The sequence below is a fragment of the Struthio camelus genome, chromosome 1 (genome assembly GCF_040807025.1).
Source record: "Struthio camelus isolate bStrCam1 chromosome 1, bStrCam1.hap1, whole genome shotgun sequence".
NCBI lineage: Eukaryota > Metazoa > Chordata > Aves > Struthioniformes > Struthionidae > Struthio > Struthio camelus.
Genome location: NC_090942.1, coordinates 82,934,980 through 82,996,272, shown reverse-complemented (window position 1 = coordinate 82,996,272; position 61,293 = coordinate 82,934,980). Strand labels below are relative to the sequence as shown.

The window sequence follows — 61,293 nt, the reverse complement described above, 5'->3', positions numbered from 1 at the left end:
AGAGAGAGATGGGGAGTATGTGATAAAAGAATACAAATATCCCAAGAGATAGGGGAAAAAACAAAACAGAACAAGTTTTACTATACTTGGGAAAAAGAAATACTTGAGCAACTTAAAGAATTTCTTTAAAAGTACACCACAAAAATAAACACAAATTTCATCCACAGTAAAACAAAAAGCATTGCTAGTAATACTTCAAACACAAGGCACTCAGCAACCTTTATTTGAAGATGTTCCTGCACATCTAATAGTGCAGAAGGCATTGCAAATAGTGCAGTTCAGCATCTCCAAGCTGTGCCTTCTGTATGGTGAAGGAAATGTTAGTGCCATTGCCACCACAAGTGTCACTGTCTGCCAGTCAGTTCCCCATTACCTACCTGCACTATAGAAGGTTCGTGACTTCTTCCTGACAGGGGGTGGAATTTCTGGGTTCTCAAGTAACTCTTTTTTCTCCTTGGCCCCATCACAGCTATTTCCAGCTTCCAGCACTGAAGATACCTTGTAGGACTGCTGAGCTGCAGCGGTGGCTGAAGCACACTTGGATGATCTACAAGCAGCCAGGCCACACACATGCTGCAACTGTGCTAGCTTGCAGAGGTCTCCAGGGATGACACTTGATGTCTTCTCAGGACACAATCCACTTTTGCCGGAATTTTTTTTCTTCTTTGCCTCCTTTTCAATCCCATCAGAGTAATAACTATCATATTGTTCACGTGACCCTGACTCATCTGTGTGTTCCTGAGCAAACTCAGCCACGGGAGGTGGAGGCACAGAGCTCACATCACTGAGGAAATCTGGTAGCTGCCCACAGGCTGAGGCAAGGCTGAGCTGGCAGTCAAGAGCTGCTGAGTCTTGGGAAGTTGACACAGTTGCCTGCACCATGCAATAACTTCCATTTTCTTCCTCCTCCTTCACAGGGCTTATCTCTTCGCCTGTTCCCAAGGTATCCCCAACCTCTTTTATAGCTGTGCTTTGGGATGTGGGTAGTATATTGCTCCCTGTACCGTGCCCATCAATAGGGTCAGAATCCACCACAAAGTGCCCAGTATTCTGCGATGAGTCCTCCTTCTCGTCCTTGCACACTACAAGGAGAAAATGAAAAACCAGCCACCCCAACTCACAAACACAGTGCCTCGATAGGAAGTTTCAGGTATGGGAGAAGAAAAACACTATGCAATGAAAGCCAACAGTGAAAAAAGCTAGAGAGTTCAAAAAGATGACTGTGACCAGGATAGAGTGCTGCTAGGAAAGTAAAAGCAGAGAATGTGATATGATACAGTCAACATGGAGATATTTCTAACAACTGAGATGAGAAAAGCCTCATTTTAAGAATAAAGATGCCTGCAAAAGCAACCAACTGTAAAGTACAGGAAGAATTAGGGCCAGACATACAGAATAAATGGAAGAATGTGTATTACAAGTATAGTAGTGGGAAAATAGCACTGGGGATAACAAAGGTCTTTAGAATAAGGAACAAAACAAAAATGTTTATGTCTATGATGTTTACATACCAAGACACAGTAATACTAAGTGTCCCCTTACAAAAAAAAAAAGACTAAAAGAAAAATTTGGGCAAAATTCTGGTTTACTCTATCAGTAGTTATTATCTGACAGATGACATCACTTTCTGGTTACAGAAATTTATTTCTATCATACTTGAGTTGACCAAGCAAAATGCAATTGAACTGTACAGACTTCTGAGAACTGTCTTACAGTAGTTTTCTGCAGCTTCAAACACAACAACACTTGTAACATAGGGTTACAAGATGGGAAATGAAATAGCTGGCTAAGGGGAAAAATAGTTTAAGAAGTCTGATCAAGTTTAACAAAAAGCAGAAACTGCATCACACTAACAGAGACTGAATAGTAGAAGACAGGTCAGAAAGAAGAGAAAATAATGAAATAAATATGCAACTATTATAGAGTAATAAATAAGCATTATTCTTTCCCAGCTAAGATACACATTTTAAAAATGTGCTGATTGTCTCAGAATATGTATGTAAGTCAGTGTGACTTTTGTTACTTTTTTTTTTAAGCAGGTGACTATTTCTTAAGAATTAAGAGTAGAATAATAAAAGCAGAATCATGTATCTGCCTCTGTATGGAAAGAAGAAACTTTGAGCGCACTATTGGCAGCATTTCAGTTTTAAGCGTCTACAGAGAAACACGGCTGTTAAATTTGAGGGAAAAAGATCTAAAATCATTTCATTTCACTCTATCCTGCTTTTGACATAAATTATTGAAACACTAAAATAAAGGGCTTGCTTTCTGCCTCGTGATGTTTCTCTCCTTAAACAATTATTAATCAAGTAGGAACCTCACAACACCAGTCAGCCAAGCAGAACCTTCATGGAAGTATGAAGAGACACCAGGCTGCTTCCGAGACCCCAATTCACCTTTTTACAGGATTAAGAGAGCTCAATTAGTTGCATGGGAAAGAGACAGAAGCAGGAAACTGTGTAACCATAATCATTTAATCTTGTTAAGCAGTAAGAGTTTCCACTGCTGTTAAATGAGATGAAATATCCTGACTGGGAGGGTCAAGAACTAAGCCAAGCAGAAGCTGGCTATGTTCTATCTAATTCCTTTTTCCACTGTCCTCCCCACTGTATCTGAGTCTGCTTCAGTCCCATTCTCACTACTTAGGTGAAAAAGCCAATCCTGTTCTCCCTAATCATGTGAAAAAGCCAGTATTTTCTTGTGTTGTTCATTCTGTCACTCACCCTCTGCCTCAAATAAGGAAGGGTATTTTCAGCCTAGTGTTTTGACAGGAGAAGCCTTTTTCCTTATTTTTAATTTTACACACATACTGGTCTGTGCTTACATCACAAAATTCATTTCAAAGTCTTGTGCATGTCCCTTGTATCTGCAGCAGAGAGACTAATCAACATCCGGGAGTTTTAAACCATCTACAGGAACCTTCTTTCATCAGAAAGGAAATTGCTAGCTCTATTCCTAAAACATATAGGAAGGGCCTGACAACACGTAAGTTGGGATTACAGGTGCCAAGAAAAGACCTGCAATGAAAATAAAGTTTGGAGAGAAACATAGTTTCATGGCAATCAGAGTTGCCAACCCATTCCTCTCCCCCATCATTACAATTACAGGTCAGCAAACTGAACATCACTCTGTGCTACTTCTAGATAATAACCTTAAATAGAAGGAATTTCAATTGACAGGGAACATCATACTAAAAGAGTATGAAATATCTTGAGTTGCTGAAGATGCACTAGTAGGAAGCAAGTCCCCTTCTCCTTAAATGATTCAAGCATCTCCTTAAGAGGAACAAGGTAACCACTTCCACAGCGATAGCAAGATTTTTAAGGCAGCTTTGAGCATATGGTATAAAGTAAGCTGAACACACACACCGAGTGAGAAATGTGAACTTTGCAGATCTGTCCACACTGGCTAAGACAAGGAGGAGGAAAACTAAGTGGTGGGCAAGGGTCAGAAGTGCCACCAGCCTAGAAACCCAGAGGCAGCAGGATCCCATTAGTGGGAAAGGAGAGAGCAACTGGCCCCAACCTTCACACCTGCTTGCCAGGCACTTTTACAAGCTCGGTGACACGAGGGTCACGCAGGTACTGGGCTTAGCAGCTGTACATTTCCCCAAACCCTCCAGGCTCCTCAGTGGCAGCTACCTCCCAGGCCCGGGGGCCGCGGGGCCTCCCACCCCAAGCAGAGCTGGTCACGGAGGTGGGGAAGCACAGGGTAACGGCTCGCCCACCGCCCTGGGACTGCGGCAGGGAGGAGGCGATAGGGTCATTAGCCGCCGCCGGGGCTGCTCATTAGGCTCATTGCCGGGAGCCTCCCCCAAGGCCATTAATGAGCCCCCGCAGCCCGGCCCTTACCCAGCCTGTTGGGTGCCCGCTCTTCCTCCTCCTCCGCGCCCGCCCCGTCCATGCCGGCTGGGCGGCGGCGCGCCCCACGCGGCCCGGTTAATGTCCCGCCCGGCGGCGAGCCCTGCGCGGACCGCGGCCGCCAGCCCCGCCGGGCTCATCAAGGCCACCTGGGGGAGAGCGGGGCCCAGCGGCGGGTCGAGGCTGCCTCACCAACCTACCTCAGCCGCGCGGGCAGCGCGAGAGGCGGGCTGCCCCCGCGGGGGAGCGGGAGAGCCCGGTGCCCGGGGCAGCCGCAGGTAACGGGGGCGCGCGCGGCTCCGCTCGGTTGTTGCGGCGGTTGGGGGGTTCGCGCCTTACCGCCGCCTCGCGCCCCCCCCCCCCCCCCGCTCTCCCCGTGGCGCCGTCTATTGGGCGCCATCTTCTGCGGGCCGGGGCAGTTTCCTTCTCTCCCGCCCACCCATGTTGGGGTGTGAGGCGGGCTTGGAGGGTGAGAGAGCTGAAATCCAACTGGCAAAAATCCTTGCTCTCCCGGTTTGAAATAGGGTCTAAAAGTATATCTGGGAGATGTGAGGTGGCCTGAAGGGCTGTGCTTGTTAAGTCCCCGTGGGTAGTGGTCTTAAACATTGGTAGTAAGAAGCATTTTAAATCCAGCTGTTACAAAACTAAATGGTGTAACAACAGATCGCACTGAATGAAGTGAACTTCATTATGTTTCCTCCTGGGCTAGTAGGAAGTTAGAAGGATAACTTTTTTTTCTCTGTTCTCTGGTTCTGGTTGCTTCCCTTCTAATTCTCTAAACTAGCAGTTGCAAGAAGTGAATGGCACTTCTTGACTTTGAGATGCTTTAATCCTGCTTCCTTTTAATACTGATAATTCTTAGAAGAAACAAGGCTCCTAATGCAGTGATACTGGGCAACTCGTGCTCTCAAACTACCACGGATGCTGTCATGTGCTCTAGTAACATTGAGAGCCAGCTTTGTGTGCATGTCGAGCAGGAGTGAACCAAGCTTTTCTCCCATGCAGTTGATAGAGAACTGCGCCATAACTTTCTTAAGTCACCGTGGTTCCAGAAATCGGGTCCTCTTCTTTTACATTTTCCATATGCAACTTTTCTAATCACTGAAAATGCAGCTGGCTCTAAACACAGCTGATATATATATTTTTTTCTTCTACAAATAAAAAAGATAATGCTTCCTTAATAAATATGGCTTATTTAATTGTGCTTTGTTCCACCAAGATGGAACATCCTTCATCATCTTACTAGTTATTAGCTCAATATCTTTTTGCTGGATTGCTATAGCACCATTCTCCTATGGTGCATTTTCCCATCTGCCCTATCTTGGCTTCAAGGTTTCCTATAGCATCAAAGGGCCTGTTGCTGCAAATGCTTTCACCTGGGAGATCTCATTTAGTTACGAGTATAAACTGGAGCACATGTGCCAGCACTTCTCAGACTGAGGAGAGTTAATATGAAGGTGTGAGTGCACCTGGTTCAGCCCCCAAATGGAAGACAAAGCTAGCTGGAATGTGATTGCAGCTTAAATGATATTTAGTTTGTTAGCAGCATTCAGATGACCAAAACACAAGTCTACTCTCAGAGTGGATGGGACTGCTTTAATAATAGATGAAAGTGCACTAACTGATTTAGAGGTTCCTGTCACTGAGCAGTGTTGTGGTTGTTTGTTGAGCTCTGGTCTTGTCTTTTTTTTCTAGCAGTCTAAAGAACAATAAGAACTGCAGAGAAGAACTTTATTTATTTTCTTTTAGGAGGGATCAATTCAGGATCTCTATGGGGTGTGGATTTTTATATTTTTTGCTTTTTAGACTTATACATATTTTCTTTACTGACTACAGAAGACTAATATCCAACTCGTGTGCTGAATTTAGGGCTTTTTAATAGTTAGGTGGTGGAAGTACATCTTGATGTACTCTGGTTCCCTCACACGCGCTCCTGAGTTTCCTCCCATTACTTCTAGTTTTAAATACTTTATTTGCTATAAAACTTCCCTCTTCTACTTTGCTGTTGTCAAATAACTCACATATATGGATTTTAGGCTCCCAGGCTTGCAATAATGTCCACATGAACACTGGATCCCCCCAAATGGGAGTGGATTGTAAGGTTCAGATCTCAATTTCTTACTCCCACATGGTTACTCTTTACAGATCTTGACTGCCCTGGTGAGCATCTTTGAATGTCACTTCTGTCTGTGCTTGAGTACCATATCATAAAAATCGAATACGGGTCACTAGGTGAAAGTCACTAGAGACTGTTATTAGCTTACGTGGCAGACACATGGGAAGGACTTGTGACAGTGGCAGGAATACTTTATTGGATGGATTATGGAGGGATTTTTCTGTATCATTTTGACTGAGGATGTAGCATGCCAAGGGTACTGGGGACAGCAAAAGTGGGGCTGTTTTGCAAGGATAGGATAAGCCAGGAGCTGGGATGACTCCAGCACAGCTGGGCTGACAGGGCACTCAGCAACCAGACCAAATCCTAGAGTATCTGAACAGGGTGGGCAGAGTAAGGTGCTGATAACAGGGTTCACTGACAGCCTCAAACAGGGCAAGGTGATGAGTCAGGTTCAGCTTCTGTCCAGGGGGCACAGTCAGGAGCAGTAGGAGGTGGGGGGCCACAGACAGGACTGGAGAAAAAAGTCCACAACACAGGTCCAAAGTCCATGCGTGAGATGATCAGAGACAGGTCTGAGCACAAGCACGCTCACAACATGGGTCTGGATCCCCAGGCCTGAGCTTAAATAGAGCTCCTGGGGCAATAAGCAGCAGCTGTGTGGGTAGAGGAATCCAGTCAGGACTGTTAAAGCTTATCAGGGCCGTGACAGGAAGGAGAGAGGTTGCTTCTTAGGACTCTTCTCTCCATTTGTAGAAATACAAACCTGTTTCTCTTGGATTTTGCCAGCTAACGTATTGGTTCATATGAATGTCATAAAATGTGAGGAGATGTTTCCTGAAATAAGGGCACCTACTGTGATATGTGCTGTCATCTGGCAGGGGGGGAATGTTTAAAAAGTACTACTGAGAGGTTTTTATGGCTCTTCAAAAGCATACTGCTGTGAAGTTCTTATTTATGCCTGCAGTTGCCTCCTTTCTGTAGCCACTGTGTTATCATTCACTTAGTTGTCTGAAGCTGATTACTCAGAGGAACAGGGAACCGGCAAGGCTGATGTTTGAGTTCTGTTCATTCCTGCTGATGAACATGAAAAGGCCCTCTCTCATACGGTGTTCTGTTCTGTGGACTTTCTTTGCGGATCTTATCAGAAGAGCATAGGGATCTGGCTGACAAAAATCTACTCTTCTGTTTGCAACAAATTTCATAGGAAATCAGGTTATCCCCATTACATAATGGAGGGAAAGAGCCTGCCTTATCATTATGACAAGGTATCCACTTTATCCTATTACACAGTCTATTTGGTTCCTTCTAGTTGAATGTGTAGTTGCAGGTGCTAAGAAATGGTTAGAGAAATTTTATTAGTTTCTGATTAACTTTGCCTTGGCTTGTATACAGTTAATCAAAAGTATGAAACTTTAGTCAAAAGTCAAAAAGCTTTAAACTCAGTACAGATTTGTTCATGAAATTTGGTGATGGGGCTAAAATTAGCAAAACTGGTCATGGGGAGAGATAATGGGAATCTGTGGGCTATCTCAAATGTAGGAAGTCAAAGAAAAACAGGGTGTAAGCACTTATTCTTTGAAGCATAAGCTCGTCTTTAACTGTCCCTAAAGTGCAGAAAGCCTGACAGCAGGAAACTAATGACATACCTATAACAGGGAGAAGTTGGTCTTTGAAACAACTAGTTAAACAGTATAAAAGTGCTGTTAATCACAACAGTGGCCTTAGAATTCTTATTGAGATAGGAAACTGACAAGCACATACAGAATTTAACATAAAATGAATAAATATCGATAGACTCCAATAAATGACTTAGCTGCTTATTTTTGAGGTTCAAAGCTGAGAGAGTAGGTTCTTCGCTTTTAAGATGTTTAACTTGGATGGCCTCTGATTTTGAGTGGCAATTTCTATAGCCTGCCTCCTCAGATACAGATAACAAAGATGAAGTTGAAATGGCCATAGTATCTCAGACTGCCTTCATGAGAAGATTTTACATGAGCACACACTGATTTGATCCCATTACCCTGTTCTGTATCCCAGTTGTGACATCAGTGATCCTGAACGCCTTTATGTATTGCATGAATTCAGGACAATTAGGGAGAAGCAGATATGTCAGATCTCATGAATGTTCATGGTGCATTCACAAATTTTGTTGAGGATTATAACTCTTCATATGTCACTTATTTTAGTTTGAGGACAGGCTTTGTTTTTGCTCTTAGTTAGACACAGGTTTCAGTTCTCTTGGAAAGAGAAGCATAGCCATACTGTAGCCTGGACCACTGACTAAAAGATTACCAGTAAAGGAGGATGCAATGGTCTGATATAGTGGGCTTGATTCCCATCTTCTGTATGTCATCTCTCTAGCTTACCTTGATATACTGATGATTACTACCAGTATAGAATCTGCAGGAACAGTCACTTCAAGGCATACAGAGACTAATAACGCTCTTAAAGAGTCTTATGGGATGGCTGGTAAAGCAAGCTTTCTTTACTGCTCCTGCTTAGTATGGCTATTTGCGCTTAGAAAGGGGAATTAAGGGTGGGGGGGGCAGGTAGGGAAGCCCTAATGCCTCCAGAAAATACTGAATTATTTGTATTTGACATGAAAAATCTAAGTTACAAGGAAAGCAAAAAGTTGTATATCTTAACTGGAGAAGTGCATAAGTTTATTAGGACTAAAAGCAACTTTTTTTAACCCAGCTAAAATTACTGATATAAATAGGCTGGAATAAGCTATGCCAGGTACAATGTAAATGGGAATTAAAGATGGAACGTTACAGAGACAGAAAGCTGGAGATACAAAGATAACTAATTCTTCAAATATATTAAAGGCAAGAAGGCTACACATTGCTTTCTTTGGTGTATTGGTCTCATATTTGATCTTGCATTGACATAACTGAATGCAAACACTTAACAGAAAAAATATTTTACAGTTGAAGTCATGTCCTCAAATAGACAGATTCTGCACAAAAGCAGGACTGCATGTAAACTGGAGTTAAAACCAAAGAGTTCTGCAAAAGAACAAAGTCCCTGGTACATATTTTTGACTTTATCTACAGTGGCTAACTATCTCAGTGTTTTCTATAAGTGTGCAAAATGGTGCATGCAATACCACATCAGCTATTAGATTAAGAGCAGCAGGAAAGTGCCACTTTATTGCATATGTCTAGTCATGGTTATTTTGTACAGGGCATGTACCAACATGTCAAAAACTTTTGTCAAAAGTGACCGTTCTACTTTGAGTAGGAGGCAGGGTAAAAAAAAAAAAAAAAAGTGAGTCCAGAGGCCTTACTGGGATGCTTGTTCAGAAGAGGGGTGACCTTTGTGAAAGTGGAGTTCATCAACTTGATACCTCTTAAGGTGGGGAAAATCATCATAGTGGCTTCTGAAAACTTTGCTTAACTCAGGAGGATTTTCTAATGCTGTCACGGACTCTAATGTTATGCCGAAAGTGAATTGAATTCAGGTGCAATGAAATACTGTTCCTATTTAAAAACCAGCAAAACTTCTACCATCAAGTAGTTAAACTGTCCTAAGTGGAAATTAGACTGTGGAGATCAAAACCATCAAGATATCAAGAGGACACTCAAATGGAAAACTCTCCTTGACTATATTGTGCTTTGCACTTAGCACCTTCCTTCTCAGGAACTTTAAGAACTTAGTATACTAATACTACTGAATTTAGCCTCACAACATCCAGTGAGGTAGGTAAGTTTACCCCCATTTCACAGATGGGAAAACTGAGGCAGAATTTTGAAACAACTTGCCCAAGGTCCTGAAACTTCTCAGTGGCAAAACCAGGAATGGATGTTCAGAAGTCCAGATCCTAGACCTCTGTATGATTCAAGTTCCTCCCTACTACCACCAAGCAAGCAATACATGCACCCTTTTTCCTCCTGCTGCTGTAGTCGTCATGAATGATTTTTCCTGATTGAATTCCCCCATTCTTTGGCAAAAGCACCTGGTTCTGTCGGAGTGCTGTATTATGCTCTTTGCAGAGGTGTTTTTTCTGAGGCACAGTAGAAAAAGGTGGTTTCTCCATGGCAGGGAGACTGTACAGGTCCAAACAATGTAGAGTCTTATTTATTGCAGAAGACCTGCTGCTTAGCATTCTTCACGCGCTCTTCCTCCTTCAGGTTCTTCTGCCGTGCATGTTTGCTGGAGATCAACTCCACGTGTTCTGAGGGGAACCAGCCTCTCTCCCTGTCAGAAAGTTTCACTCCTTCCATCCATCCTGTGGGTGTGGGGACAAGCGCAACATAATGAAAAATAGATCTAATTTTCCATTTTCCCTTTCTCTTCCCAACAAGCACCTTCCAAACAGTAAGTCTAGAGCAAGGCCCTAAAATCAGAGTCCCTTCCAGCTTCCAGATAAAATGGCTTTAAGATTAAAGAAAGTATTCTTCCTCCTAACCCAAGAATGAGGCACAAGAGACTCTTTCTGAAGCCTGATTGTGTTGTCAAAGCTTTGCACTACCAAAGTTAAGTCCCTGCTCCTAATTAAAGATGGCTATGTTCATTCTGCTCACCATCAGTGCTGCTCTGCATAACCATGATGATATCTGCTTTCTCCAAAGCCAGCTCATCGTTTTCTCGAGCCTTGTACGTCCTTATGCATTGAACCTGTGGTGCATCTAAAGGGGAAGAAAGAGATCATAATGGTGCACTAGGAAAGCAACAAAGGAGGAAGGGGATAAGGGACTACTCAGACACTGAAGAGCAAAGAAATGGAAGGGAGATGACTGGTCTTCTACCTACTATAAGAAGTAAAAATGTTTAAAACAAGCAGCAGAACCTGGCACTAAGAGAAAGCCCATGAATATCTTATTTCTTTATGAAAAGGCAAGTGTTCCACCTTGGAGTCACTCTGGGATGTTCCACCTTGCAGTGACTCCAGCTCTTCTCAGCCAGCCCACCCGCACTGGTACGATGGCCAAGCAGTCTCACCAGGGCATTCCAGGAGGTCTAGTTCCCCTCGTGGAGGAGCCAAAGCAGAGATCCACCGCAGCTTCTCACTTCTGGAAAACATCACCACATAGATGTCATAAGTCAACATGAGGGATAGCAGCCTGGTGAGTGAGTGTGTGTGTGTGCGCACGCACACAGAAGAGATCAGGGAGGGGGCCTCAGCTGAAGCAGGGGAGGTGGAAATGGAAAAAGGGGATGGGGAAAAAAGCAGAAAACTCCTCTCCTCTTTTCGGAGGCTAATGATATGACAGTGTAGTGTAGTGTGAGCAGCCACAATGAGAGAAGAACAAGGTGGTTTGTTAAGGGCTTGCTGTGGAAGGCTGGAGGATGAGCTTTGATTCCTCTGCTCAGCAGCTGCATTTGATATTCAGCAGTCAGGTAGCTGAGAGACAACCATGAGGCTGTGGGATTGGGATATACCAAGGGGAACCTTGAGCTCTTACTGTGTCTCTGTACGGAATAGAAACTCCGCTCTCTTGCCCTGGTAATTCTGAAGTAGAAAGAGACGGAACACGTTTTTGTTTGTTCCATGCAGTTTCACCTCACACTTCTCTCCACGCACATCCGAGAAAGCAGCATGGTCAAACACAACAAAACGTCCGCCCCTGCAGGTGAAGAGGAAGAACAAAACCAGTTATTAGTTTTAAGGTGCTAAAGGTTAAGAATTGAGTCCATGTAATTTCCTGATGTCAGGAAAGCAAGAAGCTTTTAAAGAATCTTCATCTGCTTCAGACACCTTAAGCTTTGTTCTTGCTGGAAATCTTATTAGAAGTCCAGAGAAGAAAAGGAGGGGATTTTTCTTTAGCCTTAATGAAAAGGGTAGAAATACTAAGCTCTGTCTTGTCAGAATTTTATTTGATATAGTTAAAAAAAAAAAATACTGTTTCAGTCTTGTGACATACTGGTGATTTGCACATTCACTGGTCTTCATACTGTCTTTAAGGAAGAAATTACCATTAAATTAATTTTACTTAGTGGTAAATAAGAATTTATTCTGTTTCAAATTATAGAGGTGGATAGGAAAGAAAGTGTTGCACTGTGGACCAGAAGGTATATTGTTATATAATCATATGTGGTAATTAAGAGCAGAGAGTAGCAGGTTCCACATACTTTCATGATATTCATGTAACGTAGGATTAGGAGAGTGACTTGACAAATGCTGCCACTTGCTGGCAGGCAGAGGGAACAAAACACAGGTCCAGATATTTAGAAGGGGCATAATAATTGTGTTGGAGCACTCACTCCTTTGGCCGGGACAGGAGCAGGCAGTCATTGAAGAGATGTAGGTAGATGGGGCGGGTAGTGACTTTCCATTTTGGACTCAGGGTGTTGAAGTCCAGTGCTGTCAACTCACCACACTTCACAAGTCGCCTTGACTGTGAGATGAGTGGGAATATCTGCAAGACAGAAATGAACATTTATGTTGAGAGTGCACAAGGAAACCAGCATCCATGCATTTTGGATTTGCACTTGCACCTATGTCTAGAGGAAGAGTGCTTTTATCTCTCCAGCTGGAGAGCAGCAAGTCATGGAAGGAGCCTTCAGCTTAAAGCTGGCACAAATGATTGGACAAGGAAAGTATTGATGAGGAGCTGACCTGTGTATGATACCCTGGCTTCTCAGTTCTGGGTATGCTTGAGAAGGAGAACAAAAGGGAGGACACTTGACTTTGCAAGGGAAGAGATAAAAGCATAGCATTAGGCTATGACAATCTGGAACAAGGCCCAGGGAATGGACAAGCTCACCTTGCACTCAAATTCGATCTTCTGGCTGAGGTAGATCAGCTCTTCAGTGCTCTTCATGCGCTGGACATTTTCATTACAATCCTTGATGAGCTGCAGAGGAAAGGGAATGATCAGTGAGGTGGGAGCAGAACTGCCTGGTGCAATCAGTGCTGCTACTGGGGGCCCCTGAAAAGTCAGTGCAACTGACAGTCCTTTGGGCATCCTCCTTCTGTTTAAAAAAAAGTATTTTTTTTCAAGAGAGCATACTAGGCTTCTCCATACCCAAAGATTATCCTTCTTTCTTAAGGAATATGTTCTTCAAATTAAGTCTCTGTAAAAAGTGTCATTTTAACTTTGGGAGGATAGTAGAGACTTGTCTCAGGTGAAGGAGGTTGAATTGCTGGTTGTTTGGAAGCAGCTCTTATTACAGGCTGCACTGTAAACACACAAAAGGCTGATTAGACATTAAACATTAGCCCCCAGTTTTCCACAGTCCAGATTCTATAGTACCCCTGCAATGAGGCAGAAGTACTTAAGTCTTTAAGCTGCCAAAGTAGCTGATTGAGATGATACAGGGCAGCTGCATGAAGTGTCTGAGTACATGATATACATGCTCAAAAGGGAGAAAATAAAGGAAAAACAAAACAAGTCTAAGATATGGCTGGCTCAAACACAACTGGAGCCTAAGGATTCAATGTATGACATCTTACCCACCTGTCTCAGACTGCAGCGTTACGGGAGCTGTGCAGCAGGCAGATGCAGTTGTAGGAGTTTTAGGAGGTATGCATCATATTAAACTGCTCTGTAGGTTTGTGGTGGAGAATAGGGGAGGGATTTCAAGAAAGGGAGTGAGACTCCAAGAAGGTCAAATGATAGCTAGATGGATCAGGAGCTAACTGGGAACAAGTCTCCTTTATGCTGCTGCACTAATTCCAGATAACAAGTTGTCTCTTGACAACTTTGAATAGATTAGAGGAAGGGATGCAATGGACAGAATGGTGTCTTGCCATGCTTTTTTTATTATTAGATTAAAAAAAAGTGTTTTGGGGGTAGAGAGTGATAACTAATTTAAAAAAAAAAGGTAAGGACCACCAAGGGGGAAACAGTGATTAGGAGACTGGAGAAAGTCAGTGAGTCCTGAAAAAAGCAGTTTGATATCAACGGTCCAACGTTCAGTTGCATCGCAGCTGGCTCCTTCAGAGTTCTCTGCTCACAGCTACCAGTGCGTATGCAGGAGTCACACGAACACGCTAATTTTTACTGGTGAGGATCAACAAAGGCCCTGACAAGGGTGAGGATCAATGACACAGCCAGGGACACTTAGCTGCCCTGCAGCTGGGTGTTGGACAGTGCATGGCTGTGGAGAATGGGTTGATGGCTTTACCTTTTCAAGTGCATCATAAGCCTGTGTTGCTTGCACTTCCTCCTCTGACCCAGGCCGAGTTCTCTTCAGAATATTCTGCAGGAGAATACATATGTTTTTCATACTGCAGACAGGGAAACTGGACACATGTCTCTGGGATGGGGAGGAGAGACCCAGAGACACCAAGATGCCAGCCTAAAGGAAGTGGCAAGTGATGAGGTATGGGGATAACAAGACCAAAATCTAAGAGATGCAGGATGTAGCTGAGAAGCTGCATTTGAATAGGGCATCCCTAAAAATTCTCATAGACTTAACTGTCAGGTACAACAAGTTACACAGCATGAGGAAACAACCACTAATCTAAGCATAAAACAGACTTAAGTGCAGAACTGTTCTTTGCTTCATGTGTCTTTTCCTCTATTCATGCCTTTTTTTTTTTGGAACAATCAAAAAGAAGAATTTAACAGAAAGAGCTCAAATTTGATTTTTTGGGGACTTGCTGGTTGCTTGTCTGGAAAGCTCCTGTTACTCAATATTGCAGGCAAAGAGTAGAGACAGGCTGCCTTCCAGAAGGGAACCCAAGGAATAGTCATTGTTTTCCTAGCAGGATGCCAAATTAGTTGAATAACACTGAAATCAACATGTTCTGAGAAGACCTTCTAAATTATTTATTGGAATACAACTGAAGTAGTGTTGCAATAGAGTTCTAGCCAGTATACAAACTCCACTGGCTCATAGAGGCTACCATATCCAATTCATGGTGCTGCTCTAACACACAGCAGACATGTATATGCTGCCAAATGGGTTTGTTTTTGAAAAGGCATATTTACAACCTACACAGTGGAGTGGCTTTAGAGCACCTAGCCAGATGCATCACAGATGCAACGCTAAGACCTGTATGCCGTATTTCTTCACAGTGCTTGGAGCTTGCTCCTGTTTATGTGGCTTTCAAACCTGCAGAAGGGTAGGTTGAGAGAAGTTGCAGGAAAGCAGAGAAGCAGCACAGTTACCTGTAGGAGGAGTTTGAGTCGAGTGATGCGCTGGAAAGGGAGGATGAGGAAGGATTTAAGTGAGAGGCGCTGGCATACTGGGTCACTTTCCAGTCTCTCCAGGACTTGTTGGAACCCTGCATTTCCATTTCTGTGGGGGTGGTAAAGAGAGAAGACATCTAGGCATCGCAACAAAAGAATACTCTTTCTAATGCGGAGCGGGATTGGGGGGGGGGGGGGGGGGGAGAAGAATACCAGACTTCAGTGAGTGTTGGAGTACCCAGCCACTGGAGTCAGGTTTTGTCCCTGTGGCAAGAGATGTCAGAAAACTGAGATGCTCTGTTAAGGATAAGGGAGTACGGGTTTCTAACAGCTAGAGAAGAAAGGCAGCATAACTGTAATTATATCCTTTTTCTTTGAGGCAGAGTCCTCTCGAATAAAGGCCAGGAGTAACATCTGTGTTGCACTTCCCCCTACCAAAAGGGCACCTTTCACAGAGACAGTGATGGATGGTGTTCTTTCCTTACACCGAGTGGTCCAGCTCTAGCAGCTGTATCTTAGGGTTTGAAAACAGCTGCCTACTCTCTCTTGACAAGGGCAGCAGCAGAACTGACCCTACGTGCTTGTGAATGAGCAGAAGGTTGCTACTTCTGGGAGGAGCGACCTTCCCCCCTAAGTTGTCTCTAACCCTCTTAGACATAGCTATTGCCATCTAGTTTTCTGTGTTGGGCAGTAGCATGGAAGATACAGAGTATGTGAGTAGCACCTACTACCACAATCCCATCTCCTTGAAGATATGGGGAAGAAGGCCCAGCAGAAGTGCCTCACAGGCAGCTTTCGGGCCCACATTGCCCTAGAAAATATCCTGGCGGTCCGTTCCATTTGGAACTGATACTGGCCTGAGGGGAATCAGTAGTAAGACAAGGTCTCTGCCAGTCAGCAGCACTCAGAGAGAGTGCCTGAACGGCCTGTTGGGAACAGATTTCCTGGAACAGATTTCCTGGAATCAATATAGCTTCATTGGAATGGCGCTGTTATGGAGGGAAGCAGTGCAGAAATACTCAGGAAACCTTGTTCAGCACCAGGCCCATGCCTGAACAATGCTTGGTTGTGCCACTAGGCACAGACGAAGAGGGCAAGAGATGCTTACTCCATCATCCAAAGCAGGAAAGACCAAATGTGTTCTCTGGCCCTGGATTTTCAATCCGTTTTAAAGGCCAGTTTAAGCCTACTGGCAAGAGATTACTTTTCTTAATTATCTTTTTCATGTTCTTAGTAGTCTGAAGATCACAAATTGAAAACCACAGTCCAGGACGGTCATCTTTGCCTTCTTCAGTAGAGAACAGAGAGACAGACAGATGGAGAAGCTCACAAATGATCAAGATATTCATTAATTGTTCCCTTTCTGATACTACGAAAAAGGAGCCTGTAGCAATTCTGACCTACTGTCCCAAATACCATCACCCTCAAAGAGGTTCCTGCTCGCTCTCCTGGGAGCGGAGTATGAATGGCAGCAAACACCCTAGACCTGCTGATATGCATTCTTTCAGGTGAGGGGAAACACAGAGGTGCAGCAAGGAAGATGGGGACAGGGGACAACGGGCAAAAAAACCAACAAAACTTACAGTAACCGTTGGAAGGTTTGCTCCTGGTACGTCTGGTTTGTTACGTATGGTAGATACACCCTCCGGAACTCAGGGGCGTGTTTCAGAGCCACATCGCATACGTGGAAGGTGAACATGTCCTCCTCAAATTTCTCCTCCAAGTCAAAGAGGAAACTGCAGCACAGTTGTGTTGCCATAAAAGGAAAGGGAAACGCAGAGCATGGTAGTCAGTGTTATTTAGCAAAGTCTACAATCCTGATGATCTGCATATAAGCCCAAGATACCTCTTTACTTCTAGAGAGAGTGCAATGCCTGTATGATGACAGTTTGGGGTTAGATATGGACTTATGCTCAGCAAGGAAGAAGCAGAGGCAAAATGGATTATTGTTCTTGTGAAGTCATATTTGCCCCTTTCCAGGCATGGTCAGGAAACAGTTGGAAGTTAGACACCACCATAACAACCCCAGTAGAAATGGAAAATGTAGCAGTAAACTACTACTACTCAGCTCTGCGGAGAAGGACCTGGGAGTGCTGGTGGACCATATCCATGAGCCAGCAACGTGCCCTTGTGGCCAAGAAGGCCAATGGGATCCTGGGCTGCATTAGGAAGTGTTGCCAGCAGGTCGAGGGAGGTGATCCTGCCCCTCTCCTCAGCCCTGGCGAGGCCTCTCCTGGAGCACTGTGTCCAGTTGTGGACTCCCCAGTACAAGAGAGACATGGCACGACTGGAGGGAGTCCAGCGGAGGGCTACGAACATGATTAGCCTAGAGAAGAGAAGATTGAGAGGTGATCTCATCAGTGTGTACAAGTATCCGAAGGGAGGGTGTCAAGAGGATGGGGCCAGTCTCTTCTCCATGGTGCCCAGCGACAGGACAAGAGGCAACGGGCACAAGCTGAACCACAGGAAGTTCCATCTGAACCTGAGGAAAAACTGTTTTCCTGTGAGGGTGACTGAGCACTGGAATGGGTTGCCCAGAGAGGTTGTGAAGTCTCCTTCGCTGGAGATATTCAAAACCTGCCTGGATACGATCCTGTGCAATGTGCTTGAGCAGGGGGGATTGGACTAGATGATCTCCAGAGATCCCTTCCAACCTCAACCATGCTGTGTCTCTGTGAAACTTTAGGATGGTTTGTAGCCAAGTCTCCCAGCAGGAAAGCAGAACAGAATCCTACATCATACAGGATTCCTTGCATATGGGCTCATGTCTAAATGTTATGATATATGTTCAGTTGATTCACATTAGGTTCTGTCAAGTGATGGCTGTAACTTTTTCCTTTTCTCTTTCTTCTTTTGGCGGGGGGGGGGGAGGGGGGGCGCACCGGGGCGGGGGTCAGCCGCTTCTATTTCTGTCTTGTATTTGGCAGAAGAGGCATTTGGTTTGTGCTGAGGACTAGTGAGTCAGGTTTAGTTGTAGTTAGGGCCAATAGGGCTTGGCAACAGTAGCGTTTTGAATATTTTGATCTCCTGCAAGGAACTCCTTGCACAATTGCATTATAATTTTGGGGACTTAAACACCAAGATTTGGATTTCCCTGTCACCTAAGAAGGTGAAACAGTTCCTTTCAGGGCAGTATTGGTATCCCATCACAAAGTGCTATATGTGTGCATCTATTCCAATGCTCAGTGAACATGCAGAACAAGAGTGAGAGATGTTATCGACGGAAATGATCACAGAATGGTTGAGGTTGGAAGGGACCTCTGGAGATCATCTCGTCCAACCTCCCTGCTCAAGCAGGGCCCTCTAGAGCATATTTCCCAGGATCACATCCAGACGGGTTTTGAATATCTCCAGGGAAGGAGACTCCCCTACCTCTCTGGGCAACCTGTTCCAGTGCTCTGTCAATGATAGATTAGTAGTTTCCAGACTGCATCTGTGCTTCATGGAAGGGTATTAGTCCTGGAAGTAAAAAATTGTATCTCACCTGGCACTGACATCGCGTACATCCTGAAGACGGGAGAAAAGCCATTGACGCTCCTGATTAGTGAGCACTGCCTGGAGCTCTGATGATCGCTGGAAGTGATCCACTGCCACATTTAAACTGCGCAGGTATGAAGCCTCAGACATTATCAACTCAAACTTGGCCTTGAGAGGAAAAGAAAGAAAACAGCACAGCATTAGCAGACTAGGCAAGTCTGTGAGAAATCTGAGTGAGAGGAGATCGAGGGGAAAAGCAAGAAGACTTGCTACATGCTATACTACATCACGTACCAGCAGGTTATATGCAACATAGAAAGCCAAGCTCCTCCTAACTGGACAACGTGAAGAAATAAGAGTTTTGATTACAGGAAAAAAAGGCTTTAGGAATGAAGGACAAGCATGCTGTTTCAAAAGAAAGAAAGTTTGTATGTAAGACAAAATTGTGATGTGATTTAAAAGAAAAATAACTACTTGCTCTCATTTTTACTCCTCCTTCAACTCTGCTTTCATTAGGTTCTCTGTTTTACCTGCTCCCATGAATTTTTCAGCATCCACATAAACCTCATCCTTTTTCCTTGTTCGTCATGTTTTCCATGCTGTCATGTTTCTCCTCTTTCCCTGGGTCCTCACCTGCTTTTCAATTCCTTTCATATTCCTTCCACTTCCCATAGTTTCTCTTTGCCATTTTGCTGAACACATGCCTTACTGTTCCCTCTCAGCCTTGCAGCTCTCGGAGGCCAGTTCTGTAAACTCACACTCAGTCACGATTCATTATGGTTTCATATATGCAGTTTTCATAAGCGAGAGAATACTGGGAGTCTTCTTTGTTATTCTCTCTTACAGTGACCATGCTCAGAATTCCGTGTTGTTATCTCATAAGAGTTCCAATTTCCTTATGTGGTTTTTTTTCATTAAGTTACTGATATGTCTCACAGTCCTTACTCCAGTACTCCTTTCTCTACCACGGTGAATTTCAGCACTATACTACTTTATAGTCATTGGTACCAAGTCCCCATATGTCTTACATGGCTAGCTATAGCGACCTCTGCGTTCAACCATCTGCATTCTCACATCACACGTTTTTTGCTCTCCACTTTAACCATACTGCTGAGTCCTTTTTCTTGAGTAGGAACCACTCAAAGCAGATACCTTATCACCTCTATGCATTACCTCTTGCAGCTTCTGCTCATCACGGGACATGTTGAGTAGCATTCTGCTGCCCCGTATCATGGGGATGTCCTGCCAGAGGGACGCATTAGACGAGACTGACAGACGTTGCAGATACGAGTCTTGAGGAGAGAGCACTTTCCTCCGTAGCCTTGGGGAGCTTGGGAAACTTGACTCTATGTCCTCTGAGAAAGAGTCCACTCTCTTCTGGTTCTGAATGGCCTTGTTCAGAACCACATCACTGTACTCCTGATACAGCAACCTTGCTGTGAAGAGAGGTGTATACATTTATTCTTTCTATAGCAGCTACTACTTCAGTCTTCCTATCTGGAGAAAGCTCTGTAACTGTCTCTGTTTAGGATAACAGAATGCATTAGACCATACGCACCTGCTATGAGCACAGCTCACCAGCACTGAGTGCGCTGCAGGACTCCAGTTTCACTGCCCCCACTAAACACCCTGTCTAATGCTCCCTGATTGCTACTGTGTGGCAAGAGCCTCTGGATCCTCTCTGCTTTGTGCTTACTGCAAGGGTGGAAGATGATGGAGGTTAGGGGTCTGTCACAGCACCTTGGGCAGGAGGTACTCACAGGAGTTGATCAGTTTGGAGTGCCGGCGTTTGAAGTTCTCCCTTGCATCTGCAGGTTTCTTCTCTCTGTCAGAGAGCAAGGATTTTGAAACAAAGAGCAAATGAAGAGCACAGCAGCAGAGTTGGCTTATCCAAATCTTAGTAACAGACCTCACACCACAAGGACTTCTCTTTCCAGCAAGCTCAACTTTCATATGCTTTACTTCCATTACAAAGGACAAAGTTTGGCTTGATGGAAGCACTGTACTGAAGGGATGCAAATACTTCTGTTGCAATGTCCATACCCTCCCAGAGGGTATGGACACAACCACAAGTCATGTTATTATAGCTTTCTACTGCTTATCATCATCTTCGGTCTCTAAGAAAAAATGGAGAGTTTCAGGTGTCTGTGCTACACACGGCAGGAGGTAAAAGCAAAGAGTACTATGAGAGACTCACCGCATTATAACTGTTTCTGAACTGACTGGTGGCTCCCTGTGTGCCTTTTGTGCTTCTTCCTCTGAAGGGACAGGAGAGATTTCTGCATATAAGACAAGCAGAAAGTAAACACAGAAGTCTGACTTTAGAGTCAAGCTACAAGCCAAATCATACACAGATACCACTTACCTAAACCCGACCTAAGTGGTGGTTTTGGGCTGACCTCCTGACCTTTATTTCTAGGTCAACCACATTCTACTTTTAATAATCCTTCACATGAAATAATGGACGTAAAGTATAAGTAATGATATTAGCTTTTCGTATCCAAAAAAGGCTGACACGTTCAGAAGTGACAGTAAATCTAAAAGCTTCCATTTCCAGTTGCCCAAATGAAGACACTGCCTACAGGTCCTATTTTATAAGCTGCATTTCCCTTTTTGGCAATGCAGGCTAGGCATCTGAGGACCAAGGGACCCCAAGTCACTAGTCACATCTGAAAGTCCTCAATTTCCTTTTGTAGACATTGAGCCCCAAAAGCTCTCTGTGACTTCTGGGGCATAAATACTGAGAATCTAACCAAGTGACACCTGCCAAGAGTTTTAGAGGGAATACAGTCTGGTGGATTAGGCATGAGAGCAAATGTTGCAATCCAATTCTCACATTTATATACTAAATGAGTGCTTACAAACTGCTGCTTTTTGAGTCAGCTTCTGTTTGTGTAAAATGGGGAAAGTATGGGTTTTTCTTTTGTTTTGTGAGAGGCACAAGACGCGCGCGCACACACACAGAGAAATATATGAGATACAAGCATGGGTCAGGAACAAGACAGTACTGTTGCTTGTAATATTTTAAAATTTGGAACTAAAAATTTACAGGTTAAATACATGAAGAAATCTTGATTAATATGCTAAAGCCAAACCCTTTGTGCTCTCTAGCACTTCCCTCCTTTTCCTGTATACCAGGACTCCCACATTTTGTTGAGCTTAGAAAATGAACTAAAGATCTGAGAAGCAGCATGTTAAAAGTATCATTCATGTAAGATATAATGAAGAACAGACATGCATCCTCACAGAAAGTACAGTTTGAATGAGCTGCATTACAGAGGACATAAGTTTTCCATTCATGACATCAGTGAATTGGCTTTTATGCAAGTTGGGATATTGGATTTGACACTTATCTGGAATCTCAAATCTTATGTTCTCAGGAGGATCATCTCTTTCAGAAGGTCAAATTGGAACCTAAAGGCATCAGTTGCAAAACAAAGGGAGGTAGCAATAAACAAGGAACTAAAACATGCTACAACAGATACAGGCTACTGAGGGTGTGTGCATGCGTGTTCCTTATTGCTTGGAAATGAGCCATTACTGATGTACAGCAAAATGGAACAGCCATGTGATGGTGGCAGAGATGACTAGCAGAAACTCTTATGAACTGAGCTCCAAGAAGAAACTAATTCCAGCAGGCATGCCAAAATAACCTGTGTTACCAAGTAAGGGCAACAGATCATTAAACATGGGAAAGGGTTATGAGAAGAAACTGGATGTGAAGTTAAGGGATGGGGGATCAGAGAGCTATATGTGGGGAGCCTGGAGCAGGACATCAAGAGAGATACAGGCTGGAGTGAGGAGGGTTACCAAAAATGCTCAAGAGCAATGCTGACCCCTCAACTCTCATGGCCGTATCATATTGCCTATTTTATAATAGGTTTTGGTGTCTGCAATAAGTTTTGGGGGAAGGGAGAGGACTCACCCTGCAAGATGTCTGATGGCATTGATATCCTTTTCAGGCCCTGCCGGTGCCAATCCTTGCTTTTTACTCGGCGTTTAATTGGGTTTTCTTGACTGGCTCCTGGCTCATGTGCAACTACTCTGATCATTTTTTTATCCGGCCAGCTTGATGATTTTTCCAAGGGTGAATGTCTGGTCACTTCCTCCTTTGGCTGAGCTACTGAATGATGTTCCTCTCTTTGTCCTTCCAGCCTTTGCTTGACCCTCCTCTCAGCTTCTGTTTTCTCTGTAATCATTGCCAGAGCTGAGATGTTCTTTGTGTCCATGCTAAAGATGTCTGCCTGTTGCTCCCACTGCATCTCCCCTGAGACCTCTTCTTCGCAGGTTGTTCTGGTGGTTGGTGGTGATGGAGGGCTGAGCTGGAGGAAGTGAATTGGATTGGTGAATGCTAGCATCGGAAGTGGCTGTACAGAGTCTCTACTCCTGGAGCCTGTGGACCTTCTCAGGCCTTCCAGCGAGGGCCAAGAGGTGTGGTCAGGTGAGGATTTTCCACACTCTATATCCACGTACTGATCCATCGTTTCAGGACAGGTGTCAGAGCAGCTGGCCAATGGCTTATTTCCAATGGCAGAAAAGTTTTTGGCCAACAGACTGACCCCTGAATCATCAGAAGTCTCTGTATCCTTGGTACCTGAGTCACAGGGATCCCACTCTTTGGTTGCTGGAACAAGGGCATCTTTCTCTGCTACTTCTGCATCAGAAGCAGAGACAACAGTGTTGGAATCGGTTACAGTGGTGACAGTCTGGAGAGGGTGGCTCAGAGTAGGGGGAATGGCTAGTAAGTCATTATTGTCTATAGCACAGTTTAGACATGGACTGGAGTAGGGTACGGGAGCTGGTGGCTGGTCACTGTCAAGGGCTGGAGTCTGGGCAAGGTGGTTTGCATTAAGTGAAGGGGCCTGAGCTTGGCTGGGGCTTTGGACATGGGATGGAGGATGTGGAAGCTGTTTGGCATCAGGCTCAGACACTAGAGGTAGGCTTGACTCAGGCACAGGGGAGAGAGGTGGTCCTTGCTGATTCACAGTAAGTACCGTAGCTTCTTCAGGGAGCCAAGTTAGGGTGCTCAGGACACTGGAGATTCTGGATCCAGGCTCCTCTTGGTTTAAATTCCAGTCACACTGATCAAGTAAAGGTATTTGTGGTGCTTCATGAGCCACATTTTCTTCCGCTTCACTTCCTTGGATAACGGCAACCTTTTCTTGAGGTTTTTGGTACTGCTGAATTGCCTCTGGGTAGCTCAGGGGAGTGGAAGTCCTGTCTGGTGTTTGGGGTGGTTCCAGAGGCCCTGAAACAAAAGTCACTGTCTCTCTGTCTCCAGGAAGACTCTCCTCCTCTGCAGGAGAGCTCGTGCATACAGAGAAGGAAGACGGGCCACCAAGCTCTTCATGAAAGCCTTCCTCAGAGGTAAGCAGTTCATGGGAACTGTAGGCGTCTCCTGGATCAGTAGGTAAAATACCAGTTTCCCCTGTTGCTGGGTCTTGTACACGCAGAGGAGCAGCTTGGCTGGCTGGCTTCTCTACAGAGCCTAGCAATTTGGTACCAGGACAGTCCTCATGGCCCACAGAAGGTGTTCCATCATCATCCTCTTGACATCGGCCAGATGTTGAAGCTATTGAGGTGAGCTCTGAGGGTATAACTGGAATGAGATCATGAAGCTCAGCTTTTCCCAAATTTTCTGTAATGGGATGAGCATCTATGGGATCAAGTGGCTCCAAGTTCTTAGTACCAAAGGAAGAGTATGCTGGAACAGAACCCCCTGGTTCCGCTGCACTAAAGGATGCTGCCACTCCTTCGCCAATTGCACCTCTTTTATCAAACTTCTGGACCGCCTTTCCATGTCCATCACTGTGTTCATCCTCCTTGCTCAGTCTTGTTTTGTCATCCCAGTCAGCTACTGCGCTGTCTTCACCACTGATGGAAAAGCGGCCAGAGTCTTCCAGGTCTTCTGCCTCGTCAGAGATATGGCATGTGTGTGGAGGCACCATGGGAGTTTCATCTGCTAGGGTGAGGTTATTTGATGACAGAGGACTGATAGCAGCTAGTTGACATCCAGAATCTGCTGCTGTGACATAGCTTTTCAGCAGCACATCTTCACCAGGCTGCTGACTCGCAGAAAAAGATTCCCCAGGAAGAAATGCTGGTGCTGTTTGCTCAGCTAAAGAAACATTCTCCAAATCACAGAAGTCCTTTTTGTATCTGGGAACAGATGTTTCTGAACTGAAGACTGATGACAAAGCCCCCAGTTCAGGCTCTTCCCTCCACAGTTCTTGTTCCAGCTCATTCCCTTCCTTATTTTTCTGATCTTTAGTCTCCAGCTCTAGTTTTCCTTCTTCCTGCAGATTCTGCTCTTCAAACTCTTTCTTCTCCTCTCCTTGCTCTACCTGCTGAAGTTCAGACACTGCCTCCTCCTGTGCTGGATTCTTGTGTTCTGGTTGCTTACACAGTGAATCATTTGTTTCCTCCATTTTTTTAGCAGCATCCTTTGTTTGGATAGCTCTCTCTATTGGAGAGGCAGGTCTGCCATCTGTTTTTCTGTGGTCATCCTCAAGACAAAGGCTTTCAGAAATGGATGAGTTTTGCTTAGGAACCATCACTGTTCCCTGGTCCTTGACCATGCTGCTGCTCCTTGTCTCACCAGCTGAGATGTTTCCTTCTGCATGTAGTGAACTTATTTGGCTGTCATCTGCTAAAGTGGAAGACACATGCTGGGAAGAGGAAGACTCCCTATTCTCTCCCTGACCCTGGAGTGCTCTTATGCTTTCCTTAGCGTCTTCAGAAGTGTTAGGCTTAGCCACGTCTTCTGCTGCTACCCCTGAGATAGGCTGCTCATCAGTTGCTGGTATCACTTCTGTGCTGCTGCTGTGTTGCTCTCCAGTAACTTCGACCTCCTGCAAAGACTCTGTCAAGATCTTACCCAGGAAAGGCTCGGCCTTATAGTGGCCCTCTGAAATGGTTTTACACACCAAGAAACACTTAGTTGGTTCTCTCTGAGAGGGAACGGCATCAGCCAGAGGAGATTTTGGACGCTGGGCCTGAGCATCTGAGCTGTGAAAAGCTGAGAGTTCCGCTTGGCACTGAAGACATTCAGTGCCGAGGTCCACAGCCTGCAGGACGATATTGTCATGGGCCAGCCCATCCTGGACTGTGCTGGGAGAGGAGGAGTCCTGGTTGCTTTCCAGGTCAGCAAGCTCTACTTGGTCAAGTTTTATAGAGCAATCCAGTCCACCCTCTAGAAGTATTTCTCCTTCACATTCTGAGAGTCCCCTTTCAGGCCCTGCAACACTTCGCTCCAGTTCCAGTCCTGCTGGTACTTCCTGCACAGGGTTAGAGGGTCTGCCCAGCATCTCTGCTGCTTTCCCTGGAGCAGAAAGGCAGTCCTGAAGAGGGTTGAGCTCTGCTCCCTTTGCAGAGTCAGGCAGGCTGGTACTCATCTCGACTGACATGTGAGGAGCATGATGTTCTTTTTTGGCTACTGTAGAATCCCAGGCCTCCCCAGTGGTGCTGCTGGCTTCTAGGGGAGTGATACCTCCCTCACTGGTTTCTTCAGACTCCATCAGTGACACATCCTGTCAACGAAAAAAAAATGCATATTTTTGTTACAACTGCAGAATGATTTGGCAGATCTAATTGGCTTAAGAAACTTTAACACACATGTACTAACGTAGCTGAGAAAAAAGCAGAATACATACTTAGGGTGGTAAGAGCTGGAAAACAAATACTCAGTCTGAGGGTAGGCAAGCACTCGATAAAAGTTTTCAGTATGATGATAACACTGAAATAAAGCTACTAGTGCCTTTTTAGATTTAAATGCAAACTCAGAAAGTGACTTTAGTCAAGGAGCAGAGGAGATGCCGGTGTCTCTATACACAGCTGCAGCACAACTTCTGAAAAGTGCTGGTCATTCCTAGCCATCTCAAACCCAAAAAGCAAAACCAGGAGACGTTCAGAGAACAAGAAAATGAACAAACAACCTCCACTAATTTTTGAGCCATGGTTGATGTATACGCACTGCCTTTTCCAGTTGCTAGCTGAGATTACTTAGAGATCTCTCTTTCAAAAGGGAGAAGTCCATGCTTTAGAGCTGAGGGCTCTCTTTACTAGATCTCTATGCACTTATGTGTAACAGAGGGACTTAACACAACCGACTACAGGAATTGATTAATGAGGACTAGGAATGTAAGCATTTGATTAACGGATAACTAGAACATGACATAAGACACAAGATACTTTAAGGCTGTAAAACACATGGGTTGAGAGGAGTAACTTCAGAGCGTTTAGACATAACTACAGATTACAGAGAAAAATCAGATCCTCATTTAGACTGCCCTTCCGGGGGGGGAAACACACACACCACTCAGGATTGTTGGACAGTCTCCTAAAGGATGTTCTGGAATTTCCCATCCATTAGTGCATTTGAAGATCAGACATGACAAAGCAGTAGGGAATGTACATTTGGGAATCTGTCTGAAAAGGATGGTATAATCTGATTCACTACTTTTTTTTTTTCTTTCACCATATCTTGTGGTCCACAATCCCCACCTTAAGAGACAAGAGAAAGAAGCCAACCTTAGTGGTTCCCCTCCCCATCTTTCCTCTGCTTTTGGAACATTTCTCTAGCGTTCCAGCCTTTCTTCTGTATTCCCTATCCTCTGCTTATCAGAAATGGCTTATAAATTGCTGCTTCAGGTTGCTTTACATACCTTGGGTTACCCTTGCAGTCATGCCAAAGGGTGTAATTTAGCCTTGAAGGAACTGCTGCAATGTGCAGCCACAGTCAGATTCCTCCCTGAACAAAGGCTCAGTATTTTCCTCCTTCATCCTATTTTACAGTTGCCCAAGCTTCCAGATGCCAGTGTGTAGTCCTGCATCTTTTGGTCAAAGAAAGCATTCAACATTTCTTCAGGTAAAAACCTACTAGCTGCACAAAAACTCCAAGGTCTGGCTCTGGAGAGTTCATACTGCTTGTGCAAAAAATTCCTTTTCCTGCTCAAAACAGAACCAAATCCATACACTTTTTCTTTCTTTACCACTCCTAATTTCCCTACAAATTTAAGGTTAGCATTTTTTCCCAAAGTTTCAAGCAAAAAAATGGAGTTGGTCACTTAACTTTGTTCATGGATTCTTTTTTTCCTCATGTAATCTTTAATTTTAATAATCCCAAAAATGGGATTATTCAGCATTCTGGATTTTTTTCCCCTCAAACGGAGAATAGTTGTAAATAGTTACAATTTCAGTAAACGCTATGTGCCTAAGAGGTAAGTCTGTATGGAAACTTTCCACAGGGCTTCTGCCATATCTTACCATTATCAGTCAGTAGTCAACTACTTTGGTGCTGATAAATCATCCTTTGGAACTGTTGCACGTGGGAAGGTACAGTACTGGCAGGAAAAAGACTCCAGCACAGAAACATAGTTTGACAGTACACGGAAGGTAGCAGGGTCATAAACTTGGAAGAGGTCACGTTGTCCAAGGCAGGATCAGCTCAGTGTCATCCCTAATAGGTATGCCTACCCCTCCTCTAATGTAAGCTCCATGATCATATCAGATTATTCCTGTGCTACACTCTTCCTGCTGTCGAACTCGAGTCTCCTCTGCTGTAGGGAAAGAAAAATATTGCTTATCACCGCTAATACAGACAGTTTTCAAAAATGGGCTCCCAAAGAGTAGAGAGACTGCTTAGGGAACTTAATGGTCTTGGACAAAAGCTGGCCACTAAGGAAGGTTTATTACTAATAGGCAGGATGGTCTAGAAAGGTTTCTATAGCAAAATCTTCAAACTCAAGCCTGTGTCCTGTAAGAGGAAGAACTCTTGCTCATTGAGCTGTTACAGATGTAAACAACACTGAATTTCCTCTTACTAGGCTGAAAGACCCAGCTTCCACTTCCCGGGCTCTGTTCCAAGGGCTTTGGATGGGTAAAAGGACTAGTTTAAAGCTGCAGCTGGAGCAGTTCCACAGTGATACTGGGACACAAAAGAGTAGAGCGAAGTGCACAGTGCATTAATATTGGAAGTTGCCAAGTAAGATTTGTCTCAGTATTTCTGCCAGGTGTCATGCACACCTCATGAACAAGAGAGAAGCTTTGGGAAGTTAGGCAGGAGAAGGGACAGGCAAACTTTCTGCAGTGACAGTGGAGAGGGCTGTATGCATCTGGTCTGGGACACGGTTAAGCTCCTCCTTGAAGGCTGGTGCACTAAGGTCAAAGATGTAAATCTTGCTGCAATAAGGATTTCAGAGATGGAAAGAAAATAATAAAACACAATTCTGACTGCACCTGTAGCAGTCAGATTCAGAGAAGCAGCATACAGAGCCTTGCCTTTGGAGCACTGTCATGTTACATTCCAACAACAAGCCAGTTTGCCCCTCCACCCAAGAATCTGCTTAGTACCAAAGGCCCAGGAGCTGGCCTCGCTGGAGAAGTCTTTTAGTTAGCATTTGTGGTAGGGTCAACAGTGTGACAGAAAAGCACCCAAGAGCAGGCTATGCAAACTCTCCCAGAAGTCTCACTGTTAACCACTGCTGGGGCTGCCATTCTTTCGCATCTCTCTGCATCAGACGTTCAGTGTGCCATCTCTCTGTCCTATGCTCTGACATGACTTCTGAAGTAAGGTGGGCTGATGGCTCCTATTTAGATAAGGCTAGCCACAGTTTTCCCCCAAGAGGGTCTGGAAGTATGGGACCTTGGCTTACAACCATGCAACAGCAGGAAGCAGCTGCTGTGTAATGTGTAGGTGACCAGGCACATGAACTCATCACAAGCTGGAATGGTGAAGGGGTGCAGCTGGCTGCACTCCAGCATGAAAACACACAGGTAATATTTGGTTGCACTGCACTGCAGTAGCGAGCAGAAAATTGGAGAGGGGATAGGTGAGGAAGGTGGCCAGCTAAGTAAAATAGGAAAACAGTGAAAGCAATAGCAGACAAAGCAATTCCTGTGACGGTGCACACATCCATACACTACTTTCCCAGATTACAGAAAACAATGTGAATAGCATACTTCCTTCTAACGTGGATCAGTTAACCTGGATGGGGATGACAAATGTTTCTGGTTTTAAATAAGTACCACCTGACTGTGTCCCCACACACACTTTCCCAAAAGGAAAGCCTGAGCAAAAACAAGCATGCTCAAGCACAGACATGCCCTCCAGTTAGTCAGACCTATTCAAGAATTAATACATCCATGTGCAGAATTAAATACAGTGGTAATCCTAGGTAACTCCAGAGTTAAACAAGCCCCCAAATCCTCATTCTCCAAAGAGCAGGAGAGACCTCATTTTCTTTGCCTTCTTCACCTTCCTGCAGGATCCTGACTTTCTTTCCTGTGCACGTGCAGGCCTTAGTCCCCACCAGGGAACACGTGGTGCTCCCTATTCCTGTTCTTCCTGCCACGGGCCCTGGCAACGCTAAGGCAGATGGGAGCACAGACAAACACACCCACTCTGTTGTAAACACGCTCCTGGCTGAGAAAGCCCTGCCCTGCAATTACAAGCCTGAGAGCTGGAGCTGAACCAAGGCACACTGCAGGTTGAGTTGCTTGGCCAGCCCTTTGCGCGGGCTCCACATGGCAGTGATGGCCGGCCAGGCTTGGGGCACACGCGGGGCCCAGGGTGTGCCACGGCAGCACATTCCACTCCCGGCCTCACAGAAAGACACCTGAAACCCACTGAAGGGAGGAGGGAGCTACCGAGGCAGCCATGGAGACACGCACAGCACACTTCCGTGCCTTGGTACACCAGCTGCTCCTCTTTTGGCTGTTGTAGCTTTTTTTAAAGACACAGCTGTGAGAACTTTTGGCTGTGTGGAGAAATCCACACTACTTGCAGGCACTTGTGAATGGCTGAGGACATTGTTTTATTTAAAAAAAAAAAAATCAAAGGCTGAGACTCTACGGCTTGGACATATCCATGCTGATGTGACCACAGCTTGGTGCAGAAGTGCCTAAGCCAGCTTGAGTGCTGCAGCTTAGGTACCAGGCAACAGCTGCAAGGAGGACAAAGCTCAGAGTGGAGTATAACACCCACCTGACAAGAAACATGCAACTAGAGCACACTGAGCCCCTTCCTGCTATTTCTTCCCAGCTTAACTGCATCTCCATCACATAGTTCAGATCTGTTTTAAGAGGAGTCCAGATGGCTCAGGTGAGCTCAGCTCAGATCTGCCTTTCTCCACAAAAAAATCCAGAGCTAATTGTGTAGGAAAATTGCTACCAGAGTTAGCATGCCTATCTAGAGGCCACATTTTGATTCAGTTTGGTAAGGGACTCGGAAAAGGAGTCAGGACTGTTCTAACACAAAGTGTGCCCTACCGGAAGTCTCAATTTTTATTTTTTTCTTCTCCAGCTATGCAGCCTGAGTGGCATGCCTCAGGCTGTTTTCTCACCTTGGTGCCCCCTTCATGGGAGAGAAGCCTACTGCAAGTCTTCTGCTGCAGAAAATGGCCATTGGGTTCAAGCTGCTAATCTTCATGCACCACTGGGCTACTCTATCACTATACAGCCCATTAGGAAGGGTGAAGTAGGGGGGTCAACACTCTTGATCTCAGGAAGAGATTACACCAAGCACTAGAGATAAGAATGAAGAAGGGAAATAATGTTACGTAGAAATGGTTTTGGAGATATGGAGAGCAAATGGAACTTGCTGAAGGAGAAAACTTATAGAATAAGAAAGTAATCTTTAAAAAAAGTGTGTGGCAAAATAAGGTAGAGTCTACTGCACTGCAACATTGTGTCTACGTGCTATTAGTATTCTGAGAACTAGTACCCTCCTCAAGTGTTTCCAACTGGGGAAACAGAAATAACCTGTCATGTTGATACTATCTGATCTGCTGGAAAAGACAACCCAGCTGCTACTGCAGCTCAGAAGTGGATAAGACCTCCCTGTCACAGAGGTGCAGACAGTTTGCCTGAGTAGCATCTCGCTACACTCGCAGTAGCATCTAACTAGCTTCCAGTAATGGAAAGCACAGTCAAGATATACTGGACCTATGAATTGACTAATTGACAAAAAAAACCAAGGATACTTTTCCTATACTTATTTGCATTTAAATGGATTACAATATTTAATGATAACTTAAAAAAAAAAAAAAAACCTGCAGCTATTACTGAATGTTTGCCAAGCAGTGAATAAAGACTGCTGCTTACACTGCACACTGCACTTCCCAGAGATGCAACAAAAATGATTCAGTCTTAAGATAAATGGAGCCATATGCATATCAGAAAAACTGGCTCACTTTAAGCACAGCTTCAGTTTTATGTTCATAGAAGCAATGGATAAGCCATGGCATTCTGCAGTACTTGTACCCTTCTAGTATGAGAACAAACAAGAATGGTGTGTAGTTCTCATTGCTGTAGCTTAGTAGAGCTACTTAGAGTAGCTAAATCTTAGAAGAATATTGACAGTACTGGACTGATAGAGAGAAGAATTCCCCCAGTGAAAGTCACTGCAAGCTGCTCTATGCAGGTGTCACTACAAACTCTGGGGATGAAGAGAGGACTGAGAGAAACACATCTGGAGCCCAAAAGGAAGCAAAGACTTCCAAAAATGTATGCTATGATGTAGAGCGCTTGCTCTTGGCTGCTGGAGACTGTGAAACATGCTCTACGCATTCCTACACAGAAGGTTTGCTATGAACTAGAGGAGCTCCCAGTTTCTCTTTAAACAGTGATCCAGGGCCTAGATGTGGGAAATTCTCCAGTTAGCTGCAGAAATTTCAGTCTTTTTTTACTATGCTACAGAAGCATGAGCCAGAATCCCACGCTGCTGTTTTTGAGTCTCGGATTAAAGAATGCTAATGTTTGCATCCAACCATCCTGACAGATGCAAATGCCATTAAAACATCAAAGGGCTTGGAAACACACCTGAAAGCTTGGCCTTGCCTAGTGGAACCATTGCTGAGTACAGCCGTTGTCACGTTACCTGTACCAGTCCTGAGCACAGTTAAGCTATAGACAGATAAGGATGAACAGCATTCAGCAGACTGAATGGGAACGTGCTGTCCTCCCCTGCAGAAAGGGCCTCCTAAGTTATCTTGTCTGATGTTTTTGGCAAACACATAATATAATCTCTTTCACAGCCTGATCAAGTTCCACCTTGAAAACAGTAAGATTTCTTGCTGCCATTACTGGTATTTGTCAGAGTCTTACAAAACAGAACATACATAGAACAGTTTAGCAGTACAAGCTATATGGAAAAATGCTCCCAGCCATAAATATCCTGGCAAAACTGTGCTTTTGTATCAACGTAGGCAGAGCATATCCTATGCAACTGAAACAAGTCCTAATACTACCAACAAAACTGCACGCGTACCTCACACCATCCTAAAAACTTCTACCTGTCCTGACCAGCATACCTATAGCAGAAACTGTACCAGATATCTGGCTTCACTATTGTTAGTACCATTAAATAGAATTAACAGTGAAAAATAGTTTGGTATCAATATATCATGAGAGAGCAACGGAAAAAAAATTCTTAAACTTGTTTGTCTTCTTTTTATGATTTTAGAATACATTTCCAGATTAGCTCCTCACAACATTTTAAAATGATTATAAATCCAGTAAACAGATTTATGACAGATGTTAGAAAATTGTTATGAGACTTGTATCACAATCAAAAATAGTTGGCAATGCCACAACAATGGTGCAGGTCAGCTTTCCACTGAAAACTGCAGATGGGGGTTGGGGGGGGAAGGGAGAAGGAAGAAATCCATCCAAAAGGTTAAGAGGTTGGAGGGCAAGGGAATGAGCTTTGGTATAACCCTCCCCTAACCCAGCTTTTCAGGGAATGAACTGTTCTTTCTTAGAAATGTAGTTGATATACATAGATTGAATAAGCTAACAAGCACAATGAGACATGTTTGCAACTGGGAAGAAAGAGTATTAAATATAAATAACATGGTATAAGAAATGTAAATGTTGGAAAGCAGAGAGGACCCCTTCCCTCTCCCCATGGAAAAATAGCTTCACACACCCAAAGCCACAGGAATTGTGTGGGTGTTGAATAGGAAGGTACTAATGCAAACACATGGAAAACCTGTTGTTACTTACAGCATAATGCCTGCATGGCCAGCTGGCATAGGTTTATTGGGTGCATCACAATATTTTGTTTTTTGTGTAGTCCCACTTCCTAGAATCATGTGGTTATATGGGAATTTTGGCTTACAATTAAGAAAAATGCATGTCTGTCCTTTATGGGTGTGGAAAAGTCCTAAAAGAAAAAAAAAAAACAAACACAGAAATTGTGGCTCAAAAGCCAGAAAGCAAGATCTCATATTATCTTAATTTTTTTAAAGCCAAAATGTTAAGATGTAACTTGTGACTAGCGGGAATAAGGACAAACCTTCCTCCCCCATCAAAAACTGACCGGGGGGGGGGGGGGGAAGGGGGGGGGGAAGGGAGGTAAAGGAGGGGAGGTAGCACTTGGGCCTGACAATACTAAACTCATTTGCAAAGTATTTAGACCTGATCCGGTGAGCCACATATTTCAGTAACTAAGAGACTGGCAGAGAAATATGCTATGGTATAAATGCATTAACAAAACTCACTAATCAAATTCATCAGGCCCAATTTAGAGAACTGCAGATACCCTGTTAAATTCATCTAGATATGACCCAGTCCTGCAAAGTAGAACACCTTCAACAACTTCTGCTGTCGCAGGCTGTATAGACTACTCAGCAACACTTGGAATCGGGTCCTAATACATTTAAATTCAAATATGACAAAAAGGCCACAAATCTAGAACAAATTAAGGCAATAGAGGTCCAGGCTGCTGTGTCACCCTTACTGCACATTCCCACCTTCTCCCATGTGCCCATGCTCACATGACCATGTGAGCCAGTTCAGGAAGCTAATCCAGCCAAAAAATCCAACCCAGAAGCAGGAGGACAGTTTGTAGGCCAATCCCCTCCCTGCAGCAGCTGTGTGTGCAGATGGAGAAGCCGTAGCAGCAGCTGAAAGGCACAGACAGGACTAGGGCCTAGGGGCTGCTCTGGAGAACAGAAATGCAGCAACCTGGATTTGGACTGATATTGCGGTTACACACCGCACCCCAGATCCTTGGCCAGACCCTGCTGTTGCAGCACACGAGTCTTGCTCCCCGCCACAGCCAAGCGCCTAAAACTAAGGATCAGGTGCACCCCGGAGTGCGGATGTGAAACACAACCATCAGGGCACAAGTTTCATGTTTTCACTATGCTCGCTATGCTAGTAAGTGTTTTCACCATTGGTTCAGGTTTTAAGCACACAATACATGAAGCTGGATACTCTAATCGGATCTGCAAGCATTCTGAAGGGAGCAATTATTTCAAAGTTTAATGTCTCCTGATCTCAGTGTCACCACTTAGGGTGCCATTCCCATGGCACAAATAGACCTTTTTCTCTCCCCAGTAAAGGGCTTGATCTAAAGGGACATTGCATAGAAGCCAGATCAACTCAAAGGAGCTCCTTGTGAGCAAACCTGAAAACAAACAACAAAAATGAGATGGTAGGGAAAAGCCCTGGAAACCATCTCAATACCTCTGCAAAGTCTGGCACGGAAACAATCCGAATGGAAGAAGATGGAGGCATTTTTGTGACTTTTCATTTCGGAATGAACAGCGAAAAATTGCGTGAATCAATGTTTAAAATGGCAGGACTGCTATATATCAATCTTAAGAAGGTTTTTTTTTTTTTTTAAATAACTAATATCACCAATTACCGTTAATTTATTTCAAAATTGTAGGTAATTACAGCTCATAGATGCTGTAATCTAGATTTAGCATTAGTTCCTAACACGAATTAACATAGCATATTATTAAAAAAAGTAAAGAAGTCGGTCATTTCCTAATCTTTTTCCTAAGCTCTTTCTGTATCTTCATTATAACACTGATTTTTCATTTATGCATTGTTGTCAGAGCCCTACAGGCACAGCCTTCAAAAAAGAATAGCCCAGCCAGGTGAACAATACTGATGTTCTCCATTTCAACAGTACCTTCCCACACCTATCAACAGGAAAATCATGTGTTTTCACGTGCAGCAGAGCTCCATGTCTGCGTCACTTAAAAGCACAGAGTTTATACCAGTTCAGAAATATCACTAGCATTTCTATGATGTACTAATTACAGTATTTTCCCATTTTAATTATGAAATGAACTTTCAATGAATAAGGAACAATTACAGATATTTTATTCCCTCCTTTCATTTTTCTGCATATGAAGGAGGGGGCAGGCTCTGCTTCCCACCACCACCCTTCAAGACTTCCTAAAATACTACTCCTTTATGTCTCCGTGGCTCTTCAGATATTAGCTGAGCAATTAAAATCCTGAGAGTGCCCTTTGGCAGTCTTTGAAGACATCAGCTCTGACTCTCGACTGGCCTACGGCCTCTTTTTCCTCACCCCTGTGGCGTGTAAAAATTCTTTCCCTTCCCAGGCCCCACCCTGCCAAACGGAGATACGGAGAAGTAAAATAAGGTCTTTGTGCCTAAATTCACTTGCGCTCATGACTTCAGTGTGCTAGTGAGAAGTCAGAACAGCAGACTCCTAACAGTCATCATGACTAATAGTGTACTAGAAACTTTATCAAGTTTCCTCTGCCTCTTTTATGACGTGATCACAAAATAATGTTAGCTCAAGCTAAGGAAGGCAAAGTCCTCAATACATTTGCATCCACCAACCTACGCAACGCTGCATACGATACTATATTCTAATTGAAGGTGTGCATTCTTTAATATGAATAACTTCCCCTGGGAAGTACAGGCAGCAGTTAAATGAAATCTAAAACTTGGCACACTCTCTTTCCCATTACCTGCAACATGCTTTGATCAGTGGGGTATAAACAAACACATAAACACCCATCTCTCCTGGGTTCAATGAGATATAGCAGAGTTTGTCCAGTTCAGCATCCCAGGCAGCTTTCGGTCATAACTTCTGCCACTGCCCATTAAATTCACCTGCACAAATTAATCAGACTTGGCACATGGCAGACTGCTTCACCGCACTTGAATCACTACAGGCAATAGCGAAGAATAAAGTCTGGTATGATCCTTCTAGTTTGGAAAAGCTAAGAGCAACAAAGTGCTTGAAGAGGGAAGAACTGAGATGGTGCAAGAAGAAAACCAGTGGACTATGCCCTGGAGGGAGGGAAGAATTAAAGCTCTCCTCAGAGTTTTCTTCCCAACATCTCTGCCATAGTGAAAACAGGTCTTCAGCCATTCCTCTGCCAGACTGATGGATGGGGGAAAACAGCTTTAAGCACAGATCTTTACTGCTCAACCTAGCACCTCCCCTCTCCACGTGTCCCAGCCAGCTGGCAAGCATGTCAACAGACAAGCAGGGAGCACGAGTGGGCAAGTTGTGCGAGGCCCCTGCTCAGCAGGAGAAAGTGAATTGCAAGCAAGCAGAGAGCTGAACGCAAGACGAATGAAGTCTCCCCTTCACAGCATGCTGAGGAGACTCAGGCATGAGGCCTGGGTAAGGAGGGACAGTAAAATAGGAGGGTTTCACAACCTGAGCCCAGTTACTGTTATGGGGGCAGTGACTTCGTCTTTGCCGCGGGTCACGTTCTGCAGGGCCAACGGTTACATCTGGTGAGGACTGCTATGACACTGCTGAGCTTCAGCTCAACAGTGCCATGTCTTGATGTGACAAATCTACTCTGTCATCCTTGGCAGTGCTTTACACATGAGGTATGACACAGATCGCTGCACATCTGCTCTCAGGAAACAATCATGTTTAAGAAGGTGCAATTACAGCTATAGTCAGATCAGGAATTAATACCTTTACTGCTTTTGTTTCAAATAGGTGAACACCCTGTACTCCTAATTTATTGATAATCCTGCTCTACTAGAATTTACCCAACAGAATGTGACAAAGATGCACCCATAGGACTGCTGTTTCCAAATCTTACCTCTACTCACAGTTACAGCTTGTGAACAGTTAAAACACAGTTGCAGTCACCTAGGGATTTCAAGCAAACAGTTCCACAAAGGAGCACTGTGATCATCAGTAACATAATACTGGCTGAAATGGGAACATGCACATTAGGGGAGTGGGAAATTTCCCTCCTTCAATTCCCCCTATTGTCATTCATTAAATCTAAGCCTTTTGTAGATTTTCTTTATAAGCAGTTTTTTTTTTATTATTATTTTCCTGTGACAACCTAGAACTGCCCCTTCATCCCCAGACCCATCCAGCAGAATCCCCAGTTCCTAATGCCACGTCTTTTACTAGCAGCTGCTGCCTGCTTGAGGGTGAAACTGGGGTAATGTTAACCCTCCTACTGCCCAGGTATATTCTGAGGATTAGTCAGGGAGCGTCTGCTCAGTGCACCGAATATGCAAAGCCCTGTTATAAACTCCGTATGCAAGTGCAACCATAAGTGAAGTCTAATTTGAACAATTCCTTCACCAACAAAAAGTTCATTCTATACCTTCATTTTATCTTTTGCTTCCAAGCTCTTCAAGATACAAAGTGTGTTACTAAAATGTTTTGCTTCTGTGCTGCAGAGAAGCTTACTACAAATAACAGACACAATCCCTTCCGGATTTCAGAAAGAGCTTTACGAGTTCAGTGCATATCCCATCAGATTTTTCTTGCTACTTCTAAGCAGAAAACTAAACTTTTCTACCAAACTGTACCTGAAAACCAAGCCTTCACCAACAAGTGCTTGACATTCAGTGCCTAGGCCAATTCGCGCTCGCTCTCTCTCTTTTTTTTTTTTTTGGAAGTCTCCACGACAAAAGATGTTTGAGATTTTTCTTTCCATGCTTTCTGTTTTGTGAGCTTTCAGGTTACACTTATGTCTCAGTTCAAGCTTCCTCCCACAATCAACAGCTAGATTTCTTTGAAAAAGAACAAAACAACAAAAACAACCCACACCCTACTTTTCTCATGTAATGCATTAATTCTGAAGCTGTGGCTTTAAGAATCCCACATGCATTACTGGTGATAAAAGACAAAAAAAAAAAAAAAAGTGTTGTCAACACTGCAACTTTTCAGTCATGCTACGCATCTAACTTCTTTTGAATGGATTCAAATGTAAACTTAATTTCATGAACCTATTCTTTAGCTCTTTGCTCAGGATTACTGCTTAACTTCAGCACAAAATCACAACTCCACCAGGTCCCAGACAATTATTTCAAGACGAAATATTACTGAAGTAGCAATACATGTTGGCAATTTTTGCTTCACCATACCACTGTGCTTACAAACCAGAGAAATGCAGCTCTGTTTTCAGTATTAAGTGGAACAGTAAGGAAAAAACCCACAAAACACAAGTCAGTGCTTTTGCACTTGCTTACCACAACACTGTGTTTAGCCCCTGCATCTGTTAGTACACACTTTTTTTTTTTTTAATTTTAAAACATGTTTTGTTCAGTCTTTTCTACTGTTATAAACAAACTTTAGAGTTTGGCCTTTTAAATTATCAAAGGAAACATGCTAGTAAAAAACAGTACATTTCAGGACAGGGTTTGCTTTCATATTGCCTTGCTGAACTTGAGGTTTCTGTTAATGTCAGTTTTCATTGCGCATGTGATCCACCAGACCTCACACTCTCTTTTGGGTCTTCTCCATATTTTTGTTGTTTGTTTGTTTACCATTTTGCTATGACTATCACTGAGATAGCATGGAAAAAGGGAAAACCAGATTCACTCCAATGCCTATTTTCGTGCCTTTGATATCACTGTTATTACATATTCAGCAGCTGAAAAGCTAGAAATGCCATTGTGTATAGAACTAAGGAAAAACAGCTCTGATATGTTTGAGAATATCCGCTGGGCAGCTCAGCAGTCATAATTGTTCTTTACAGGTAGGCACAATCCCAGGCTGCTTTTTATGGCCCTGATTCTCCCCCGTGACTAGTCACAGCATATGCTACAATGACATAACTGGCATGCTTGGCCTTGCTCTGCCAGGATCAGCCATATTCACTGCTCCAGCATGAATCCAAACTGCTCATCTTCCTTTCTTTGCAAAAAGAAAAGCGGGCAGCACAGCTCATTTTACTCATTGTGCAGAGGCAGGAAGAAAAGGCGGACCGCAGGAGGGCTCACGGAGGAAGGCTAGCCTCCCAGATTATACCAGGTAGTTGGAACGAGGCACCCTGGAAAAACCCCACGGCAAGTCAGTGGAATGTGCTGTTGACTTTATGCCTACAGGAACACGTTATAGCTTCCTTTTCAATCCTTCTCACATATACTGAGAAAACATCCCCTCTTCCCAGTGGTGCCCAAGGATGATGAAGAGTGACTGCCCAGTAATATACTTCCTATCATTCAACACGCACAACATTAGATGGCGTTAAGAAGTTGCTGAGTAACTTGAGGGCTGAGTCCCTCTCTCTGAATCACTTGTTCCTTTAGGAAAGCATGCCATGACCCACAATCTGTTATAAACACAGGGGTACTCCCACTTCTCTTGACCTGTCTACCCAGAGCCATCCTTCCACTGTCCCTCCAGTTGTTTCCTCACTGTACAGTCTTAACAGGGTTGTGCTTTGTACTGCAGCTTTCTAATCACTGTTTCCACCTCCCATCCTGAAGGTGACTCCTCCTTCCCAACGTAATTCACCTTCCTCCCATTGCCTCTTCTGGCCTACAGCTGAAACATGGCTTTCCAGGAGAAAACACTTTTCCTGGGGAGAAGAGGAAAGGAGGGAAAAACGCACGTTTCTAAAACATATAAACTCATATCCATGAACTATATTTTACTACAATACTAGTAGTCCCCTGCAGGGGGACCTGTCCTGCAGGGCTCGCATATAGGTAGAGCATCTGTTCTTTTATAAAGCCAACAGAAAAGAAGCACATACACACCATACCTTCTCAGTTTTGCTGCTATGTAAATAGATGGTCCTCACCTGTAAAAACCAATAGTGATCTCAGAGTACTTTAGAAAGGAGATCAACTCAGACCTTGCAGCTAAATTATATTTTAGGGATCTAGATACCCGAGATACCTGTACTATGGAATAACTATTCTAGTAGAATAAAATTGTTGTGTATAGACAGAAGCTCAGGCTTGACCTATACTAGAAGGATTCTGCTTACAGATCAGACCACCTAAATACAGAGTTATAGCATCAGAGCTTTGCTAGGCACCAGTATGGTTGAGGCATCCTTCCTTCTCCTAGGAAATGAAGTATATCAGCAAAGTTATATTCTTACCGGTGTAAACCAGCAGTTAGCACAAAGTTACCAACAGCACCTCCTCACAGGACAGGAATCTGGAATAACGACTTGAGGTCCAGTTAAGAATTGTGCTATTCAAAGATTATTTCCAGGCACTTTTGTTTGTTTCACCTGTAATTCTTTGTGACTATGTGCTATCAAGTTTACATATACTTATTTCTTGTAGCTGCCTCAAACGTTTCTAGAATTTCAATATCAAGGGCAAAGCATCTTCTTCTTGACACCCCTCCTCCCATTAGCGTTGCATAGTTTAGGTTAGCAGTGATTTGGGTAATTTGTTTCTATTACTAAGTGAATGTGCAAGGGTAGCCAGTGCAGCCACCTTGTGGCAGCTGTGAAAAATTACCACATCCAACACGTTACAGGTCTGCTTGTAACCCAGACTTAGACCTCGCACCGCAAGTCAGCTGATAAAAGTTCAGATCATCTCAGGACTTCTGCAGTCTAGAAGAATCATACTCTGACACGAACCAGGATCTTCTGCTCCTTGAGGCAGTCACTTCCTGTTTTGAATTTCACATCTCTTAAAAATGTTCTTCTGTAATGATACAACACCAGTGGTCACTTCCTCCCTCCTATATACTCACAAGTATTCTGAGAATTTTTTTTCCTCCCTCTCTCTTTCTTTTTTTTTTTTTTGGGGGGGGGGAGGGAGGGGGGAGCAGGGAACATTTGTGAAGAAGGTGCTCTTCAATCCCCTGTACCAATTTTTCCACTGATAGGATAGTCACCTGGAATATGAGAAGATGCTTCCAACTCCCCATTTTGTGTAAAATGGGGAAGGAACCCAAATCTCTCTAATGCCTGAAGAATACCTTGATCCTAACCCCCTCCCCTCCAGCCTGGAATATTTGGGAACTTTAGTCTTTACAGTTGGATTCATTCCACCATATAATTAGATATCCACAGGGTACCAAGATTCTCAAATTACTTGGCTACTGATGAAGTGGCAGAAGTTCCCACCTCTCCTCGCCAGAGATACTTGTCTCTCTCTGGTCACGTTCTGTGCAAGGTTTAATCTGCTTATCAGCATATGACTGTGCTCTGCCTACAGGTGGTACATACAGGGAACCATCAAGTTTATGGATCCCACAGGCACCTCAGCAGGCACCTCAGCATGATGCAAGGCTCCCAACTTCCCAATTGGAAGTTTTGTGTACCATCAATTGCAGAAACTTAAGTGCTGAAGGCTCTCTAGGCACCAACAAGTCTGGGGGCAATGGACCTCATGCACTGAGACTTTGTGGGCACTTAAGTGTTGGCCCCGAGGCTACAGAGAGGTAGCTTGATGTCTGAATGTTTTCATGGCCACCACATACTTCTATGTGAATTACTGCAGATAGAATACACTTTCAGGAAGCTAATTTATGGCTAACTCTGCTTTAATACAGTATTCTCTGAGCAGCAGCTTCACATGTTTCCTCCCACTTCCGTTCACTTCTCATATACCAACCAATTAGTGCGCACCTCCTCAACCTCTTTTAGCATCAAAACATCCTCTATTTTAAATACACATAATTTACACACATATATGTCTATTTATATACATATATATATATATACACATACACACACGTTGGGGTAATCACCTTCCCCTGTTTCAAATTTTTCCTGCTATCAAAACCAATATTCTTCCCCCGACTTTGCACTGACCTGGCACTAGAGTCATAAGGATTTCTCCTTTGACTTTATTTAGCTGTAATCCAGTCCCAACCACGAGCTTGAAATCACTCTTTACCATAGGGATCAGCTCTACATCCCCTGCAATACTCAGGGTTGTATTTGATAAAACAATATTTAAAACAATAGATAGGGAATGAGTTTTGTCCTAGCAAACTAATTCCACTAGAAAAGTTGGAAAAGTTTCTTCTAAGTTTCTTCCAAGAAACTTGGAATCATCTGTAAATGGAAGAGACAAGATTAACAAAGTTATCCCAGAAGGGTACCCATCTAGCTCAGACACTGAAAACCATTCCGATCTTCACATCTAGAATGCAAAAATGTATTAACTAGCAACTTTCCTGCACTGATGAACCTTTCATAGGCATCAGATACATCACAGCCAAGATACAGACTTTCTTTTTATGTGACACACACAGAGTAACTCCAACACACACTTCTTGCCCATAGACCTAAATCCAGTCTTGACTAAATCCAGTTCTCCCAAGACAAGCAATTGAGCTAACCTGAGCTAATGAGCAAATCAGGGCAGCTGTTCTCATACATTTGCTGCAAAGTGGAGGTAAAAATAAGTTAGCTTTCATTAAGATTTAAGCTAAGGCAGGTTTTTGACAATTCCTGTAACTCAAGCCTTAGTCTGCCAAACTCTAGCTTGTCATAAGCAGATACAGCTGCCAAAAGGAGTCCCATCCTCTGCCCTCCTCATTCACGACCCCCATTGTGCCCTTTCTCTTCTGGCAATATAAGCATGTGTACTGTCTAATGTGAACCAGACTGGGGGACCGATATGGATGACAAGGGGTAGGCAAGACTGCTTCTTTCAACAGCAGCGCCAGCTGAGAGGATTTGTGCAACTACAGCCTGTTTATCTGAACCCAGAAGTGCATGATTCCTTGTTGCATCTAATCCAGCATAAGCACGGGGCGCTACTGAAAGAGGTAGTCCCGCTCCATGTTTCTCATCCCCAGCTGCATGCCACCCTTCTGCATCAGGCCTAGCACCATCTGGCCATAGGGCAGGTTGGTCCAGCTTCCTGATCCAAAAGCAGAGTAATACTTTTGTTTAGGGAAGGGGGTTGATTGTCAGTTGGATCTGTGACTGAATTGATCCAGGGCTGCTCGATCACTAGATCTAACACAAGGGAAGTGGTAGGAGCCTGCAGTCAGGGCTAAATGAGAGAAGACTGAATCGTTCCTTTCAGCAGTAGCTTATAGCAGCACTAGATTAAACATAAAGTGAAGCTGTGCTCCAAGCAAGAGGAGTTATTCATTCACATTTCTCTAAAAACCCTGTCTGAGCACGGTCTTCTCCGTGAGAAGCACTTAGCTGCTGCTCTAAATTACGCCAGTCATCTCATAACCATAGTTCCACGATTGCCTGTTACCAGAACTAAGAGGTTAGCACGGATAACCACTGTAAGTTTGCAGTACAATAGGCCACCTTTTTACTGGAATATGTCATCCTGGCAGCAACAGGCTCTTTAATCTGGCATGAAAATTTGCAACAAGACTTTGTGGTTAAAAACAAGGCTGGACAGATTCAGATAAGACATTAGTGAGGGTGATCAGCTATTGGAATAATTTACCTGGAGAACCAGTGCAGTCTACTGCTTGATATCATGAAATCAAGACCACGTACTTTTCTAATAAGTTTTTGGATTCGATGCAGAGATAACCAGCTGTGAATGTAAATACCTGCAGGGGGTCAGAATAAGCTGTCTGTCCCCAAACAGCTAAAACTTGAACATAAAAACCGCACGATCACCTCACAAAACAGGTGAGAACATAATTTCTCTCTGTATGGCCCGAGTACAGAAACAACAGAGCACAGCTAAACTTACATTGAATTCACTTGTTAAGTACTTCATTCAAAGATACAAGAGTTCAGAGAGGAGCTGGAAAGTTGAAAGGAATTACAAAATGATTTATCAGCATGACTATTAAAATAAACTATGTATAATATAGCTAAACAGTAACTAAGTAGCAAAAATGGAACTGGGAAAATATCAGATGGCAAAAAGCATAATTCTTGGAATCTTTTTTTTTTTTTTTCCTGTGAATATTTGATTCTAGTTATGAATTTGAAATCATTTCCCAGCTGTTTCCTAAGTTTTCCTCAGAACAGCGATGGACAATGAACACAATTTAAATGAATACAAACTAACTAAATAAAACAGACCATTTTAAAACAAATTCTGGAGTACAGTAAAAGAGTTGTTTTTTACCTCTAGAAAACAATACACGAGCACTTGAAACATGTGACGCCTAAGAAGAAGACTCAAGAGGACAAGAGCAAGAACATCCACCTACATTTAACAGGATGAAATTGAGAAAGGCCCAAGGAACAGATTCCTACCAGTGAAGTCTGTCAGGCTGTAGAAGAGCTTCCCAGAGGGAACACACAAGTTTCACTATTTCAGAGAGCAAGAGCAGGGGGCTGCAGCAGGAGCACCAAGGTCATGTCTAGGCTCCTGCTGTCACTGGCAGTTACATCATATAACCCCACTCACAGATCTATCAAACTCACCTAGCTCCCGTACAAACGGCACTACAAATACAAGCCTCTGTCAGGAGTTGGTAAAATGATGTTCTACACGCAAGCCAGCTATGCTGTTCCAAACATTAATAACAAAATTAAGAACGAACAATAATTCGGTTTTGATACAACTTCAAGACTGATTTACAGATGCCTCCTCCTCAACCAATTCAGTTCCAGTTCTGAAATCTGGGCCACCCGTACATTATTCCTCCAACCTGAGCCACCTCCCATGCAACCCTTGAAAAGGATTCTGCCCTTATCCAAGCCATCTCCAACAAACCACTTAGAAAGAAACTCCAGACCATCAGAATCAGGTTACAAAGCTTCCATAACATGATACAGACGTGGCTTGGTCGGAGAGGAAGGGGCACACTGATCAAGGAGAAAGCAACAGCATCCACATCCAGCAAATCCTTGGCAGAGCCACCAACAACTCTTTCCACACAGATGAGTTCAGGTCTCCTTCCCTGCATTCCCTACCAGATTTGATCCAGATCTTATCCAGCTTCTGGGAACAAATGAAGCATCAAGCACAAGGATAACATTGGTGCCAGGGACAGCACAAGTCAGGCCAGAGCAGTGGGAGCCCAAAAGCCCCTAGCAGGTTGTTGGGCGCACGGAGGTGACCGCCAGAGCCATTATAGCAGCCAGGGACTCCTAAGCAGCTATAGGAAAAAGACAGGAAACGTGCAGCAGGCAGGTATCATGCTTTTCATTCCTCTGCCTTCCCCTGTCAGGCCATAAAAGTCACAAGACGCCAGCAAGTAAAGCAAGGAGGAAAACAACAAGGTGTCCAGAGTTCAGATACAGCCCTGAGACTGCCTGGCCTCTGCCCTCAGCAGCCTGCCTGGAACTGAAAGCCCAGCAAGCGCTGCGGGCTCTCAACCCTGTGTGGGAGGCACTGTTTATGCGGGAAGACTCTCAGATCGCTGGCAGCTGAACCCAGGACCAGGCCTATGCTCCAGGCCCTACCTGCTACCGGGAGGAGGGGGAAAGAAAGTGATCTCCTTATGGGGCACTGAACCTCAGCACCCCGTAAAGGCCACTGCAAGTGTTTAAGGTCCTCGGAGGACTTGCCCCTCAGGTGGCCCGCACTGGGAGCGGAGGCAAAGGCCCCCCTTGGTCACCCCCTCCGGAGGCACGGACCTGCCAGGGGCTCACGCGGGCGTCTCAGGCGGTGTTGCCTGCAAGGAGCCGTTCCCCGCTCTCCGGGGGTCGCATCCCCCTTACGGCAGCCCTCCCCTCGCACCGCACCCACCCGCCACGGGCCGCGCCGCGGCGGGGCGAGCTCCCCACGGAGCAGCGCACCAGGCCCCGGCGTCCCACCTCGGGAGGAGCGAAAGCTCCTTTCCCTGGAGAGATCCCTCCTCCTCCTCCCCGGCGGATCCCAAAATGGTGGGTCGCCCTGCCCCTCCGCGCCGCGCCGGTCCCGCGGGCAACAGCCCCCCCCCCCCAGCCGCACCCGTGTGCGCGGGCCCCGCGGGGATCCTGCGCCAGGCCCGCGCCGCACCCGCCTCTCCCGGGAACACGGTAACGCCGGGCCGGGCCGGGCCGGGCCGGGCGCCGCCGCGGAGCCGCCCGGGGCGCCCCTACCTGCGCCGGGCTCACATCCTCGGGCCGGGGCCAACGCTGCCCCCCCGGCGCCGCTCCAGCCGCGGCCCCCGCCTGAAGTTTGCCTGCCTTGCGCGGGGCTGAAGGTATGTCATGAGTGCCGAGGCTCCCCAGGTGCGCCGGGCACACCTACAGGAAGGCAGGCGGGCCCCGGTGATTGGTGTGCGGGGCGCAGCCCGGCTGCCGCCGCCGGCAGCGGCAGCGGCGGCAGCAGCCGGAGTCGGGCTCGCCGCCCGCCCGCCGGCCCGCCGCGGGGCAGCGGCCCCCGGGGCACGGGGGGACGCAGCGGTACGGCGCTCGCCCCGGCTCCTGGCCCGTCGCAGCCCGTCGTGCCTCCATGTGCATATATATATATATATATATATATATACACACATACACGCATACAAATATATGTATTCAATCTGAGCGGAAGATTTTTGTTTTATTTTAACCGGGGCAATGGTAAGTGCTCCTCTGCTGGGTTCGGGGTGGAAAGTGCGCTTAATGCTAGTTCGTTTTGCCTTGAAAGCATGGGCAGAGCGGGTATACCTGATCCCGGTGGTCTCAGCCCGCATCAGGTCCCTGGACTGGCTTAAGAAACAGAGAGGACTGTCCTTTTGTTTTTGGGGGGGTTTTGTTTTGTTTTGCTTTCTTTTCTTTTCCTAAGTGGGCCTTCTTTACCTGAATCTCTTGGCTTTCTGTCTTTAAGGTCACTTGTTAATTTTGCATGCGTGAGCCCTTCTGCTTTTTATTTAACGTCCTCCCTCCAGTGGGCAGCCGGGATTTCCAAGAAAAGCACTAGATATTTGGAGAGTGCCAGAGGCTCTGCCTCTGGAGCAGTGGACCTCAGAGATCCCAAAATTATGTCTCCGAGACTGCTAAATAAATCTAAATTAGATACCTAAATTCAGAAGCAACTGAGTGGGATTTGGGTAGAGAAACTCTGTAAGTTCTATTAAAAGTCTGAATCGACGACTGTCCTTGACAGGCATCCTGCCCTCCTCGGCACACAGGTAAATACCCTGAGGATCCTGGCTGCATCAAAGCTTTCTGGGCTTGCTGTGCCCTGTTGTGTACCAAAAGGGACAACACATCAGTTCCATATAAGGGAAGCTCTATCCCCATCTGTCAACTTGACCACAACGGCAGCGACAATCTGTAGAGAGAATTCACCCGCTTGGGAGAGTGGAACAGAGATCAGCAGAGAAAAGACAAAAAAATACAAGGAAAGAAGAAAAGGAGAGGACTGATTATTGCAATCATAAAAGAAGGGGCGAATTGGAGTTTTCATTCCATGATGAAATAGATAGTGTAGGTTGCTTGGACAGACTGTTCCCCCCATTATATTACTTGTTGCACAGATGCTTGGATTTGCTTTAAGGCATACAAGATTCGATGCAAGAATTCCTTTTATTACAGTTTAGATTTTGCTCATACAGAATGCAAGGTGAGCAAAGGATTTTGTCAGACAGGTGACTGAGGAAGGAAATATTATATTATTTTACATTACATTACATTATATTATATTATATTTTCTGTTTCCTTGAATTGATATCCAGTGCCTCCTCTTCCCTGAGTCTTTTTTCCTAATCATTTCGTGGGGCTTGCAGATGTATATCCTCCGAGACATGCTCTGAACAGTTTAGTGGAAAAAACAAGGAGGAGCTGGACTGAAACACTGGAGAGCAGCCCACACTGCAAGACCAGTGCGGGATCTCCCTTGCAGGACACTTCCCCCAGAAGTGGCACAATGAAAGCCTGACTCAGCCAATGACAAAATCATGCTCTTCTTTGCTAATGCTTTCTGACTTAGTTAATGCTCTCATTCGTGTGGATGAATAATTTTGTCGTAGTGAAATGGCTTCTGTAACTGATATTCCTGTTCCACATCGCTGCTGTTTACAGTCAACTGAGAGGAAATGGATGCTTCAAATTCCCAAGGGGAAGAGAGTGAGGAAATCAACTCTGGGTCATATATCTTTTGGGTTAGAGCTCTAAATGCTGGGCCATTACATAAACAGGGAATCCTGACTGGAAAATGGCACTTCTCTGTCTTCTAGAAAGGGACACCTTAGAATCTAAGAAGGGCTTAAGCTTCACACTTCTCCTTGGCATCTCCAGCTGTCTTCAGAGGCAGATTTCTGTTTGCTTTTGTGAATTATATGCCCTTGCTTTCCCTGCCTATTGCACAGGGAATCTGAGAGCCTAACTTGATTTCATGGATTGTAAGAGGTGTGAAGAGGTGCCCAAAAATTAGATCCTGCAGCTCTCAGTATCACAATATCTATATCCTTTCGTGGGCCAAGCCCTCCTTGCCTACCTAATTCAGTGGGAAATGGGATCCTAACTTCTGTTTTGACCCACTGAAATTCCTGCAGTGCTATTACAGTACTTCTTCTGGAGGAAGGTGAATGAAGGGTAGGTATGGTGCACATCTGAAACACTGCACAGTGTGATCAGGACTGATCCTGTCCCCTTCTGGGAATACTAACTCTTCTGCCCTAGAAAGATGAGCTACTGTGAATCAACATTTTTGGCCAGTAGAGCCCACAGCAACAGGGATCCTCTCTAAGCAGAATGAAAGCCAGGAGTCAGCAATAGTGAGAAGGAGGACAGAGAGCAACGCAGAGCAAGAAACTCCCCCTGTCCCACGTGCATTGGGGCTGCATTGTTTCTCAGCGCTCCAAACACTGGATTGCACCATCCGAGTGTCCAGCATGTCTCTTTTCTCCCAAGGAAGCACTCCTTTGACAAAAGCCAGTGCCAAGAGCCCCACTTCCCTTAAGCTCCTTTGTATTGCTTTGCCATCCCATCCACCCTACTCACGATCGCGGCCATCCCTCCTATGCTCTGATGTGCTCCTGCTTCCTGCGGTTCCCTGTACTATAGAAGTTCCCCGCTACCTCAGCTGACTGGGAGGCAGTTCAGATCCTAGCTTCCCACTCAAGCTTTCTTCTCCCGTATGTGCATCCTCCTTGTAAACATCCCATCCAGCCAGAGTCCTGTGTTGCTCCACATCCCGACCTCACCACTCCACAGCAGACATTATTCTGAATTTAGCTTCTAACTGTAGACAAAGCAGACGATTGGAAATGTAAAAAGCAATGCAGACAGTAGGACAGAACCTGGTAGTTTTAGTAACTATTAGGTAAGATGCTGACATGTCAGAAGCTCCAGCGGGTCCAAGGCTCTCTCTTAAAACTAACTAAAGGCATCTGCTTGAGCCCCCACTCCTGGCAAAACCAAATAACTTCTTTAGGTGTGTTTAGCAGATACGCCTTCCTCCCAGCAAACACTAACCCTGTGTCTAAGACCAGAAAACCCCCTTTTAAAAATGGAAAATAACAGAACTGGAAACATAACTGACACACGTTTATACACACAGTAACCAAAACACTCATCTCCAGAGTGTGCCAAGTACTGGATGTTTCCTTCATTTCCCCCAGGGTTTGCTGTGAACACCCAATGGCAAATGTCTGCTGTAAATCTCTTTCGCTGCCCCTTATTTAGTATTTGTTGCCAGTAGTTAGCAGAGTCCCAGCATCCAAGGCCATGAATTTTCAGAGGTCCCTCTGCAGCATGTTTAGAGAAATGCAGACTCTTCTGGACCTCAACTCATGTTTAAGACCACAGGTCCTATGCTCTTAACTGGATTTGTAGGCACTAGCAACTTATTGAGCCATAGCAGATGCTGGAGTGAAAGAGGAAAGAATGTCAGATTTATGGAGTTCACGGAGCTTTTTGTTATCATCTTACATAATGAATACAGCCTTCGTAATATAGACAGAGATCATATCTAGATTCCTGTAACGATCCCTTTGAATTCGCTCTTACTGGGCAGAGAGGATGTCATGGAATGTTAAGCTGTTTTAGTATGTAAACCGTCTCTCAGAGGTGTGGGTTTGAGCTCCCCCAGTTCAGATTCAGATGCGCTTCATGTTCTGTGACTTCATGTTCCTGTTTCATGTGACTTCTCCACGTGATGGCAGCTATGCAGGAACAGTATTTTCAGCTTTTGTTTCTTTGCTTACTTTTATTGTAGTTCTTAGTGTGTGGAAATGGATTTGGGCCTGCCTTGATCTGAAAATCTGCTTCAATTACAGTTGTAGATGCGGTTGTAATAGTGAATTCTGGTTGTTGTCTGGCACAACTGTCACTCATTCCAGGAGTTTAAAAGAGTATAGACTTCACATATACAAATACTGATTTTGCGATCTTCCCTGAAATTTGTTCCAGCAGATGTCCAGGAATAGCTAGCCATGACGAGAAGGATTAGGAAAACACAGAACTTGAAAAGTCCTTCAGGTGATATGCCTAGTGATGCTTTCCTATGTGAAGGCAGATATAAACAAAGATTACTGAAATGATCTGAATATAAAATAACACTTTTTGCCAAAGAACATATACATCTCAAGAAAAGCAATTACAGACTGAAATGGGCTTCTCCCATTTCATTCTCAAGTACTTTCTCTCCTAGGAATCCCAACCAGTCAGCAGCCACTAAAAGACTGTGTTTTCTGTTACAAAATAAAATCAGAAACAAAATTATTCACTTAAACTTCTTTATTCAACTTTGTGGGTTTTTTTCCCTTACAAAAAGCAATAGAGACACTTTGTCCAAACGGATACGTGAAATGTAGTAATAGTTTTATGTCATACTGAACTATGTATCAGTTAATATGACTATCTGCCTTGGCAGGATGGATTAAGAACCAGTGGCCTGTTTGCTACGTTATAGAAATTTCTTGCAAAATAATAGCAGTGGGTTTGTCTGGTGTGCAAATTGGGCCATGCTCCTAAATGGGCAATATTTGCTAAGGCCCACTTTCTTAAGGTGCTGCAGGGAGACTTTAAACAAATAGAAAAGAGTGCAGAATCAAAATCGGAAACAAAGTCTCCTACTAGAGGCAAAAGGGTAAGGGCTCATCTGGAGACTGTTGACCGCGTTATCTGTAAAAAAGTATATTTTAATTTGCATACATCCATTGGGAGGCCCTGACATTGCCCAACAATTCACTTGATTTTAAGCTACTGCCTGTTTTAAAAGCAAAAAGGTCATTCTTATTTTGTGCAAATGGACCTGGGCCTGGCGGAGTCTGATGAGTTTTCCCAGTTACACGTGCAGCGCCTTCAGTGCAATCCAGACTGTTGTCAAGGAAAACAGCTGCTTGTCCCAGGGGTTCAGTAAGGTGTAGGCTTCACGAGTACAAATGCTGGTTTTCCTGACCTTTCCTGATTCTGCTTGAAATAGATCCAGGAATAGCCAGTCTTCAACAACAAAAGTAGGCAAAATAGTCCCAGCCTTTATTTTTTGCAAATATTATCAGCAAAGCAAACAGCAAGGCAAGTTATGGTGAACTACTCATAACATTAGGTATAAACCAAAGAAAGAAGAAAAAAATCCCCGCAACGTAATCTGTCATTCTTGTACATAGGATTTTATATGATTAGATACAGAAAAATGCAATCCAAAACTTGATATTTATTTCCTTATACAGTGTTCTAAAAGACAAAAAGTAATAGCTTAAAGCTTAGTCTAATTCAGTTAATATTATTTAAGAGTAATAAAATACAGACTTCTTGTGCAAGCAATAAGTATTTTTAAAAAATGCAACTGTATGGGGTATATTCCCAGAAGCAATTACTCAATCCTGGATGATACATGCTGTGGTGAAAGCAACCTGTTTCCTACTCACCAATAGCGTTTGGCAACTTAGTGTCTGCAGTTCCAATGAAATAGTAATGAGCCTTGAAATTCTTAGAAAGATTTTCCCCAGCAGTAATTGCAAAGATTACATTTGATATACCTAGTGCAAATGTGGTGGCTCTTTCCTGGTGGATAATGCTTTTTAAGCCCCTTTCCCAGCTGAGTAATGGATGGGCATCTCTATGGAAGTTTCCCCACAGCTAAATAACATGAGTTTGAGATTTCTTTTTTTTTTTTTTATTCTTTTTTTTACGAAATGTAAAGCTTGAACTAGTGCAAGGAAAAGATAGTTTTCCACCAAGAACAGAAATCAGGACATTCTGTGGTCCTTTACACTAAATGTTGGTACAGGTGTCTCTCACTGAGTAAGATTACAGCAGTAATTCCTGAACTGTTGTCCCCACACATCAGAAGGTCCCTGGGCTACCTGAATAGGGTCCATGAAAGGTAACTAAGAGATACAAGGCAATACTGTATACAAGGATCCTAAGAACAAAAACAGGTTAAAAAACAATGCTACATATCATTAAGATGCATTCAAAAGGGTAGAAACACGTTATGGAAACAAAACTTTTGTAGTCTGGCAAGGAGAGAGATAGGAACGTTTTTAATTGGCTTTGCTTTTACTCCATCATCAAAAGTGTTAATTCCTGGTAATCCAGAACATACAACATTGGTTTTAGTGTCCAGAAATACCACAAATAAGTTTTGAAAAATCTTAGCAAAAGCTAATTTTGCAAACATTTTCAAGCAACTATTCTTTTATGCCAATTAACAGAGGAAATTTAAAACTCAGTTACAGTTTTGGAGAAGTCTTTCGGCTTAGGCTTTCTCCCCACTGACATACTACATGCAGAGGATATTCTGGTTACTGCTTGCTCCTGCCAAATGTCTCTTACAAACCGAAATCCTACACTGGCAACTCCCAAGGAGGTCATAGGAGGCTGGCTGTGCAGCTCTCTGACTCTTGGAGCCCTCTGATTTCTGCATTTGTGATTCTGAACGCTGCAAGAGGAATGCAAAATGCTATTTCTACCCCCAATTATTTTTGTGATCTTAGATTCATGAGGCCTTCCAAGATCTGTGACTACACAGCTGAGAAGGTAGTGAACTGCGCCGCAGGAGCAGGGATGAGATGTCTGGGGAAGGGTAGGGGAGCAGGAGGTAAAGTCTTGGAAGCCTGGTGGAGGCAGGAGGCTGCTGGGATGTCTCTGCAGCTCTCGACAGGGATCCAGTTCTTAAAAGCCCTGTCTTGAGTGTTGCCTCTCCTGAATAAGATGCTAATTGTCTGACAGCTTTGTTCTTATGTGCCTTTTTTTTTTTTTCTGGGGCTTCATTCACAGGTCAAGCTATATGTCTGTAATTCCTGAACTGACCCCTGTAAATTCATAGTCTTGATACTTAAATAACTATCAGTTCCTCTCATTTCTCTTGTAGGACTGTTGACCCCACACAAGTTTTCAAATCAAATTCTCCTTGCAAACTAACTGGGCGAATGACCTCCAAATTTGGCCTCCTGGGGAGAGATCCTAACACTGGTGTATGGAGGAGGTCAGTGGGGATTTGTGCTAATAGGCCCGTCTGTAAGCTGGCAAACTGGAATTCGCTGCATGTCATGTTTGGCCATCCTGTCTGCATGGTGACAGGCGAGGGGCAGGGCAGACAGCTGTGCAGAGGATAACTGCTTGAATAGGCCTAGCTAAATCCTCCTGCAAACATGAACCAGAGCCCTAATTCTGTGTCTGGATATTGTTTCCCACCCCATGACAAACACACGCCTCTCTCTCTTTCTCATATTCATACACAGATAATGGCAGGGTCAGAGTCTCTGACAGCCTTGCATTTTACCTGGACCTCACACATTGATGTTTCCTGTCCTTCCTTGGGAGTGAGGAAAGGCCTGAACAGAGAGAATCAGTGTCAGTGACCAATTTTCTCCCTTTCTCCTCCCCTAGCATCCTTTCAGAAGCCCCGGAGAAGGCTACTGGGACTCTTTTTGACTTCCGTCCATTACCAAGGCAAGAACAGAGTCTTCCTCTGTATTTGTCTCATATATATGGGTAGTCATGGCAATAGTTAAGTTAGCTGTGTGTGTATGACACACAAAGTCCTCTGTGGAAGGGATGCTGCCAACAAATAAATCAATATGCTATCAGAACAACTAGGAAACTTCATCCCTCACTTCTGCTCTTTTTTGATTCAGGCAAGCCAGTTATCCTGTGGTTATTTCTTCGAGCTTTCTGATCGACTGTGAGCGCTAGAAATAAATTACTGTAAGCGGAAGGTGGGATACAGACATAGTCACACCACTCCAGGCAACTGTTTGTTCTAGCCTAGAACTGCTCAAACAGTGAGTTATAGGTAGGACGTCAGGAAAATCCAGGATGGAGGTTGAAGGCAAAAGGGGGAGTGTACTGCTTTCAAGGAGCTTGCCAAATAGCCCTCTGGATCAACCTGGGAGGGGGGAACTTGATGTGCAGGAGCTGGATATGAAAAAGCGTGGGCATGCAGCATGCACACATGCAGGCTTTTCCCATGCCTGGGCTGCAGCCCCTTAGCGTGAGCATCAAAGGCAGAAAAAATGGGGACAGAAACCTTCCCCCAAGCCCAAAACAGCAACGTTGCCCCTGCTTCAGCTCCATCCTGCGCATCCCTGCTCATTCAGAAACCACCATGCTGGGATGCTGTTTCCTCCTAGCTGAGATTCTCATGTGATAATGTCAATCTAAGCATCATTGTTTCCAGTATAGGTCAGTACTACTTATGGTCAGAGCAGTCCTTTGCTTTCCTTCTTCCTGTTGGCTCGAAACAAAATCCAGTCCACAAACAAATTAATCTCTGTCCCATGCACATAGAAAGAAGATTCCCAGCTAATTAAGAACGATACACAAAAGCTTGTATTAAGAAAATCTTGAGTGGCGGTAAAATCATGCACTTAACAGTTCAGAAATTCAGGATTCTCCCTGCAACCTAGATGAAGGGTTTGGGTTTTCTGTTTTGGCTTTTTTTGATGCATATAATTATGCATAATAATGTAGCTTTTAATTACATAAACCAGTATGCTTTTCTCCTGAGATTAGTTTTTGCGGAGGAGGACTAACAAAACCAAAGAGTGCCTTCCTCCACATTTAGTCTCCTCGCATGACACTTCCTAAAAGTGGAGTTCTCTAGGTTTCTATATGTAATAACATAGTGCCCCCTATTGGGAAGCCGTTTATGACTCTTCAGTTGCATTCAGTTGAGATACAATTGAATCTCACAAATATCTTACTTTCATACATGTTCCTATGTGCCAGTGAAGTCCATATAGCATCACACCAGCAGGTTCAAAAATCAGCTTACCTTTTCCTCTATGGGAGATATTTTTCTTTAGGTTTGAGGAAGGTAATTCTTTCACAAATTAGCACTGTTTAAATTTACAAGCAGTAGCACTACTTTCTGTGAGAGTATTCAAGAATGATCTACCATTGTATTTAGTTTAGTTTAGTTTAGTTTAGTTTAGTTTAGTTCAGTTCAGTTCAGTGCAGTGCAGTTCAGTTCAGTTCAGTTTCAGTTTTTTGAAATAAAATCTCAGTGATAGTAGCCACAGAAGAAACTGAGAGCTGCTTGTTCAGCCTAATGCATACAAGTCAAGCTGACTCATGTCAGCAGGAGGATGCATGGGGCACAGACTGCCTGCTCAGTCTATCTGTGGAGAGGGGGGATCAGCTTTAGTCTAAAAACCATTATCTGTTGGTGAGTGTAAAGGTCAAAACATGTTCATTTTCATATGAATTCTGTGGTGAGGGTTCTCCTTATTTACAGTTAGGACAATCTCGCCATTAGCTGGAGAAAAAAAGAGAGAAGTGAGATGTGATTCCTCCCCCAAACAAACACCACATACAGAATAGCATTAAAGAGAGTGAGAGTCAGGAACCAGCTCTTCAAATAAAGGGTTCTCAGGTTGAATAGTGATGATTGACAGAACTAAGCACAGAGCTCATAGCCTGCACCTGAGTTCTCATCTTTATTCTGCCACCAGTTCTCTTATAGCCTTTGTCATTGTAATACCTGTTTTATATAGTACTTCTTCCCATCAGGTGCATGCCACTGCCTTTAGTTTTACAAATGGGGAAAACTAAAATGGGGAAAACTATGGTAGATGAGGAGTTTTGCACAAAGTAGCCCATCAGGCCAGAAGCAGAGATAAGAAGTGGACCCACATCTCCGAAATCCTAGACTAGTGTTCTAGCCTCTTTCTAGGCTAGTACATTCATCATAAAACAAGATGATCAGTCTTACTCCACAGTCGCCTTTGCAAAGGAGTCATGTCTTCATTAGATAGTATCTGTATGTGACTTTTTGAATATTCAAAGTTCTCTTTCAATGCTAAATACTGTCAACCCTCAAGTACCTCTGGACAGCTTATCCTGTTTGTGGCTATATTAGCCCTGAAGTGCAGAGATACCAGAGTTGGCTCTGAGAAGGCACATCTTTGCCTGATAGGGATTAAAAGTTGGAATGTGCCTAGACTGTTTCAGAGTCATCTTGGGCCTGGAAGCACATGGTGAAGAGCCTGAGCCAGTGTGCCCTGATGGAGCCAGAAGTTTTGGGGAATGATGCAGAGGCACCTGAATAGCTCCCCACGGAGTCAGCTCGGACCCAGCAAGCTTTATAAGCTGTGGCTCAGCACCAGCACTACTGACCCAGTGCTGGCCCTAAGGATGGAGCCTGGCAGCGCACCCCACACCACACTCCCCGATGTTCCCTTCTCCCAGAGGACCTTTTATCCTGTATCTCCAGACAGATGTGGGCTAGCTGTGTTTTCATGTAGCACTGTGCCTGAGCTCACAAGCCCATGTGGATCTCAGAGCACTGGGTGAGCCAGATGTGGAGACACTCAAATCACATGGAGCCAGAGTCAATAAGCTCTACTAAGCTTATTAGTCATTCCAGCATCACTGCAAAGTATTTCCCAGCATGTCCGTGATATCCATTTCAACCATTTTCTCCCAGTATCTAGGCTGTCCTAGCACAGCATTGCTCAAGATTATGGACAGTTGACTTTGTAATCATTAACTGTGAGTGACCATGACAATTTACTTTGTTCATTGTTTCACATTTAGTAAAATAATTTCTTTTTAGCATGTGTGGATAGGTCTCAGAGCTTGTCTTTCACTGGCCTGAGGTTGTGGATATAAGGCTCTCTTTGTTCCTTCTAGTCACAACAGGTTTGGGAACTGGAAATTCTATGTATAGAATGGGAAGCAGATGATATTCTGATCTGTTAAATGCATGTGTATTACTGGCTAGTCAAATTAAAACAAGCATTTACCCAGTAAGAACACCAGCTCAAAAATCTTCTGCATGACATCCTTGCAGCGGTCACTCTGCTGTTCTGTCCCCTTCAGCCTTTCTTTCTACTCTGCCGGTAAGCCCCATTCTTCCTGGATAAAGTAAACTGTCACCTTCTCTAATGATATCTGCATGTGTAACAGTTGATATCAAGTCCCTCAATTTCCAGTGGTGACTCAAAGGGTCAGCCACTAGGTGTGAAGCAGAGGATGTTGTAGTTCTGCTGCTGTGGAGGGAGGTGTTCCTGAGCTGGAGTCACCTGGTCAAAGGGAGAATGAAGGGGAGGAAGTCATGAGAAAAGCGAGAAAAGGCAAATGATGGAAAGGGTCGGGGAGATATGTCATTTTTGTTTGAAAGAAGACAGAGGAAGGAAATAGAGGTAGATAATTAAAGCATTTATGGCTTAAATAAGTGGATGCTTAAGTAACTTTGTGAATTGGAGCATTAGTATTGTGCGTGACTGTGAACAGTCTCAGCTACTCAGAATCACAGAACGGTTGAGGTTGGAAGGGACCTCTGGAGATCATCTAGTCCAACCCCCCCTGCTCAAGCAGGGCCCTCTAGAGCACATTGCACAGGATCACGTCCAGGTGGGTTTTGAATATCTCCAAGGAAGGAGACTCCACTACCTCTCTGGGCAACCCGTTCCAATGCTCTGTCACCCTCACAGTCAAGAAATTTTTCCTCAGATTCAGATGGAACTTCCTGTGTTTCGGCTTGTGCCCGTTGCCTCTTGTCCTGTCGCTGGGCACCATGGAGAAGAGACTGGCCCTGTCCTCTTGACACCCTCCCTTTAGATATTTTAGATATTTGAGATCGCCTCTCAGTCTTCTCTTCTCCAGGCTGAACAGGCCCAGCTCTCTCAGCCTTTCTTCAGAGGAGAGATGCTCCAGTCCCCTCATCCTCTTTGTAGCCCTCCGCTGGACTCCCTCCAGTAGCGCCATGTCTCTCTTGTACTGGGGAGTCCACAACTGGACACAGTACTCCAGGAGAGGCCTCCCCAGGGCTGAGCAGAGGGGCAGGATCACCTCCCTCCACCTGCTGCCAGCACTCTTCCTAATGCACCCCAGGATCCCATTGGCCTTCTTGGCCACAAGGGCACATTGCTGCCTCTTGCTCAACTTGTTGTCCACCAGCACTCCCAGGCCCTTCTCTGCAGAGCTACTTTCCAGCAGGTCAACCCCCAGCCTGTACTGTTGCATGGGGTTATTCCTCCCTAGGTGCAGGACCCTGCACTTGCCTTTGCTGAATTTCAGGAGGTTCCTCTCCGCCCACCTCTCCAGCCTGTCCAGGTCCCTCGGAATGGCAGCATAGCCTTCTGGTGTGTCAGCCACTCCTCCCAGTTTAATATCATCAGCAAACTTGCTGAGGGTGCACTCTGTGCCTTCATTCAGGTCATTGACATCTAGGATGTCAATGTTCCATCACCTTTCCAGGGATCGAGGTGAGGCTGACGGGCCTGTAGTTTCCTGGGTCCTCCTTCTTGCCCTTTTTGAAGACTGCAGTGACACTGGCTTTCTTCCAGTCCTCAGGCACTGACAATAAATGATCTGCCTCTGCTGATGGAAGTTATTTTAGGGATGAGAAAGAGAATGCCTTTTCCCTTCCAGCTCAGGAGCTCAGAACTACTTACCTTTCTCAGATCCTGCATTCACTGTGATTTCCTTCCAAAGCTTTTCCCATATTTATCTGACCTGTAAGGTTTCTCCTACATATGCATTCTCTGGTGATGAATAAGGTCTGACCTCTAGGAGAACTTCTCATGCACAGGACAATTACATGGCCTCTACTCCATGTGGACCCTTTGGTGTTTCATCAGTATTGACCAGCAGCTAAAGCTTTTGCAAAATCAGGACAGGAGTGGATCTTCTGCCCTGGTAAGAATATCCACTTGCGCATAGTCAGATCCAAGTCCTGCCCAAACCTCTTCCCGCACTGGGGACAATCATGCTGCTTATGTCCTGCATGGACCCTTTCATGCTGAACAAGTGTTGAGCTATAGCTGAAATACTTCACACAGAGGGGTATCTGTAAGGTTTCCCTCCTCTGTGTATGCTTTGGTGCTGCACAAATGTGGACCTTTTACTGAAGCTTTTGCCACATTTGGTGCATCTGTAAGGATTCTCTCCCTTGTGTTTTTTGTGATAGGGATCAGTGAGGAGCTCAGTGTGATGCTCTTCCCACAGTCCACACATTGGAAGGGTTTCTCCTCGTTTTGGCTTCTCTGATGCTGTAGGGGTCTCTGGATGAAACACTTTTTGCACCGTTACATTCTTGCAGTATGTAAGATGATTCTCCTGGGTAGAATTGCTGGCATGCTGGGGTGGTTTGATCTCAGATGGAAGCTCTTTGAATATCCCTTGCCGGTATTCAGTCCCATTCCCTGGACAAGGATGTCCTTGTGCTCTCCCAAAACTCTTTCATAATGAATTGATTTACTCTAGTTCTTTCCCGCAGAGTTCTCCCTTTTCTCTCCTGCTCTGACACTTAGAGGATTTCCTATTGTCAGGATTCTGCAAAATCTCCCCTGCTGATCTCTCCACTGATATACGCTCTGCTTTTATTCCCTTAGGGCTCTTGTGCCAAAGACCCTCCTTTTCAATGATGAACCTGTAAGACTCTCTACAAGTTTGTACAAAAATGAAAAGTAAATGTGCGAGAGATTATAAGTTTGAAGGTAGGAGCTTGGTCACAGATTCAGAGATTCAGAGCACCTTGTTTAGTCCCTTGGATCCATTTGATCCATGTGGAGGATCACATAGAGCTTGGAAATAAAAACCTTAGGAAATGAGTGATATGAAAGATAATTTAATACCTGTAAATACTACCATCAGGGATGTGAAATTTACTGCCCCTATTGTTTCAGGGTGCCTGTTATCTGAACAGACAGAGGATGTTCATAGAAATATTCTAGGCGTGGAAAATTTATACCAGGACCTGTAAGAGATATGCATATTTGGAGATTCGGTGACTCAGCACAAATGTTCAGCTACTGCCTGATCATTTCCAAGTGCGAAAAAAACCACCCCAGCAACCAACCAACCAACCAACCCAACAAAAAAAAGAGCGCTCTCTTGGAGATGATGGCTGAGCCAGGAAGGAGGAAAGAAGTGATCTCTATTCAAATATTCAAAATTGAAACAGTATTTCTTTTCCAATAGAATTCCTTTAGCTGTGATTTGCACTATATTCCTGAATCTCTCTCCTGTTTTACACAGGATGTGGGGAAAACTGTATGTTAATTCCTCATAAATGTAAAGAATGCAGAAATTCTCAAGCAGAACACAGGCTAGGCACTAAACCAAAACCATAGAGTCCACAGTGTTACAGGAGATACTCCATCTCAGGAGGCAATGTCCTGCTGCAGGACAACCCTCCTCTCTCCTTTATCCCAAAGGTTGCTGTTTCCTTAGGAAAGAAGGACTGGCACCATATGGAATGCTTCTGTCGCTTGAAGTTACCTCTTACTTCACTTACCTCCACCTCCAGTAACAGCTTCAGCATTGCACAGAGAGGAAATAAGGTGTTGGGGTAGATGGCACCATTTCTCTGCGTGGGATGGACTGAGGAACAAACACCTTCTAGGATTTTCCAGGGACTGCCAGCAAGCTGCCCAGTCAGCACATAGTCCTAACCAGCTGTGTCATTAGCATTAACTAGTTGGCTACCCAAGCCTATTGGCGTTATGGGTACTGGGACCACTGATAAATAAAATAATAAAATAGCTATAGTAAATAATAAAAAGCTAGGCTGAATTCAGCATCAGATTAGATATTTAACG

General features: G+C 44.4%; 1 protein-coding gene and 1 pseudogene across 3 annotated transcripts; both read right to left on the bottom strand.

Moving 5' to 3' along the window:
- Positions 1 to 8,611: 8,611 nt before the first annotated feature.
- LOC104144414 (rho guanine nucleotide exchange factor 5) lies at positions 8,612 to 46,741 on the bottom strand. 3 transcript variants are annotated; one of them, XM_068953658.1, is made up of 16 exons: positions 46,472 to 46,682; positions 27,804 to 28,096; positions 22,465 to 26,068; positions 20,737 to 20,818; positions 20,300 to 20,364; positions 19,713 to 19,975; positions 18,547 to 18,707; positions 16,646 to 16,798; positions 15,042 to 15,171; positions 14,053 to 14,127; positions 12,690 to 12,779; positions 12,187 to 12,341; positions 11,388 to 11,549; positions 10,924 to 10,994; positions 10,506 to 10,610; positions 8,612 to 10,210 (listed from the first exon to the last, which is right to left on the bottom strand). In XM_068953658.1, exons 2-16 carry the CDS (start codon positions 27,804 to 27,806, stop codon positions 10,056 to 10,058), a joined length of 5,274 nt encoding a protein of 1,757 aa, XP_068809759.1. In that variant the 5' UTR covers positions 27,807 to 28,096; positions 46,472 to 46,682; the 3' UTR covers positions 8,612 to 10,055. The 3 variants fall into 3 exon arrangements, with proteins under 3 accessions (XP_068809759.1, XP_068809767.1, XP_068809772.1); XM_068953666.1 differs by lacking the exon at positions 27,804 to 28,096 and having other exon boundaries at positions 46,472 to 46,741; XM_068953671.1 differs by lacking the exons at positions 8,612 to 10,210; positions 10,506 to 10,610; positions 10,924 to 10,994; ... (1 more) ...; positions 12,187 to 12,341; positions 12,690 to 12,779 and adding an exon at positions 12,792 to 13,470.
- A 12,422-nt stretch (positions 46,742 to 59,163) lies between these two features.
- On the bottom strand, positions 59,164 to 61,016 carry LOC138066742 (zinc finger protein 3-like; annotated as a pseudogene).
- Positions 61,017 to 61,293: the final 277 nt, after the last annotated feature.

Coding starts and splice junctions, on each gene's coding strand:
- LOC104144414 (XM_068953658.1), bottom strand. Junction 19,976..20,299: donor CTCCAAACTGATCAACTCCT/GTGAGTACCTCC, acceptor CTCTCTTCACAG/CAAGGTTGCTGTATCAGGAG. Junction 12,780..14,052: donor CTTATGATGCACTTGAAAAG/GTAAAGCCATCA, acceptor TTTCCTCTGCAG/CTCATCAAGGATTGTAATGA.